Source organism: Vulpes vulpes, chromosome 9 (assembly GCF_048418805.1).
Source record: "Vulpes vulpes isolate BD-2025 chromosome 9, VulVul3, whole genome shotgun sequence".
Classification (NCBI taxonomy): Eukaryota; Metazoa; Chordata; class Mammalia; order Carnivora; family Canidae; genus Vulpes; species Vulpes vulpes.
The window spans coordinates 101,636,865-101,704,365 of NC_132788.1; the positions used below are offsets into that span (position 1 = coordinate 101,636,865).

Genomic DNA, 67,501 nt, shown 5'->3' on the forward strand with positions numbered 1-67,501 from the left:
CTCCAGGATCATGCCCTGGGCTGAAGGCAGGCGCTAAACCGCTGAGCCACCAAGGGATCCCCATATTTTTTTCTTTTGATCTCTATCTATAGATCTATCTCTATTGATTGACCTATCTATATCTCTATATCTCATCTATTATCTATCTATAGAAAGAGAGATTTATGATGAGGACTTGCCTATGTGATTATGGAGGCTGAGAAGTCTTGTAATGTGCCATTGGCAAGCTGGAGACCCAGGAGCCTCATGGTATAATTCCAGTCTGGGTGGGCATCAAGGCCTGAGAACCAGGGTTGCTGATCGTGTGAAGCCCAAAGCCCAGTCCAAGGGCAGGAGAAGGCCAGGGTCCTACTCAAAAGTCAGACCAGAAGAAAAAAGGGCCAGTTCTTCCACTTGAAAAAGGACTTCTGCTGCGTCCATTTGGACCTCAAATTTTCCAAGTTGACTTCTTCTTTCCAGCTTGTCTGCTGTGTCTCTGCCTCTGTGTGTGTGTGTTTCTCATGAATAAATAAATAAAATCTTAAAAAAAAGGGGGGGGGATCCCTGGGTGGCTCAGCGGTTTGGCGCCTGCCTTTGGCCCAGGGCGCGATCCTAGAGTCTCGGGATCGAGTCCCACATCAGGCTCCCACATGGAGCCTGCTTCTCCCTCCTCCTGTGTCTCTGCCTCTCTCTCTCCCTATGTCTATCATAAATAAATAAATAAATCTTTAAAAAAAAACAATGATTGATGTGACCTTCACTGACCACCTCAGGTACTGACCCACCTTTGCCCCACGTTTTCCTTCTATAAACCTGGAAGTATTTTCTGCATTTGGGAGACTGTCTTTAAGACAGTCCGCTGTCTTTCCCAGTGTTGGCCTCACTGAAATAAATTCCTTTCCCTGCTTTTGGATTTTGTCAGCGGCAAGTGGCTGAAGCTGGTCTTTTTGGGACCCCAGGAGCCAGATGCTCTCGCACCCCTGAACCCTGGCCACACCTTCTCTGCTTTTTGTTCTGTCAGGCTCTCCATGGTTTGAATGATGCCCATGCACACTTGGGAGGGCAATCTATGTTACAGAGTTCACCGATTCAAATTCTAATCTCCTCTGGAAACAGCCTCACAGAAGCACCCAGAGATCATGCTTAATCTGGGCACCCCATGGCCCAAAATCATTTTACGATATAACCTTGCACTTGACCTATACAGTTAACCATCCCAAGCACATGGCAGGCACATTTTCAGTTGTACCAGATACTTTCAGATTCCTCTTCTCTTTCTGACCCTCCTTCTCCATGACCGCTGCTGGCTCCCTTCTGCCCACCCCTCAGGCATAAGCCATCCTCAACAGTTTCTCTTGGTCTCCCTTCTCATTTTAATTTTATACTTTCTCCTTGGGTAATGCCATCTGAGCCGTGGCTTCAGCTCTCACTCTGTGGAGAGCCTCCGTATTCGTTAGGATTAGAATACATTGTTTTTCCAAAGGAGAAAAAAAGAGAAATGGTGGCTTATACATGAGAGACATCTGGGGTGCCTGGGTGGCACAGTTGGTTAGGTGTCCAACTCTTGGTTTTGGCTCAGGTCACCATCTTGGGATAGTGATCTGGGGGTTATGAGGTGGAGCCACACATTAGGCTCTGTGCTCAGTGCAGAATCTGCTTAAGAGGGATGCCTGGGTGGCTCAGTGGTTGAGCGCCTGCCCTGGGCCCAGAGCATGATCCTGGAGTCCCTGGATTGAGTCCCACATCGGGCTTCCTGCATGGATCCTGCCTCTCTCTCTGCCTCTCTCTCTATGACTCTCATGAATAAATAAATAAATCTTAAAAAAAAAAATAAAAGAATCTGCTTAAGATTCTCTCTCCCTCTTCCTCTACCCCTCCTCCACCTCTCTCTCTCTCAAATAATAAATAAATAAATCTTTAAAAAAATCTTTGAGCCTCATAGGGTGCCAAAGGCCTAACCATGAGAGTTTCTCTGCTTTTGTCAGATATGCCTCCCTACTCCAGCTGGAGGGAGAGGCTCCCCACCTAGCTAGCTCCTCTATCAGATCAGCTGCACCCCATCTGGTCCTCGGCCTAATTGAGTTCACCTCTCTGCCAGCCTGAGAAACTATCCAAACATGTCAATCATATCCTCCCATGGGAACCAGAGGTCACCTGTCCCTTTGTCACTACAAAGCCTGCCTGCCACAGCTCCTGCTTCTTAATATTTTTTCTTCATGAAAAAAAATTTTATCCCAGCTTCTTGGTGATGATATCCAAGATTCACACTAATTTAAGCAGATTGTTTTATGAATAAGCAATTTTTTTTGAATAAGCAATTTTCATGAGTAAACTTTGGAGGCCACAATTGAAATAAATATGCTTATTTTATTTTATTATTATTTTTAAAGATTTTATTTATTTATTCATGAGACACACACACAGAGGCAGAGACACAGGCAGAGGAAGAAGCAAGTTCCATGCAGGGAGCCTGATGTGGGACTCGATCCTGGGACTCCAGGATCACACCCTGGGCCGAAGGCAGGCACTAAACTGCTGAGCTACCCAGGGATCCCCAAATATGCTAATTTTAATTGTGAATTTAGTGACTAGGCTAGTCGTTTGACTCTGTTTCTTGACTGCTCCCACGTGTGACACCCCTATGTGGTTCTGCATGGCCTCCAGTGTCCTGCCTCTCCTCTGGGCTGTGACTATACATGACTAATAAGCCAATGGCAATTTTTTTCTATTCAGGGTTGGGTGTCAGATGCTTGGCCATCTTGTAGCACTTAGAGCAGGAGATCCCTCCTTCATCAACAGGGTAAACAGGAGGTGATCAAAACCCTAGTCAATGCAGGGATGGCTTTCCATCAGATGTGAAATGTAGGTTGCCTCAATCAAGGTCACTATTCTCAAGGTAATGTCATGGCCCAAGATGGCTGATGGAGTTCCAGCCATCACATCGACCTTCCAACGATAGGGAGGAGAAATTCACTCCCTTTCCCTCAAAGTTGTACCCACCACTTCTCCTTACACAGTCACATGGCTATACCTAGCTGCAAGAGATGCTGGGAAATGTGGGTCTTTATCTTAGGCAGCCATATGCCCAGCTAACTATCATAATTTTATGGATTTGGCCCAGATCCTGAAGGGGTAATTAGCCAGATGAAGCCTGATTGAGAAGTTTGGCCTCAGTCTGTGTCTTGAGGTTGAATGCCACTAGAGGATGGGGAGGGGCAGGCCCAAGTTATGCCTTGGGATCACTAGTTGGTATTGATTTAGGCTCTTTTCTTTTCTAATTGCAGAACTACATGTCCTATTATTCTCTTGCTTTCTTTTCTTTCTTTTTTTTTTTTTAAGATTTATTTATTTATTTATGATAGACATAGAGAGAGAGAGGCAGAGACACAGGAGGAGGAAGAAGCAGGCTCCATGACAGAAGCCTGATGCAGGACTCGATCCCGGGACTCCAGGATCGCGCCCTGGGCCAAAGGCAGGCGCTAAACCGCTGAGCCACCCAGGGATCCCCTTCTCTTGCTTTCTTTCACATCAACCCCACCTCCTCCCTTACCCCCCAACAACCAAAATGAGACCAGATTACTGCACTAGCTAGCTGCCCAGTGTTACTGCAACTGTCCCTTGTCCCCATGACCCTATAGTTCTCCCTACTCTGAAGTCAGAGGCTGAGAGACACCAACACTTCCTCCCCGTGCAAACCTTCCCACACATACAGACAAAATCCTACATGCATTCCACGAAGGTGTAATAAATGGTGATTATGCTAGGCTCTACATGGGCCAATCATATTCTTCCACTGTGGTCCCTGCAGAACTCTTTGTTGGGTAGGGGAAGGCTGTACTAGGCAGGGCGGGGCAAGGCTGGGCTGGGCTGGGCTAGGTAGAGAGAAGGGAGTTTGTTTCAGGGAGATAAGGCCAGGGGGTCATTTATAAGAGCAGTGGTTAGGTTCCTAGCCAATCAGCACATTCCATCCTTCTGGCCATGGAGACTGGTTGAGATAGGCACGTGACAAAAGCTAGGCCAGGGAGATTTAAGCTTGAGGCTTTCAGCTTGACTAAAGCTGGGGATGTGCATATGTTGCTGCAGGGGTTATCTTGGCCCTATACAGAGAAGTCTGCTATAGAGCCAAGAGACAGAGGGAGAATCTATCCTAGGACATCATTAAGCCCCTGGATCCAGCTATACCAGAAAGATACATCCGCTAAACATTTCTGTTCATGAGTCAATAAATGGTCTCATTTGCACTAGCTAGTTTGGTTTGGGTTCTCCATCGTTTGCAACTGAAAGGGACCTGCCAAAAACAGCTTGGTACTCATTGGGGCTAGGATCAATGCAGTAATTCAGTAGCTCTGTGGGGTTAGTCCCATTACTCTGCTAGAGAGACTGGGGAGCTTCTACTCAGTGTCCAAACTAGCAGCCACTGGTCCCACATGGAGAACTTGGGCTGCAGACTATTGTTCTCTGGCTGAAGCTGAGACCTGCCTCCTGCCCTAGCCCTGAGGGACCCTGAGTGCCTCTTGTCATGAGCCCACACAGTCCTGGGCAATGTGGGTAAACAACCAGCCCAAGTTTCTTCCTTTGTGGGCAGGGGCATTAATAATACAGACACACTCTCTTTCCATCATTCTCCCACATCTTGGTCCCTTCCTTTGACCTCCCCCGCTGATGAAATTCACTGCCCCCTGCCCTCCCATAGCAGCCTGCCCTGCCCCACTCAGGACTCACCATCAGGCACCTATATCTGTTTGGGACAGTGCCTGTTCTACCCAAAGTGCCAGTGAGTTCAGACCCTTCAGGGGCAGCTCTCAACCAGTGTCTAATGGAGGGAGAGAGAGGATCAACATCTCAGCTCCCTCACTCCTCCGGTAGGACATGTGTCCTATGCAATCTCCTGGCATTCCCTAGCAGCACTGAGCCCCACCAGTCTCTGGTGGAAACTTGTTTGATAACAAGAGTGACAAACTGTCCCAATTTGCCCAAGACTAAAGGTTCCCTGGGACACGGGATTTTGAGTGCTAATACTGGCAACCTCCAGGTTGATTGATTATCCCAGCAATAACTCATCATTGACTGCTCCCTTCCTTCCCTCTGTCATTTCCTTGCTCCCTTTCTTTCTTTTTCTTTTTTTTCTTTTAAGAATTTATTTACTCGGGATCCCTGGGTGGCGCAGCGGTTTGGCGCCTGCCTTTGGCCCAGGGCGCGATCCTGGAGACCCGGGATCGAATCCCACGTCAGGCTCCCGGTGCATGGAGCCTGCTTCTCCCTCTGCCTGTATCTCCCTCTCTCTCTCTCTCTCTCTCTCTCTCTCTGTGACTATCCTAAATAAATAAAAATTTAAAAAAAAATTATAAAAAAAAAAAAAAAGAATTTATTTACTCATGAGAGACACACATAGAGAGGGAGAGACATAGGCAGAGGGAGAAGCAGGCTCCCTGCAGGGAACCCAGTGCAGAGCTTGGTCCCAGGACCCCGGGATCACGCCCTGAGCCGCTCAGCCACTGAACCACCCAGGCATCCCCAAATTCTTTCTTCAAGACAAATGTGCTCAATCCTTGTCTCAAGCTCTGCGTCTGGGAACCCACTCCCCACCCCCCCGCCCTCCTTCATTCTCTTCTTGCAGCCCATCAGCTCAGCCACTTGTGAGCTGAGCACTCATGAGGAGCAGATGCGGTGCTTAGAACTTTCTGTTCTCTACCTGGTTTTGTCTTGTGACAGCCCTTTGAGGAAGGAAGGATATGTTGGCATCTGTCTTATATGTGGGAAAACTGAGGTCTGGGCAGGAAAACAATCTGCCTGAATACACCTTGCTGGCACGTAGGACCTGGGGCAAAGGTCGGCCTCTTCTCTCTCCACTGCTGCTCTGGTGTAGAGGGCGTGAATGGAATGTGTAGGGCGCTGTCCTGCCCATCTCATCTGTGATATCTCATTGAATCCTTACACTGCTCCTGGGAGGTGCGACAACCACTTCCCCGCTTTGCAGAGTGGGGAACTAAGGCCCAGGGAGGTGGGAGAGTGCAGGTTCAAGCCCAGGCAGGCTGGCGCTGAGTGCATCTCCCTAACCACCGGGCTGGTGCCTCAATACGTGTAATTTCCTTTCAGGCGGCGGCTGTGGCCATTCAGGGAGGCAGAGGAGGGGCCCAAATGGCAGACCTGGCTGAGAGCCCCCAGGCTGGCATCTGGGCTGGCGGGCTGAGCCTAGGCCTGCCCTGACCCCTGGCTCCCGGGCCGGTTCCTTGGGGACCCTCCTGTGGCCTGAAGCATCCTCCACTCCTCTGCCCCCACCCCTATTTCTGTGGTTGGCCCAAATACCAGACAGGGCGAATCTTAGCTTTCCCCCAAGCATTCCATCCTCCTGTGGCCCGGCCCAGGCTGGCCGAGGTTACGCAAACAGAGCTGGGGTGGTTGGTGGGGGTGGGACCGAGGGGACGGGCTGGCCTGTCCTCACCACCCCATCCGGCGGACCCGCCCACCGTCCCCAGGGCGGGGAAGGGGGTGGGCCTGCTAGTTCTCCACCACCCCCGGCCCCTGGGAGAACAAGCTGGGTGGAGGGTGGCCTGTGCCAAGAGATGGGGGGCGGTGGCAGCCACGGAAAAGGCTCCAGGAGGTGACTGCCTGGTTTCCATTAGGGAGCCCTGGTCGGCATTTCAGGCAAGACGGCAGAGCTGGGGCTGGCTATGGTAAGGTAGGGTGGGGGTGGGAGGGCAGAGCAGGGGAGGGGAGGGAGGGGAGCCTGTCTGCTCCCTCTACCACCCCCACCCCATGCGGGGATGCTCCCGTCACCATGGTGACCTGGTGCCTGGCCTGGGGACACCCTGACCCATCAGCCCCTCTATTTGCAGCGGCTGAGCCTGCTGCTGCTGCTCCTGCTGCTGCCCGGCCCCCCACCCACGCCCGGCATGGAGGACGCCGCCTTCCCCCACCTGGGGGAGAGCTCGCAGCCCCCGCCCCCGGCCTGCCCGCTGCGCTGCTCCTGCCCCCGGGCAGACACGGTGGACTGCAATGGCCTGGACCTGCAGGTGTTCCCAGACAACATTACCAGGGCAGCTCAGCACCTCTCCCTGCAGGTGGGGTGGTGGCAGGGTGAGCATGCAAAGTGCTGGGGTTGAGGCTGATGGGGTCCGTGTGTAGGAATGAGGTGTCGGGTATGCAGGTCTTGGCAAGGGTGGAAGCTGGCCTTGAGGAGAGCGTTGGGGTCTATGTGTTAGGGGCAAGAGGAGGTGGGGGTACAGGTGTTGGAATTAGGAGTGTTTGGAGGTGTTAGAAGTCAATGTCTTGGCAGTTACAGGGATTTTTGGAGTCAGAGTGATGGAGCATTTGGGTCATTTTGGGGGTGATGGGATATCAGATGTCAATGTCTTTTTGGTTATGGGGTTGTTTGGGGTCAGGGTGATGGGTGTCAGGGGTCAATTACAGGGATGGATGGGGTGCTTGGGGGGGCAACATCTCAGTGGTTACAGGGGTTGTTTTAGATGCAGGGTAATGGGGCTTTGGGGATCAAGTGTAGGGGTGAGGGGTATCAAAGCTCACTTAAGGCAATGGGGAGCTGGGAATCAGGGCTCTGGCCACTCCTTGAGGGCTCAGGGGTGTGAATTCCTCCCCCAGAACAACCAGCTCCAGGAGCTCCCCTACAATGAGCTGTCGCGCCTCCGCAGCCTGCGGACCCTCAACCTCCACAATAATCTCATCTCCTCCGAGGGTGAGGGGTGAGGGGACCTCTGGAGGCGGGAGGCCGCCCCTTCCCTCCCCTGCCGGGTCTGTGGGTAGCTCTGCGGTAGTTCCCAGAACTGCCCTTTGCTGAGCAGGACGGAAACTCAGGGCATGGAGGGGGCTGTGGCTTTTGAGGACAGGCAGGGAGGTGGGTAGGAGGGTGCCTGGAGGAGCCTCTGCCCATCCCCAGACAGGAGCCCTGGGGCAACTGGGAGCACAGACTCCCTCACTGCCCCCATCTGGGCCAGGCCTGGGGTCCCCTCACCGCCCGTCCGCTCCCAGGGCTGCCTGATGAGGCCTTCGAGTCCCTCACACAGCTGCAGCACATTTACGTGGCCCACAACAAGGTGAGCATCCCAACGTGCCCCCTGGCTTGGCCGGGGTCACATAGCAGAGTGCAGAGGGGACAGCAGGTGGGGAGGGAGAGGGTGAGGCACCAGGACCAGCGTGGCTGTGCTCCTGCAGCTCTCCGTGGCTCCCCAGTTTCTGCCCCGCTCCCTCCGAGTCGCAGACCTGGCTGCCAACCAAGTGACAGAGATCTTCCCGCTTACCTTTGGGGAGAAGCCTGCACTCAGGTAGCCCCCTGGCCCAGCCCAGTCCTCTCAGACCTCAGATACGCCTTGGCCGCTCCCTAACCTTGGAAGTCTGAGGGGTTGATGAACCTGCCCTGGGGGGCGGGGGGCCAAGGCGGCAGAGCCCTACCCTGGGGGTGTCTGAGGCAGGAAACCCTGGATGCTCTGTCTGGAGAAGTCCAGACAGAGGCAGCGTGTGCACACACGCATGTGGGCACACTCAAGGCAGATCTGGGGTGCCGGGTAGGAATGAGGGGTCGGTGGGAAGGCCAGGGGCAGGCTGGTGGCTGGAGCCTGGCTCCCCTCAGGTCCGTGTACCTCCACAACAACCAGCTGAGCAACGCCGGACTGCCACCGGACGCCTTCCACGGCTCTGAAGCTGTGGCCACCCTCAGCCTCTCCAGCAACCGGCTCAGCTACTTGCCTCCCAGTCTGCCGCCCTCACTGGAGCGGCTCCACCTGCAGGTACCTCCTCTCCTTCACCTTGCCATCCCCATGTTCCTGCTCCCCGGGGCCCCTTCACCTCTCTCCTGGGGAAGCCCTCCGCTTCCTCCTTCCAGTAGTCAGAAGTAGCTTCGGGTCTTGTCTGTTGGTGTGGGTCATTCACAAGTGCTGTCTGAACAGCCTTGCTAAAGCGAGCTCCTTGGCACTCCCTTACTCAAGAGCCTTCCATAGCTCCCTGCTGCCCTCTCTCCCTGACCCCCAAGTCTCCTTCTGTCTTCCCTTCCCAGGACAACCTCATCTCCAAGGTGCCCCGGGGAGCCCTGAGCCGCCAGACCCACCTCCGTGAACTCTACCTCCAGCACAACCAGCTGACAGACAGCGGCCTGGATGCCACCACCTTCAGGTGGGGCCTGGGACATGGTAGGACAGGGGTGCAGCCTCGTGCTGGCAGGAGGGGTTAAGGTCCAGAGCCTGGGCACCCCAACCCTCTGCCCCCCTCTGGTGTAGGACTCCCAAACCGAGGCCTCCTTTGGTGAGCACCTGCCATGCGCCAGGCTCAGCCAAGCACCCAGCAGCCATCCTTGCTCCCGACTACTCTGTGCCTCAGTTTTAAATCCAAACGTCATCAACCCCACATGCCACTCTTGGACGGCGAACGCTGTCCTGCACCTCCCCATCCAGCCCTCAGGCCGGATCTGCCCTGACCTGTCAACTCTTCCCGGCCCAGGCTGGGGTCTCCAGCTGTCAGGACCACTCCTCAAGCCCCACCCCCAGCCCCGCAGGCCCCACCCTGGGCGCGCAGCCGACGGGGTCCTCTCTCCCGCCAGCAAGCTCCACCACCTCGAGTACCTGGACCTGTCCCACAACCAGCTGGCCTCCGTGCCCGCCGGGCTGCCCCGCACTCTGGCCGTGCTGCACCTGGGCCGCAACCGCATCCGGTGGGTGGAGGCGGCCCGGCTGCGTGGGGCGCGGGGCCTGCGCTACCTGCTGCTGCAGCACAACCAGCTGGGGGCGGAGGGGCTGCCGGCCGGGGCGCTGCGGCCGCTGCGGGGCCTGCACACGCTGCACCTCTATGGCAACGGGCTGCACCGCGTGCCCCCCGCGCTGCCCCGCCGCCTGCGGGCCCTGGTGCTGCCGCACAACCACGTGACCACGCTGGGGGCCCGTGACCTGGCCGGCCTCCGGGGCCTGGCCGAGCTCAACCTGGCCTACAACCGGCTGGTCAGCGCCCGTGTGCACCGCCGGGCCTTCCGCCCGCTGCGTGCCCTGCGCAGCCTCGACCTGGCTGGCAACCAGCTGACCCGGCTGCCTGGCGGCCTGCCCGGCAGCCTGCGCACCCTGCGGCTACAGCGCAACCAGCTGCGGGCCCTCGAGCCGGAGCTGCTGGCCGGCCTGGACCAGCTGCGGGAGCTCAGCCTGGCGCACAACCGGCTCCGGATCGGAGACATCGGGCCTGGCACCTGGCATGAATTGCAGGCCCTCCAGGTCAGGGACGGGCTGGGTGGTCGCACTGTCCCCAGACAGTCCCCCCAAACCTTGTGCCTCTCGGTATCTGCGTCCGAGGCCCCGAGATGCCCCAAAGGGAGCCCAGCTGATGGGCCTGGGATTGGAGGAGAGACCCTCCAGGCCTTTGGCTATGCTGTCCCTCCCCCCTGGTCCTCAGCAACCACCGTCCACCTTCCCAGCAAACACAGTGCCTCTAGCTCCTCCGGAACACTCTGGATTCCACAGAGTTTAGAGCATCGGTGGGTGCCAGGTGCCATTCTCGGCACTGCAGATGCCACCAGGGACAGAACAACACAGACATACTAGTTAGGGAGAAAGCAGTCAATGACCATCATAAATAAACTGTTGGAAGGGCATGAGGTGAGGGAAGCACCACCTTTGTGAATGATCGACTCAACCTGTCCCGCCTCCCAGCACCTAGGTCACGGCCTGCCCCAGAGGCACCTTGGCATACTTCTATCAGGGGGAGGAATTTGGCGGTTGTGGAGGGGCAGAAGGCCCAGGCTGGCATGGCATGCCCAGGAAGAGAGGTTTGGGCCCTGCTGAGTGGATTGCTCGAGGCCTGGGGCCACCATGGCACCATCTCTGCCCTTCTGCCCAGGTGCTCGACCTCAGCCACAACGAGCTATCCTTTGTGCCCCCTGACCTGCCTGAGGCACTGGAGGAGCTGCACCTGCAGGGCAACCGCATCGGCCACGTGGGCTCTGAAGCCTTCCTCAGCACGCCCCGCCTACGTGCCCTCTTCCTCAGGTGTGCCAGGGCAGTGGGGTAGGGTGGGTCCAGGTGTGGGGCGGGGTGCCCCTGGAGGGCTGCGGTGAACCCAAGCAGGTCTGGGTGGGTCAGGATGGTCATGACCCCCTCCCTTTGCACCCACTCTCGTGCCCGCCTCTTGGTCCAGGGCAAATAGGCTTCACATGACCAGCATTGCACCTGAGGCCTTCCTGGGCCTCCTGCACCTGCGTGTGGTGGATACGGCGGGGAACCCTGAACAGGTCCTGGTCCGGCTGCCACCCACCACTCCACGTCGGCCACGGGCAGGGGGCCCCTGAGCCCCAGAGGAACCTAGCAGTGCAGCCCAGACTTCTGGGGTTCTGCTGGGCCGTGGACTGAAGAGACAGTGCCCACCTGGGGCCTCGACCGGGCTCTCTCAGGCCTTTGAGGGCTGGGCTGCCTGACCCGTGGCGGCCAGGAAGCTGGGGCAAGAGCACCGCCTCCACACACAGGGCGTCCTGGGAGAGGCTGAAGTGCGCAGCTTGCACACCAGGCACACAGACAACGCCAACCCTGCCGCATACATGCCCTGCTCCCCCTACAGGTGGAGACAGCAACAATAAAGCCTAACTTTCAAGTGCTCACCACCCACCAGGTGCCCTTCACCTTGCAGGAGGGGCTCTCACCATCCCTGCATCCAACTGAGGAAAGGGAGGAGGCTGTGGGAGGCTGAGGGTCAGGCCACTTGGCCCCATAGCCAGCGAGCAGCAGGGCTGGCTCTTAGGGTTACCAGGAACCACCATGTAAAGCCTGACCACATTCGTAAACCCAGACATGCCCAAGGCCACCAGCTACAAAAACACTGGGCACATCAGATGCCCTGAAGCAGGCCATGGGCCCTCACACACATCCCTGCACAAGCGTGAGAAGCAGACACATCTTTCACAGGCACGCTTCCCCCCACAGCCTGCCCCTCTTGCAGACACCTTGCCAACAACCCCCAGGGGGACTGTGGGGGAGACCCAGCTAGTCACAGAGGGAAGGAGCAAGAAGCAAACACAGGACAGAGTGAGCCAGGCGTGGCCCTGGCTGTTTATTCCCTGTGTCAGCCCTGGGGAGCCAGCTGGGCTCTGGCTGACCTCAGCGGCTTCTTTGGGGTGTGGGTGGGCTTCTGGGTTAAGGCTGGGGAGGGACAGGAGATAAAGTGCTTGCAGGGGCCCTTGGGGCTTGGTCCTAGCTGCCCCCCCACCTCCAGGGCAGACCAGGGGCCCGACACCCCAGGCTGTGCAAACGGGACTGTCCAGGGCCCACCCAGCCAGGCCTGGGCAAGGGGCACAAGCTGGCTGGTGTTTCTATCCCCAGTGCCCCCTGCCAGGGAGGCTGTGGCCTGGTTAAGGGGGGACCCAGTGGGGGTTGTGTCCATCTGGAGCCGACTGTCCGCTGATTGTCTGCTTATCTGGTCCTCGGCTGTGGCTTTGTCAGCTCCTCCCAGTGCCAGGGCCTTGGGGCTACTCCCCGCTCTCCAGGGGTGCCCGCCTGGTTGGCCCCTCACCTGCGGAGCCGCTGCAGCTGAAGGGGAGGCCACGGGGGTCAGGGTGGTGCTCACGGCCACAGCCACACTCCCCCCATACCCTAGCCACTTACCTCACTCTCCACCAGGTTCCGCCTGTAGAGTGCCTCCTTTGCGGCCTCCTAGGGGCCAAGAGGGGATCAGCGGGCTGCAGCCCCCAGCAGCCCCACCCCTCCCAGCGCCCACCTGGCCCTCACTCCGCTCACCCTGCTGCCATCATTGCCCAGGCGCCGGGCGGCCTCTGTGTAGAACTGCAGCTGACGCTCCAGCTGGGCTGCGTACTCTGTGGGGAGGATGGGGTCAGGATGGGGACTGCTGCCCTGCCCTTCCATCCCCGACCTGTCCCAAGACCCTACCCCTCCGGATGCCCGGGCCCCCCTGCTCCAGCTGCGCCCGCTGCCACTGGCTGCGTTGCAGGATGTCTTGGTACTGTTGGGCCACTTCCGGGGGCACTGGCCGCCGTGCCTGCCTCAGGGCCAGGATCTGCGGGGGTGCAAAGTAGGGCACTGTGAGGGCCCCACCTGGGGCCTACGGAACCCCCAATCCTGCCCCACCAAGTCCACCAAAGCAGGCACCCACCTTCCGCTCCAGACGTTCTTGATCAAAGGCCAGCACACTGAGGCTATGCAAAGGCCGTGTTGATCTATGGAGTTGGGAGAAGGATGAGAAGCAGCAAGGACCTTCCCAGCCCTGACCGCTGGGCACTGGGGAATGGCAGGAGACAAGCCAGGCCCACCATGCTGCTGGGCCCGCGACCTGGTGGGGATGATGGCTGTACACTAAGGCAACTGCCGTGCCAGGTGCTCGGGGAAGGCTTCCTAGAGGCCACGGCCAAGTTGGAAGTCAGCGTTGGGAGGAGAGTGGGGGGCCAAGTGGGTAAGGGAGTTCAGGGCAAGATCACAGAAAAGCCCAGAAGCCAGTAAAAACTAGGTGTAGGTAACCATGAAGAAACAGGAGGAAGTGGGGAGAGAGAAACTACTGGACATATTGATGATATCATAAACGATCTTAAAAATCAAGCCGAGGAGTTCAAACTGGATGTTTCAGGAGCAAGGAGGCAGGCCACGTTTTGGAACCAGGGAGAGACACACTAAAATCTGTGCCCGATGAGAGACTGAGACGGGAAGAAGGGGCTTCTCTCCAGCATGGCTGGCACCAGCCACCTACCTGTTCCCTGGCTCCCTCGCAGGGGCAGGTGCGGGAGGGGCCTTCCCTTTGGGCCCAGCAACCTGCTTCGGGGGGACAGATCCAGTGTTGTGATTCCCGCCCCCCCGCCCCCCCTGAACTTAGCCTCCCTCTCTGGAGTTGCGGATGGGCAGGAGTCTCACTGTGGGTGCTGCTGCTGGCACAGGGTCGATGACCAGCCACCTCTCGGTTGTGGTTTCCAACTGCTGTGCCGTCAGTGGCTCCCGAATTCGAACCATCACCTCCAGTCGCCCCCCTGTGGGCCTGCGACCATCCAGGACCTGGGTGGGAACGAGGGGAGGCTCCTGAGAAGCAGGCAGTGCCTGGAAGCCCAGGGTTGGGATCAGGGGAGAACCAGGGCAACTTCCAAAATAAAAGCCCCTGGGTATGGCTGAGATACCAAGTGGTCAAAATGGGAGCGGGGTGCTGGGAATACTCAGGGTTGGGTAGTAGGGAGGTATGGGACCCCTGGGGGATGGGCTGGGTCAGCAGAGGAGACCCCAGGAGGTCCAGGGCCTGTAGAAATCATCTGAGTGTTGTTAACAAGTGACACAGCCACAGCAGAGTCTCCAGACAAATGTCTACATCGCACCTCAAGGATCTCCCGGACCTCGCATGCTGTCTCCAGGGCGTCCAGCTTCAGCTGGGCTGTGCCCAGTACCCGATCTGTCTTGAACAGCCCCCTGTGTGTGCGAGGGGGACAGGATGGTTAGCCCAGGGCAGCTTCCCCTCTCCCAGAACCCACCCACACCACCTGCACCCCCAGCTCACCCCTTGTGAACCACTTCAAATTTGATGCCTTTGGTCTGGATGGCCCTTCGGAAGCCACGGTGGCTGCGATTGATGCAGAGTTTGAATTGCTCCTTGAACTCTACTCGGGAAATGAGGACAGGGCGGGTGAAGAGGAAAGAGGGAGGGGTCAGGCCCTGGTCTCATGTTCTCTCCGCATGGGGCTGGGGTGCCTCCCACCTCGGCTCAGCCCTCAGCTCAGCTCAGCTCACCGGGGGAGTCTGTGTTCTTAATCACGCTGGTCTTGTCTTTCTGAGCTTCTTCCTGCAGCCAAATAGGAGGCAGGGAAACTCAGGGGCTGGGGCCTCCCTTTGGACCCCTGCCCACCCATTCCCAGCCCGGAGGGGTTTCGGCCCGCCCCTCCCCGCTGATCCACGTACCACATTGGGATAGGGAAAGTCAAACCGAACAAAGACATCCAGGTCGCTGGGAGACAGCCCTGTGCGCAAACAAGGGTCAGAGCTGGGCAGAGAGGCAACCCCGCGGCCCTGACCCCAGCCTGCCACCCCTCACCTGGGGGCGTGGGCAAGTTGATGCCCTTCACGATGAACAGGAGCATGTCGTTGCTGCTGAGGTCAGGAAAGATCCTTCGGGGAGGGCAGGTGGGGAGACAGAGGCACATCAGCCACAAAGCCTGCCCGCCTGCTTTTCCCTTGGCGGGTCCAGAACAAACCCGGTGCCGGCCTTTGCAGTTTATCAGGCCCTGGGCTCCACTTTTAGAATCAGAACTAGAGTTCTTTGTCCAATTCTGCCAATGGTTTATATTTGAGACTTTTCAGTCTGCACCATCTATCTGGGACCCACTTTGGGTCAGCCGGTGGCCTCCCTGCTGGGGGAGCTTTCCTTCATTTGAAATTTCTGGAGTCCCTAATATTCGTCATCCCCTGCCTCAGCTGCTAGGGGGCCTTCCTTATTCTCTTCATCTGGCATTTCTTGAGCACCGACCATGTACCAGCCAGTGACTGCCCTAGCTGCTGGAGGACTTTCCATTCATTTACCGCTATTTCTGGAGCCCCTACTATGTATCTGTTGGTGCCCTCGCTACTGGGGATGTGGAAGTAAGTGAGACAGACCCAAACCCTGCGCTCATGGAGCCCAAGGTAGCTGAGTGAAGAGAGGACCAGTGAATATACAAATAGAGAAGCAAAGCAATCCCACAGAGAATTAAATAGGGGAGAGGGTGGAGTATGCTCAGGAGGGGCCGCTACAGACAGGGCGGTCAAGGAGGGCCTCTCAGGGGAGGTGACATCATAGGTGATTTGGATGCCAGGAAGGCACTGCTACGTGGAAACCTGGAGAAGAGGGTCTGGGCAGAGGAAACAGCTGGTGCAAAGGCCCTGAGTAGGATACATGGTTGGTCCATCTGAGGGACCAAAAAGAGGCCTGTGTGGCAGAAGGCTGGCAAAGTGGGGACAGTGGGTGGAGACGAGGTGATGGGGAGCTGTGGTGAGGGGTGTGGGTTATCCCAGGTTACTGCAGTGGCTGCAACTAATCCCATCTATAAATGGGAAAAATGACCCCAACTGCCCAGGGAGACTAGACAGGAGCAGGACCAGCAACGATCATGAGGGCTCACCCAGGCCCTGGGACAAGGCACATCTCAGCACTCGCTAGATCTTCCCCAGTTCCCAGCGTGTCACTGTCAATATCCCATCACCATCCTTCCCTTGCACCACATGTCTGCCCCAGGACCCTTGCATATACCATGCTTTCACCACCCAACCAACCTTTCCCCCAGAGGCAAGTCCTCCACTGGCTTCTGGGGAGGGCAAACCCCTCTCCAAAGGGGCGTGTGGGCCAAGGGGCATCAGGGCCTTACTTGATGACACTGAAGGTTCTCTGCTCAAAGCGGGCAGTGGGCGTGGGGAGACCCCGGGCAAATGCCTGCTTCAGAATCTCCATGCTTCGCTTACAGTCCTCTGCCAGCTTCTCAAATCTGCCACCAAGAGAGCCCTGCTCAGGTCCCTAGGCCCAGGGGTGGCTTAGGGGTGCAAACATCTGGCAGAGGTGGGGAGAGGGGCACTTACTTGCTGGTTTCAGCGATGTTGCCCAGGTGAGTGAACTGGTTAGAGTGGTTCAGGCACATCTGGAGAGCAGAAGATAGTGAGGGGAGGGTTGGGGGGCTGTGACCCTGAGGGAAGCCCACTGATCCGGGCCAGGGGCCTGCCTCACCTCGTGCTGCTGCCTAATGAGTTTGGTGAGTTCGCCGTAGCGCCGGGCGGACTCCTGAGACAAACCTGGGCCGGGCCGCTGGACCAGAGAGAAGTCATCCTTGTTGACAGGGGCAGGGGGCACCTGGGGAAGACGAGGCTCATGGGCAGGGGCCCGTTGGCCAGCAACGAACAGCCCACCCGTGGAAATGTCAACCCTCCTTGGAGAGGCCTTCCTGGACTACTGTTTTGCCCCTGTCCTGGTCTCCCTTCTTCCCCAAGATGAAAAGTAGTGCTCAGAGAAAAGGGGAGGATCCATCTGAAAGTGGCAGCATCTTCTAACTCTTTTGCCCAAATGTGATCCTTACCCTCCCTTCCCTAGCAATGGAGTTATGGCTAGGGACAGAGACAAGAGACGTCATGTCCCAGCATCCCTTGCAGCTAGGTACAGCCGTGTGATTCAGCTCTGGCCAGTGGAAGGCGAGCACAAGTAATGGCACACCGTGTCGCTTCCTTTAAAGGAAACTGCTTGCCTTGCCCTTTCTTTCCCTCACCGCTTCCCATGGACTGAATGCAGACAGGGCGCCAACCCACTCCAACCATGTGGACAAAGGTGACCTCTGCAGGTGTGGCAGAGAGACATCAAGGAAGGAACCTGGACCCTGGGTGGCTTTGTCTTTCGGAGACTGGCCAGGACATTACATGCAAGAAATATAAATGTTGTTTTTTAGCCACTGTTTTAGGGAGACCTATTTGTTAGAGTAGCTTAACCTGGACGCTAACATACTGCCAGTCACATGGCCAAGTGGCCGGAGCCCAGTGGGTGGGTGCCTGGGAAAGTGAGCAGGCCTAGAGAGTTCACCTTGGCGATGTCCACAGGCAGCCCGTTGCGTGAGGCCTCCAGCATGGGCTCCAGCCCCTTGGCCTGGCGCAGGTGCATTTTGGCACCTTCTACGTCATTCTTCTGCTTGGCTCGCAGGGCAGCCTGCAGGAGCTGCTTCTTGCGGCCCTCCAGGAAGGCCAGTTGCTGCTGGGCTGTGAGTAAACAGGGGTGTTGATGGGTGCTGCTCAGCCCATAGCCAGGCAATGAGCAGCCAGGGAAGGGAGGCATACCTACCTCTGGTGGATGTGGCCTTGGGGGCTGTTTTGGCTGCTGAAGTAGAGCCTGATTGTGGTGCCCTTGAGGGTGGGGCCTTGGGCTGGGCCGTGGGGGCCGGAGAGCTGGTGGGCTGCCGAGGGATGGAGAGGAAGTTAGAGCTCTCCTAGTGCCTGCAGAGGTTCCACTCCCCAAAGTGTCAGGGTCTGATGCTGACAACAGGGACTGTCTTAGTTTCTGTTTCCTCAGCACTGAACACAACGTAAGGCCCCATTCTTGTAGACTGCAACAGCCCTGGGAGACAGAGACTGTCACCATGCCCACTTTCCAGATGAGGAGACAGGATCAGAGAGCAAAATGACTTGCCCGTGGCCACATGGCCAGGAAGAGGCAGGGCTGGGAGTAAGGCCAGTTCTCACCAGGCTGTCAGGGCTTGGCTTTGCTGCCACTCCCCTGCCTCACCCCAAGACCCCAGCCCTTCACACCTTCTTAGGTTCCTCATCCTCTTCATCCTCCGGGCCTTCATCCTGGTTGGCCAGCTTCATGGCAGTTTCCAGGACCCCCACCAGGTTCTGCTGGGTGGGCTCAGTGGCCTCCAGGCCCTGGATGGGGGGAAAGCCTGGGCGGCCAGTCAGGGCCCAGTCAGGAGGGAGAGACCCATGCCATAATGATGGAGACGTGGGTTCCTCCCCCTCCTAAGGAGCCTCTGGGCTTTGGATATACTTTGAATCCAGGAAGGCGCTGCCTGCTGGTTCTGTGTGGACATCAGATCATTCTAACTCCCTCTTGCCTCTTGGTATGTCTCACCTGACCCTGGGGCCTTGACCAGACTCCAAAGTCAAGCACTAGATAAGGTAAGGTACTGGGCACAAGACCTGGTCACAGGCCTGGGGGGATTCCTAGGGGACCAGGGTGCTGAGAGATAACTGCTTTCATGGGAGGGGACACACAGGCAGCTCTGAGAGCCCAAAGGAGAACCCCAACCCATGGGGAGATTGAGGGGAGGCTGAGTAGGTATGTGCAAAGCTGAGAGCTGATGACTAGGAGACAGTGAGTTGAACAAAGAAGGGATCAGATGACGGTGGGCTGATGAATAGTTCTCCAAATAAACTGCCCTGATTTTTAGCATCTGCCAATTTCCATGGTACAAACAGTCCTATTGTGACCCAACTTTAAGCTGCCAATTGTCTGACAAGTCTGCAGAATTCCTGAATGCACAGCAAACAGCTTCCTGGGCCTGTGCAATCAGAAGGAATAGCAGCTGCAAAGGCTCAGAGGCCAGAGGGCTAGGGGTAGGGGGCAGTGCCTACCTGGGGGCACTGGCAGCTCGCTCACATCTACTGCTCGGCCAGCCTTGTGGGCTCGGATGGCATCTTGGTATTGCTGCAACAGACACAGTATTAGGGCTACCTGGGCCAGGTCACCAGGTGCGGTCCACATGCCCATTAGGTCCCCCACATACCTTGACAATGCGCTCATGCATGCGAGCCTTCCGCTGATCCCCTTTGGTCTTGGCCTGGGCTGCAGCCACATGGTATCGCTCCATCCGCTGCTCCAATGCCTCCAGGAGAGTCCGCGGAGGTGGGGGAACCTCTGGGGCAGACGGGGGGGTGACGGGGAGCATAGGGGCGGGTTAAGAGTCTCAGGAAGGAGAGACTGTCTTGCCCTTGCCTGCCTACCACACAGGGTTCCAAGAGCTTACCTGGCGTGGAGGGCACCGTGGTGGGAGTCAGAGGCTGTGGCGGTGGTGATGGTGGGTCTGGGGTCAGCTGGTCTGAGGGCAGAGATCCAGTCCAATGAGGGGCTGGCCTGAGCACCCCTCACCCTAGGCTGATGTGGCCTGAGGGGGTTCCCAGGCGACCAATGAGAGAGGCAGCATCAAATCCTGAAGGGTGAGCTGGGTAGGGTTCTCACCAGGGGGAGGTGGCAGGCGGGACAGGTCCACGGGCTCCCCCCGGCTCAGGGCCTCCAAGACAGCATCGAAGCTCTGTGAGAAGGAAGATCGGGGAAGAGGCTGCAGCTGGGGCCAGGACCCTGTGGGGAGCCTCTGTACCCTGCCATTTGACAGAGGTCCCCTAGCTCCCATTCCTCTGCACCATCTTCTTGAAGTCTCTTCCAAGATTTATGCCCATTTCACAGAGAGGGTAAACTGGGGCTTTCAGAGGTACAGCAAACAACTCTAGAGTGACTAGGGGCCAGGATTGAATCTGGGTCTGACTGCAGAGCTCCTGCTCTTTGCTGCCACACAAAGTCGGAAGCATCCTGCCTTTACCCTCTGATCCCATTTGCCCATCTGGACGCACCTTGGCCACACGGAAGTGTCTGGCAGCAGTGGCAGTGTCTCCCTGCTGCTTGGCATGAAGGGCAGCCAACTTGTATTCCCGCTGGCGGCTCTGCAACTGGGCCAGGGCGCCAGGGCTACAGGGACCTGGAAGGGGGAAGAGTGTATGAACCATTTCTTTCTTTCTTTTTTTTAAGATTGTACTTACTTATTTTAGAGGGAAAAAGAGAGGGGAGGGGGTCAGAGGGGGAAAGGAAAGGGACAAGCAGAGTCCATGTTGAGTGCAGAGCACCATGTGGGGCTTGATCTCACAACCCTGAGATCATGACCTGAGCTGAAACCAAGAGTCAGACACTTAACCAACTGAGCCACCTGGGCGCCCCTAAACCAGTTCTATTTAATCCTCACAACGAAGACTGTTCTTTAGGTCCATTGTACAGATGTGAGAACAAGGCTCAGAGGGGATGCCACCTTCCTGAGGTGACCACCTGAGGATGGTGTGGCAGGCATTCCAGCCCAAGACTGGCAGTCTCTGGAGCCGCTGCTATTTGGACCCCAAGAATATTTTGGGAAATTTATATACCCTTATGCATTTCTAAGTTGGCATCTAAAACTTTTTGTCTAGGGGTGCCTAGATGGCTCAGCTGGTTGAGTGTCGGCCTTCGGCTTGGGTCATGATCTTGGGGTCCTGAGATGGAGCCCCCCACATTGGGCTCTCCCTATTCAGTGGGGAGTCTGCTACTCCCTCTGCTTCCACTCTCCCTCCTTGTGCACTCTCTTTCTCTCTGTCAAATAAATAATAAATAAAATCTTTTTAAAAAATAAAAAATAGGGCAGCCCAGGCGGCTCAGCGGTTTAGTGCCGCCTTCAGCCCAGGGTGTAATCCTGGAGACCCTAGATTGAGTCCCACCTTGGGCTCCCTGCATGGAGCCTGCTTCTCCCTCTGCCTGTGTCTCTGCCTCTCTCTCTCTCTCTCTGTCTCTCATGAATAAATAAATAAAATCTTTAAATAAATAAATAAATAAATAAATAAACAAATAAATAAATAAACAAATAAATAAATATAAAAAATAAATAAAATTTTTTGTCTTAAGTTTCAAAAGTTGGCCACACTTGTCATTCCCAGGGCCTTGCAAATATTCACAATCACAAATTAAAGCTATCACATCATCCTTTTAAAATCTAATGTACTTCTATAAATAAATAAATAAGTAAATAAATAAATATAAAATCTAATGTACTTTAACTACCATGGTGATTTGAAACTTACCAATATTCTTTTTTTTTTTTTAAGTAAGCTCAACACCCAATGTGGGACTTGAACTCAGGACCCTAGATCAAGAGTCATATGTTGTATACCAACTAAGCCAGTCAGGTTCCCCCCCCTTTAGTTATTTTTTTTTAATTGTGGCAAAATACATATGAAATTCACCATCTTAACCTTTTCTAAGTACACAGTTCAGAGTTCAGAGAGGCATGCAGTTGACCCATGAACAACATGGGGGTTAAGGGTGCCAACACCCCTCCTACCACATAGTTGAAAATCCACTTTAAAAAATTTTTTTAAAGATTTTATTTATTTATTTATGAGAGATAACAGAGAGAGAGGCAGAGACACAGAGAGGGACAAGCAGGCTCCATGCAGGGAGCCGGATGTGGGACTCAATCCCGGGACTCCAGGAACACACCCTGAGCTGAAGGCAGCCACTCAATCACTGAGCCGCCCAGGCGTCCCTCCACTTTTTTTTTTTTTTTTTTTAAGATTTTATTTATTTGAAAGAAAGAGCAAGAGGGGCACCTGGGTGGCTCAGTTGGTTAAGCATCTGCCTTCAGCTCAGGTTGTGATCCCAGGGTCCTGGGATCAAGCCTGCTTCTCCCTCTCCCTCTGCTGCTCTCCCTGCTTGTGCAACCCCATCTCTGTCAAATAAATAAATAAAATCTTAAAAAAGAGAGGAAGAAAGGGAGAGCACGAGTAGCGTGCTATAGAGGGACAGAGGGACAGAGGGAGGGGGCGAAGCAGACTCGCCACTGAGCAGGGAGCTTGACGCTGTTCAATCCAGGATCCCGGGACTATGACCTGAAACAAAGGCAGACACTTAACCGACTGAGCCACCAATGCGCCCCTCAAAAATCTGACTCTCCCAAAACTTCACTATTACAGCTTACTGTTGAACAGAAGCATTACCAATAATAAAGACAGTTGATCGACACATTTTACGTGTTATGTGCATTACATACCGTGGTGTTCCTATAATAAAGCAAGCTACAGAAAATGATACTAGGAAAACTACAAGAGAAATATAGTGCTCTGGGATTCCCGGGTGGCTCAGCGGTTTGGCTCCTGCCTTCGGCCCAGGGCGTGATCCTGGAGTCCTGGGATCGAGTCCCACGTCGGGCTCCCTGCATGGAGCCTGCTTCTCCCTCTGCCTGTGTCTGCCTCTCTGTGTCTCTCATGAATAAATAAATAAAATCTTAAAAAAAAAAAAAAAGAAAGAAATACAGTGCTCTGCTGTGTTTATTAAAGAAATAGTGACCCGCTCAGTTCAAAGTTGCGTTGTTCAAGGGTCAACCGTATTATGTGGGTGCTTGGAAGCCTTTTCTTGACCACCGTATTGTACATTTGTGTAATCAAAATCCATCCCTGTGGTGTGTTGGCCAAGTGAGGAAACAGTTAAGCTTCTTTTCAGTTTGTTACAGTATCAAATAACACAGTTCAATCAGTTTTCTAGAAAAGCATCTATGTTGAAAGCAATCCGTGCAATTTTTGGCATTAAAAAAAAAACAAAAACAAGTATAATAGATATACCACCCAGTCCACAAACCCTAGAATGGCCTGGAAAGCCACAGGCATTGAACTTTCTCAAACTGACAATTGCACCTATAGCTTTAAGTTTAGGTGTAGGAGTCCATAGGTTGAGGCAAAACACCTTGACATTTGACCGGTTTTATGATGTATCATTGCAAGTCTCTCAGAGCTGAGAAAATGTTCTTCCGGGTTGAATCACTGGTATTAGTAGCATATAATTGAGCAAAGCCTAAATATATCAAGCTTTTGGATGAAGAATTTTTATATGCCAAGAGTAAAATTTTACGAGCGTGCGCCTCTTGCTGAGGCAGTCAGGGATGGGTCCACCCTCTACCAATTAACTCCTGTTATTCATTCATTCTTTTCCCAACCTCCCTGTTTTCTTTTTTATAGCATAAAGAAACCTGCTTCACGCCAACGAACAGATGGGAAGAGGCGGAGTCTTGTCATCACCCGTCTGGGGATTCCTGGAACCCCTGCCAACCTATGTGCCAAAACCCTATCGTGAGAAATGTTTTGGTGATTTCGGTGGAGAATTTCAGGTGATGATTTCCAACAATCCGCCCTGAACGTTGCCAAAACAATAACTTAGAAACCAGTCTGGCTGCAGAAAGATTTAGACCTGATGTTTACTTTCTCAAACGGGCCAGCCTGGTTTTGAGTGTCTCTTTGGTTCGCTTGGGGAGTGTTTGCCCCTGGGGCAGAGCCTGTGTTGATATTCTAGAAGGGACAGGGGCGGGCAGTCCCTTCTCATAGTGGGAGGAAGGCTTACCGGAGAAGGAAAACCTCTTGGGAGGTTGGAAAACCTCCAGCAGGTGAGTGTTAGGAGAGCAGACAGAGAAGCTGAGGGCTTGGAAATTATCCACTGAGAACCCTCTGTCTGAGAATGGTAGCCCCCAAAAGGAGTGAAGCTCTGACACACACTCCAACATTATGTTAAGTGAAAGAAGCAGGACCCAAAGGACAAATAACACGTGGTTCTACTTACACTAAATATCTAGGAGAGGCAAATTCATAGACAGAGGGTGGATGATGGGAGCCAGGGGGTGCGGGAGGGTATGGGGAATTAGCGTTCCATGGGGACAGAGTTTTTCTTTGGGGTGATGAAAAATCTTTGGAAAACAGAGGTGGTGGTTGCACAACACCATTGAATGTGCTACACGCCGCTCAACTGCGCACCGAAAAATGGTTAAAACAGCCAATGTTATGTTACATATATTAGACTACCACATGTACGAAAGAGGCATCGATGAATTCCAGAGGCATGAGGACCCAGGAAGGGAAGACTTGTTAAGAATATCTAACAATCAGGGCACCTGCACGGCTCAGTCGGTTAAGTGTACAACTCCTGATTTCAGCTCAGGTCATGGTCTCTGGGTCATGGGATCGAGCCCCGTGTTGGGCTCTGTGCTCAGAGCAGAGTCTGCTTGAGATTTTCTCTCTCCCTCTCCCTCTGCCCCTCCCCCTGCTCGCAAGGGCTCAATAAATAAATACATAAGTAAATAAATGAAAGAATATCTAATAATCTATGCAGGGTCTGCACCCCCACAAAATGGCCAACCGCTGAATACCATCCCCGCAAATCCCATGTCAGCCTAGCCCTGCCCTTGGCCTACCTGGGGGAAGCTGGGGCTTAGCCAAGCCTATGGATGTGGCTGGAGCAGTGGAAGGAGGGCCTTCGACCGTGACCCTGGGCTCTGGGACTGGTGGGTTTGCAGAGGCTGGCTGGGTAGGTGCCGGAGTGTGGCTGGGTGTGGCTGCTGGGCCTTTCCCCACTGCCACAGGTGGTGGGATGTCCCCTTCATCGATGGTGTTACCCTTCCGGACAGAGGCCAGCAGGTTTTCAAGTGTCTGAGAGAAGGTATGAAAGTGGGTTTTAGAGGAACTTGGAGCTGAGTGCAATGGGCAGTGGTAGGGTCCCAGCACCCTCCCGTCACCTGCCCACTTACCTTAAGGCCCCGGTCGTAGCGCCGCACCTTGGCACCATCTCCAGCTTGCCTAGCACTTTCGATCGCTGTCTGGTAGAGGGCCAGCCTCTCCTGCAAGGTGGCCTCCACGCCTGGGCTGGGGGCTGTGGCTTTAGGCTGCAGGAGGGACCAGGGCATGGTCTGGGTGGTGACCCCACCTGAGCTCTCCCCATGAGCTCCCTTGTCAAGAGCCTCCCACACACCAAGCATGTTGCCTCTGGGTCAGCTGTCCCCATACCCCACCAGGCAGAAGTCATCATCCCCATTCCCGGTGCAGGGAACTGGGTCTCAGAAGTGCCACGTCACTTCCGCAAGGTAACATGGTTGATAGGCAAGGGAGGGCCTCGAACTCTGGACCACGGGGAGCAGGTTGCTGGGCTATACCTGAGCCACAGGAAGGTGGGACTCCACAGTCTTCTGCTCCTCCCCAAGGACCTCGTTTAGTTCTGCCTGCAGGGACACACGGCCACAGGCCACACATGAAGGCCCGCTGGATGGGGTAGCGAAAGCATAGGAAGTCCCCTGCTTTGCCCTGGGTACTCACCAGCAGGTCATCATCAGCCTCTACGTCCTCCTCATCTGTACCCTCATCCTCATCCTCATCTGGATCTCGCATACACAGGCTGGCCATCTTCTCAATGGCCTCCATGGGCAGGGGACCTGGTGGCAGGGAGAGGCCCCAGCTGAACTGGGATCCTTCCAGGGCACCCCACAGCCCTCAGGCCCACCAGGTACAATTCCGCTCCCTGCCGATCCTGCCCGCCTCATCTCTTCCCTATCAAGCCTGACTTCACACCCTGGCTCTGCAGCTTTGTCACTCTGGAGCCCTGGGGAAGTCACTTGACTTCTCTGGGACTCAGTCTTCCCATCTATTAGATGAGGACAACAATTTCTCCCTCACAGGTGGATTGTGAGAACTAAAGATAAATGAAGCTCCCAAACAGCACATGGTCAGCATTTTGTTATTTGACTTATTCTCATGATTTGCATTAGTTATGTTCTACAAAACTGCCATAAACACTGACTTAGCAAATACTGGACCATTGCCAGAGAAAATACAAGGTTAGGGTCCCATGAGCCTCTGGGCACAAAATTTTCATCAACCAGTCATTACATAACCTTGCTCGATGTGAGTTTCTATCTAATGACACATTTTAAAATATAGATTGTTGTTACCACTGAACTCAGCACTGTAAGTCATGTCTGAATGAAGCTCATCGGTTAGGTCTTTTCTCTATAAGACACGTCACTGCTTTCTTGCTCTTAGAGACATGAGACAGCGTTAAGCACTTCACTTGGGGGCCTTTGCGAACAGCCAAATCACCAATAAAAGGCACCAAAAAGAGAACAAATGCAGCCTTACACACAGACTGTGTGGAAAGGACACTTGTTTGCAGTATGCCCCAGGACAAGAAGGCAGAGTGTCATCTTGCTCTATCTCAGCTGGGAATGTGTTTGATGAGTGATCGAACTTTCTGCAGCTCTCTGAATGCCCATCAATAATTGCAAAAGCTGGGATCCCTGGGTGGCGCAGCGGTTTGGCGCCTGCCTTTGGCCCAGGGCGCGATCCTGGAGACCCGGGATCGAATCCCACATCAGGCTCCCAGTGCATGGAGCCTGCTTCTCCCTCTGCCTGTGTCTCTGCCTCTCTCTCTCTCTCTCTGTGACTATCATAAATAAATAAATAAATTAATTAATTAATTAAAAAAAAATAAAAAAGAAAAAAAAAAAAAAAAAAAAAAAAAAATAATTGCAAAAGCTCCCCAAGGACTGATTTTGGTGTTACAAATAAAGTGTAGCCAATAGATGAATTCACAAATATGGAATTTATCAATAATGAGGATCAGCTGAATTAACTGAAAAATATAAAGGTTCCATTTGCCCTCAGAACTCCAGCCCCACTGCCCACTACAGAGTTGCTGTCCCCTGCCACCTCCCCTAGGGGGATTTAGAATATGTTGTGGCCCCTCCCAGAAGCCCTTCCCTGCTTTTCACCTGGCCTTCCTTACTGTCGGTGCCTCTCAAGGGCATCTGGCCCCAGCTCACAGGTCTCTACCATCCTTCTGTGCTTCCCTCGTCCCAGCCCTCATCACAGGACAGCAAGTTGGAGGAAACACTAGACTGTGTGTGAAGTGCTTTACAAATACTAGAAGAGTAACTCCTGTGATTAAGTGTGGTCATTAATCCCATTTTACAGATGGGGAAACCAAGGCCCACACAGATGCTGGGACTCATCTGCTCACAGAACTAGTTAAGTGGCAGAGCTGGGATCTGAACCCTCCTATAGGTCCAGTATTGATCACTTAACCCCTTACCCAGGCTGTTGGTTTCAGGAGGGCAAAGACTTGTCTCTTTTCCTCCTTCTCTCCACAGTCCAGCGCTGAGCCCTGCCCACAGCAGAAGCTCAGAAAGTGTTCAAGGGTGGGTTGAGAGTCTCACCTTTGCCTTTGAGCTTCTCCAGGACTTGGGGTTGGCCCCCAACCAAGGCCAAGAACTCAGCCTCCAGTTCCTCATTGTTAATTCCATCCTCAGGGATCATCAGGCCGTCTGGGGAGAGGTCAACCAGCAGGCCCAGCTGAGGGAATAGCAAGGGTCCAGTCAGACCTCGGAATACACCCCACCTAGCCAGAGGCAGCCAGGAGTTCCCGTAGGAGGAAGGAAACCCAAACCTCCTAAGGAAAGTCACTTTCCCTGGGGAGTGCCAGGAGGCTGGAACGGGCTCAGAATGCAACAGGTGTCCTATGATAGGCCAGGCCCTCTGGCACAGATCAATATGGGGCAAAGTGCAGGCAGAGACCCTGTTCCCCACTCTAAGCCCATACCCAAATGGGCTGTTGACCAAGTTCAGTGGGAAAAGCAGGCCCCACACCCTGCCCAAAACAAAGACACTCTGTACACCTGGGCTTTTCCTTCCAGCATACTCAGCAGAGGGGGCCATGCAGGAAGGCTGCAAGAGCAAACAGAAGCCCAGACACAGAAGCTGAAAGCAGGGTTTTCATTGTGTAACAGACCTGTCTTCCTATCCCATCCCAGTTCATTGACCAATCATGATATGATAATATTATGTTGAACTATACAAAACTGCCTTCTCTGCACATCAAAATGGGCAATTATGTACAGTTCATTTTATTTTTTAATATTTTTAAAGATTTTATTCATTCATTCATTCATTCATTCATTCATGAGAGACACAAAGACAGAGACAGAGGGAGAAGCAGGTTCCTTGCAGGGAGCCCGATGCAGGACTCAATCCCCAGACCAGGATCGTGCCCTGAGCCGAAGGCAGATGCTCAACCACTGAGCCATCCAAGCGTCCCTGTACAGCTCCTTTTAATAGCAATATTGAAGTTACACTTATTGAGTGCTATGTTCTAGCACTTTCCATAAATCATCCCAATGAATTTTCATAACTGTCCTGTGACAGAAGGACTCTTAGGGCCTCCATTTTACAGATGAGGAACCTAAGGTGTGAGAGATGTGAAGCTGAGTGTCCAATGTGCAGAGGCCAGCAGAGAACTCCAGGTCACCCAGACTCTAACACCCTGGCTTCTTCCATCAGAGCCGAGAAAAATCAAACTCTCCAGGTGCCTGGGGCAGGGGTGATTGAGGAGGGAAAGGAGGTCCAGACAGTCGCATGGGCTCATGGCAGCAGCTCTGGATTTGCACTTAGCTCTGGCCAAGCTGTTAATCCCTATGACCTTGGGAAACTGTCTTCACCTCTTTGGGCCTCAGTGTCCTCATCTGTACAGTGGGGATAAAAAGAGTCAGACTTGGCCTGGCTGATGCAAGATTCCACGGGTGTTCAGGCTAGGAGTGCAGTATCCTTATCCTAGGTCCGAGGCCTTCCCCTCCCAAACTGGAGAGGCTGCGGCAACAGGTGGCCCTGAGCCCAGGGCGGGGCGCCAAGAGCTGAGGAGCTGGGGCCAGCAGGCCGCACTTTCGGGGCAGAACCTCATCTGGAGGGCAGGCAAAGGGGTTCACCTGGGGGTGGTGATCAGGTTCCCCTGAGGGGTGGGGCCCTCCTCTAAACCTGTGATAGGGGTGAGCAGGGTTCTCTAGGCGAGGCCGTGGGGTACAGACTCACCTGGCGGGCGGCGGCAGCACCTCGGCCTGGGGGTCCCGGGGGTCCCTTCCTCTTGTGCATCTTCCAGGCTGGATGCCCGGGCCACTGGCCACCTCGCCTGGCCTTGCCCTGCCTCTTCCCCCGGGGCCTCTCCCCGCGCACGCGCACTTCCTGAGCCCAGTGCCCCTCGTTGGCGCCCCGCGACCGCTGACCCCGCGCCCTCGACCCCCGGGGCGGCCGCCCCACTTCCGCCTTGGCCCTCGGGCGCCGCGGCACCGGAGCCCAGCCACTGGAATTGCTGGGCCCGCCGCACTGAAACTACAACTCCCGGCAGGCAGTGCGCGGGCACGCGTGCGCACCAAGGGGCGGTGGGCGGTGGGCGGTGCCGCGGGCTCCGCGAGAAAGAGGCGGAGCGTGCGGGGATGTGAGGGACGGTGCTAACATTACGCATGCGCACGGCGGTGCCGCGGGTTGCGCGGGAAAGAGGCGGAGCGCGCGTTCAGGTGTGAGGGGTGGTGACGGCCTCCGGGCTCACGGTGTTCCGCGGCCACCTGTGGGTTCTGGCTTCCCCTGGAGGCCCTAGTCTGGGCATTCCACACTTTTAGGTGGCTGAGGTGGAGTTAGTGTGGGTCTGGACACCGGAGGTCGGGTCCACAGAGCTCGGGCTTCGGGCCTCGGGCCTTCCCGCCCTTCAGCTCCAGATCCCCGGCCGCCTGGGCTCCGTGAGGGCCAACTTTGCCTTTTATTTTCTCAAAAAATCCTAACGCAAATAATTTAATCTAATTGTTCCCCAACAGATTCAGGCACACCTACTCAGTTCCTGGTAAGGACAGAAGGACCTTGACAACTTCGGTGGCCCAGGTCGGTTTGGGCTTGTCTGGCCCCCAGTGCCCTCAGGAGCCGGTCTGTGGTGAATCCTGCTTCCAGAGCCCCAGGCAACCCCCCCCCCCCGGGGTTCCCTGAGCCTTTGAAGGGCCCCAGGTGGTTCCTTCCAGAATCCTCAGGTATCTCTGGAAAGGTCTCAGACCACAGCTGGGGAGGGGGCTTCACATAGTCTGTCCCAATTTAGCGACTGGAGCTGGGGTGGCCAGGGTTTCCTGGATGGGCAGATGGGCAGTTCCTTCTGCTCTCCACAGCGTGGAGAAGCTTTGAATTCTTACCCGGCCATGGCCCAGGGTGGCTGGGACTCCCCTAAATGTGTTCCCTCAGGGTCCAGCTTGTGGCCCCCCCCCTGCTCTGGGGCGGGCAGCCAGATGGGCAGAAGTGGGATAAGGGTGGCTTCTGTCCCGAGCCATGGTCACTGGTCTGTACCCAGGGACAGGAACTACTTGTAATAATTTTGCTCATTGTTTTCAGATTTTTCCAGAAACAGATAAAATGAGTAAGAGGAAAAAGCTTCGGACTTCAGGTATTTAGAGCAAGTTGACACTGCTTTACTGCTGCATTTGGTTATAGGAGGAATGTAGTCTTATTTGTTGCAGAAATGCTGACATGACCACATCAAGCTGTTTGGGGGGAAAAGGGTGATTTAATACATGCTGGTAAGAAAATTATAAATTGTGCAAAGTGCATACAGTAAGAAGTGAAAGCTTTCTGGAGCTTCCTCCAGCCTCTAGTGGGATCCCATAGCCTAAGGCCAGAGGTGCACTCTCAGAGACCTTTGGATAGAACTACAAGGTCTTTGACATGCTACAAGGCCATAGGGTGTGTGGTTAAGTGTTCCCTCTGGAACCAACACCCTGGCTTCATCTCAGTTCTCTGGCTTGCCACGTGATGGCAGATGACTCTGTATCTCAGTTTCCCCCTTCTGTAAGTAGAAGATAATAAAGCCACCTACCCTTTCCATTCAAACAATGATTCTCTACCTGGTTTGAGGAGGATTTTTTGCACCTCAGAGGAAGTTGGGAATGTTTAGAGATGTTTTCATTTCCACAAATAATGTATGGGGGTGGGGAGCTATTGGCATTTAGTGGCTTGAGGCCAAGGATGTGCTAATTCTTATAATGCACAGGACAGCGCCCACAATACAGAATGACCTGGCCCCAAATGTCAACAATACTGAGGTGGAGAACTCTGCCCTAGAGCTCAAATGTGGGTTAGTATTTGTAAAGCATGGAGGATAGACCACTGGTAGTACACAAGTGGCTGCTGCTGTTATGATTCTCCTCCCAGGCTTTAAAAAAAGCAAGCAAATTTTTCATTCTGAAATAATTTGGGGCTTAAAGAAGACCTGGAAAAAGAGTTCAGAGTTTTTGCTTGTATGTTTAAAGTTTTTATTTATTTATTTATTCATGAGAGACACAGAGAGAGGCAAAGACATAGGCAGAGGGAGGAGAAGCAGGCTCCCTATGGGGAGCCTGATGCAGGACTTGGTCTCAGGACCCCAGGCTCACGGCCTGAGCCGAAGACAGACGTTCACTGAGCCACCCAAATTCAGTTCTTCTACCCTACCTCCAGCTTCCCCTAAGGTTAATATCCAGCACAACCACGGGACAATGATCAATCACAGGACAGCATAAAAAGCCAGGAAATGAACCTCAGTACACTACTTTTTCCAAACTTTTGGTATATGCACAAATACAGTGTTGTGTTGTTTTTTTGTTTTTTTTGGTTTTTTGGGTTTTTTTTTACTAGAAAATAGAAGCATCACACACACTAATCTTTAATCCCCATTTTTCACTTTATGGAATATCATGACCATCTTTACTTATTAATATACATGTACAATTTCCTCAGGGACAAAGTAAAACACCCAGCATTACATAGCATAGCTCTATAGCCCTCTCATTGTCGAAGATCATTTAAACTTCTTCAAAGTTCGGAAATGACTACTTACTGGTTAATGAGCTTATAGAGTAGCACTCATTTTTTCCCACAATGTGGGACAGAAAAATTAGCAATGGATTGAAAATGTTTTGTGTAGAGATGAGCAACAGACTGCTCGGAAACAGGAATTTCACTGACCTTGGAAGGGGAAGCTGGGGACAGCCAAGCCCACCCAACGTCAGGTCATTTGGGGCTTCTCTTGGCAGTGGGATCCCTAGCTCAGTGGACTGCAGGCTGGCCCAGGACAGCTGTTTCTGGTGTCCTGGAAGGGGTGGGGACAGAGAAAGACGATTCTGGCAGGTGGTGAAAGAACCTCTTCCTTCCCAACATCTTTGGCCTTTGGTGTTGAACATAAGGTTCTTCCTTTAGTTTTTCTTAAATTAGTCCTGTGGGGACACATCACAGGAAGGAAATAAGAGGCTCTTCACTTCTGTTGATATTTTGTTTTTTTATTTGGTGCACATGTCCGTTGGGTGAGCAGGGTGAGCTAATGTTTGGGCATCTTAAGAAACCAAATAAACAAAGCTGCTCGATTTTGCCTCTTGGCAGACCACAAGGTGGGAATGTGCTTGTATAAGAAACATTCCTTGGAGCCTTGCTCTGAGTGCAGCACTGAGGTGGACACCTAAGCAAGGTAGGGTGACAGGACAAGGATGAGATCAAAGGGTGCAACAGATTCAGTTCCTGCCCTCAAGACCCTCAAGGTCTAGTCAGGGGAGAAAGAAAAATGCTTCTCACTGAGAACACTAATCAAATTCGCAGCAGTAGGGTAAACTTCTAAACAAACACACCGTAATTTACAGAATCCAGACATTACAGGAAAGTCAAAAAGTCATGGTGATCTACTGGGGGCACAGTCAAGTGAACGCTAATGAGGACCCTGGTGATCAGTGTTGGGGAGAGAGAGTTCATTAGGTGGGTTTACTTTAAGGTGTTTAAGGAGCTGAAGTTGGAAAGTGTGTACTTGACCGACCTTCAGAAAGATCAGGCCAGGGTCTGTTTGCCTTTTTGTTCTCACCATGTGGTCAGAGGCACAGTACATAGTAAGTGCTCAACAAATGCTCAGATACACTTAAGTGTGCAGGCTCTGGAGCTGGACTGACTGGATCCCATGCCAGATTGCTTGGCCTCCATGTGCCTCAGCTTTTTTATCTATAATATGGGTGTAACAGTGGGACCCTACCTTGAAGTTTTGTCATAAATGCCCAACTTCTCAAGACAGCGTCTGTCATGGAACTTACTAGATTCAACCCTTATCATTTGTTTTTTGAATGATTAGGTTGGGGCCAGGTTTGAGGAGGTCTTACAAGTTGGCCACCATTGGCAGTTTTTGTGTAAGGGGGTTGCCTTCATTCAGCAAATAGGTGTTAGGCTCTTAATTTTTTTTTTTCACTGATAGGGAAGGTATTGCAGAGATACAAGGGACCAAGGGACAACTGGGACATCACTTTCCTAGCACTCTATAATTCTAGGGCCTAGTTTTCCCAGAACAGATAATCTGCAGGAATCACAGAAAACTAGAGTGGCACATAATTTAGTACTATCTATGTTTCTGGTGGTGATCTCTGTTTTATTATTTTTTTTTTTATTTTTTTTATTTATGATAGTCACAGAGAGAGAGAGAGAGAGGCAGAGACATAGGCAGAGGGAGAAGCAGGCTCCATGCACCGGGAGCCTGATGTGGGATTCGATCCCGGGTCTCCAGGATCGCGCCCTGAGCCAAAGGCAAGCGCCAAACCACTGCGCCACCCAGGGATCCCTGATCTCTGTTTTATATTTGTGTTTAATCATTTGCCAAGTATTTGTTGAGCATCAGCAGTGCACTAGATGATCTTCTAGGCACTTGAGACTCAGCAGACAGTGATATAGGCCCCTCGTTGTATTGAGGGAGACAGAAAAAAAACAATACATCAGGTACTGGCAAAAAAAACTGTGTAGTGGGGGCGCCTGGGTGGTTCAGTTGGTTAAATGTCCAACTTGATTTCCACTCAGGTCATGATCTCAATGTTGTGAGATTGAGCCCCTTGTTGGGCTCTGTGCTGGGTGTGGAGCCTGCTTAAGATTCTTTCTCCCTGGGGCACCTGGGTGGTTTAGTGGGTGAGTGTCTGTCTGTGACTCAGGCTGTGATCCCGGGGTCCTGGGATCAAGTCCCACATTGGGTTCCCCATAGGGAGCCTGCTTCTGCCTCTGCCTGTGTTTCTGCTTCTCTCTCTGTGTGTATCTCATGAATAAATAAATAAAATCTTTAAAAAAGAAAAAAAAAAGATTCTTTCTCCTTTTCCTCCTCTCTCACTCTCCATCTTAAAAAAAAAAAAAAAGGGCTGTGAAATGAATAAAACAGAGCATGGATCTAAAAGGGTGTGCTCTATAAAGAAGTCAGGGATGACCATTTGAGGTAACATTTGAGCTGAGACTCAAGGAAGCCAGTACACACCTCTCACCACCTTCCCAGGGAGACAGTTGGCTGAGCCAGGTCGTCTTGTATAGTTTGATGCTAGGCCAACTCAGGTAAAAAGCCTTTGAATGGCATGATCACCTAAGATCTTGGACAAGGTGCCATCCCATCTCTCTCTCCAGGCTAGAGTCAGAACAGGGGTTTCTACCCTTGGAATAAGCTTGCTCATTTCAAGCAGTGGCCCTGCCAGGTTTGGTTGTCAGCCATGGCAGTGCGTGCCCCCTGTATTTCCCATCCCTTTTTCTTTCTTTCTCTCTAAACCAGGAGGAGGAGTCCGTTCTCCAAAGGCCCCAAAGAACCCAAGGCTAGGAGACTCTGGCAGGCCCCAGCAGAGTTCTGAGCAGAGCTCTTTGTGTCTCCCTGAAGAGTCAGAAGGCAGATCAGGACCCGTTCCCTCTGCAGAGCAGAGAACAGAGGAACCAGTACAGGCACTCTCCAGGTAGGTGGCTTGGAACATTCCAGCAAGCCTCCCCACCAACAGTGGACATAGCACAGCAGCCCAGTAAACAGGATAAGGGATGGTGGCCAACATGACCCATCTAACTCCATACCTCCCCCTTGGGGGTTCAGGGGCCCTCAGATTGCTTCTCAAAGTCTTCTTCCCCAGACTCTCCTCTTTAGCAAGAAAAAGTTTATATTTTAACCATAAGCAAGGAAAACCTTGGATTTTTCAAGGTCACTTAATAATAGAATGCGTCTTGTCCTGTCTACTGGTCAAATCCATGTTTATCCTGTATTCCCTCTTAACCAAGAAAAGACTGATGGAGTTGTGGGTCTGCAAAATAATAACCCATTGGGAGATAGCAATTATTATGTGGCAGATAGTGTACTAATAATAAACACTTTACACCTATCCGTTTGTTTAACCCTCATGGCACTGTGAGATTTTTATCCCCATGTCACAGGTGAGGACTCTGAGACTTGAAGAGATCAAATGACTTACTTGCCCAAGGCCATTGAGCTGGCACAGGGCAGGCTGGGGATCTGGCTGTGTCTGGCTCCTGTGTTCCTAACCACCATGGTTTCCTAGCTCCCATCTTCTTCTTCTTCTTTTTTTTTTTTTCCCAGAAATATGTAATTAAGCACAGTGAGCTAAAAAGGAAGATCTGGAGAATAGTTTGTTCATGGGGTTAAACCACATGTAACTAGAGCAAAGTAGAAAGGGTTAGCAGGAGTTAGGAGAAGGAGGGCTCCTGCTACTAGAGTCTTCAGAGAAAGCCTCATGGATTGGTCTGCCAAATTTTCTGAATAAACAATTGGAGCACACGGTCTGACCAAAAGAACTTTTTGGGGATGAAAGGTATGTGATCTCAGATTATTTTAGTCTTAGAACTAAAGGCAGCACTGCTGTATGTGTGATAGGAAGAGGGGTCACATATCACACTTAAACCATTCTCCTGGGCGCACAGTATCACTGTGCTCCTCACTCCTGGAGAGGCTAACAGGGCTTAGGGGGTCCCAGGAACTTCCCATTTTGCTGTTTGAGTCCATAAGAGTAGTCAGAACCCACATAAGTGGGTTCCCACCCTCTTTTTTGTTTTTGTTTTTAAAATCTTTTTTTAAGGAACACCTGGGTGGCTAAGCGGTTGAGCGTCTGCCTTCGGCTCAGGGGGTGATCTGGGTCCTGGGATAAAGTCTCACATCAGGCTCCCTGTGAGGAGTCTGCTTCTCCCTCTGCGCCTCTCTCTGTGTCTCTCATAAATGAATAAATAAAATCTTTTTTTAAAATACCATGTTCATAAAAAAAATACCATGTTCATAGAAGTATAACATAAAAAAACAACAACATAAAGCAAACTTAACACATCTACGTTAAGAAATGAAATCTTAGCCAATACTTTAGAGGCCACCCAAACAACCCATTCCAATTAAAAATTTTCAAACAAATAAATAAATAAAAAATAAAAATTTTCAAACAGACTCTTGGTATCACTATCTAGATGTATTCTGTCTGTATAAGCTCCCCAATACAACTTAAACCTGTTACTGTATCTTCAGGCTTTTTCCTCTTTCACTTCCAAAGTTGAAGTCTTGAAGTTTTAGTTCCAGATTTTAAATTTTTTTTTTTTAACAACATACACATCTGCATTTATTTAGATATAACCATAAGTCTCACATGCTTTATAAAAAGACCTAATTTTTTTAGAGTAGTTTTAGGTTTACAATAAATTTTTTTAAAGATTTTATTTATTTGAAAGAGACACATACAAAGAGCATGAGACAGAGAAGGCAAGCACGAGCAGGGGAAAGGGCAGAGGGAGAAGGAGAAGCAACCTCCCCATTGGACAGGGAGCCTGATACAGGGCTCAATCCCAGACACTTTGGTTTACAGTAATATTGGAGAGAAGGTATGGAGATTTCTCATACACTACTACGCATTATTGCCATCCCACCAGAGCAGTACATTTGTTACCAAGGATGAACTTGCAGTGACACATGCTAATCACCCACAATCCACAGTTCACTTTAGAGTTCATTCTGTGCTATATGTTCTTTTTTTTTTTTTAAAGAGATCTTATTTATTTATTCATGATAGAGAGAGAGAGAGAGAGAGAGAGAGAGGCAGAGACACAGGCAGAGGGAGAAGCAGGCTCCATACTAGGAGCCGGATGTGGGACTTGATCCCGGGACTCCAGGATCACGCCCTGGGCCAAAGGCAGGCGCTAAACCGCTGAGCCACCCAGGGATTCCTGTGCTGTATGTTCTCCGGGCTTGGGCAAATGCAGAATGACACGTATCCACCATTATAATCTCATACAGAGTATTTTTGCTGCCTAAAGTTCCTGTATCCTGTCCATCCCTCCCTTCCCCACCCTGGAACCATCTTTTTATTGTCTTCATAGTTTTGCCTTTTCCAGAATGTTAGAGTAGTAATCATACAGTGCTTTCAGACTGGCTTCAGAAATACGCATTTAAGTTTCCTCTTGGTCTTCTCATGGCTTGGTAATTCATTTCGTTAGTACTGAATAATATTCCATTGTCTGGGTGCACACAGTTTACGTATCAATTTACCCACTGAAGGCTGCCTCCATTGCTTCTGCATTTTGGCAATTACGAACACACTTGCTTTTTTAGATACTGTGTTTTTTGTGTCTATAACTTCCTTTTCTCTGGAATTTGCAGAGTTGGGGGTTAGAGTGTCATTGCAAATGAGAATTCCTATTCTCATCTCAGGAGCCAATTCCTGAGTTTATAAGGGTAAACTGCTGCCAGAACAGACAGCTTGAATTTTAAGTGTGGGTCTTCACACCCTTCTTGGCAGCCAAGTGTCACCCTAGGCACACTGTTCCCCTTTTCCATCCTACCCTCTCTAAGCAGGTGCTCCAGGGCCTCCCTTACAGGAGACTGAGTACTACTTTGCCTTTGGATTCATCCTGTTTGTCTCACCACATGCACTGACAGCCTCCCAGGACTTCAGAACCTCCTGTTTTGTCTTTCTCCACCCAGCTCCCATGATGAGGAAGCAGGAGCTCCCTCCAGGCTCTTTGGGCAACCAGAAAAGGGGCCGGTTCCCTTTGCTCTTTCCCAGGTGAGCCTGTTTTATGGCCTCATGTATGAACCAATGACACTGCCTCCCTTAAGCTGGAGTTCTTGTCTCCATCACCAGCATGCTGACAGACTGGGAAGACTGTGGGCTGGGGACGGAGGGCAAGGGCTGCATTTGAGGCTGCCAGAAAGGAACTGGTTTGGCATTTGCTTTCTGAAACTTCATTCCTCCCCTTATCTTTATTGCTGTTTTGTTCTTGTTGTATCTGGTTCACAGAACTCAGCCAGGAGGTATGTCCCCCAGTTTGCAAAACTCAGGAAGACAGCAACAAGACAAGCAGAGCTGAAGGAAGAGGACCTTGGGAGTGGAGCCCCTAAAATCAGCCAGGTGAGCCCAGTAGACACAAGCTTCTTGGACCAGCCTTGGCAGCTGAGTTCAGCCTTGGTTTTCTTTGGCACTGGCTAGACCTGCACTCATCTAGATGCCCCTTTTCAGTACACCATGCTACAGATGTCTGTGGAGCTCATGCTCATACAGGCCTGTATGGGGTGTTCAGGATAGCTGTGCTTGCAGCAAAATGGTCAAGGCTGCAGCTCTGTTCCCCAGGTTGTGTGAGAGTAGTAAAAGCACAGAAAACAGCCCACATTCTATCCCTGAACCTCTTTATTTCTTGGAAGCTTTTGTGTGGTTTGGGGCAAGGGGTGGGTCTTACAATGTATTCTCATCCTTTCCACTCTGAGCTCTGGGGGTGATGAAGTCTCTGGCAACAGAAGCCCCTACCAAAGTGAGTGGTGGACATTCCCAGCGGCCATGTTTATAATCATCCCAAATTGGGAACACCCAGATATCCTTCAATGGGTGAATGGCTGGACACACCATGGAACACAACTTAGCAATAAGAGAGGATACAAACTAGTGATACACGCAACAATCTGGATGGATTTCCAGGGCATTATGTAGAGTGGAAAAAGCCAGTCCCAGAATGTTACACGCTGTAGGGTTCTATTTGCATAACATTATTGAAATGAGAAAATTATAGAAATGGTGGGTAGGTTAGTGGTTGCAGGGAGTTGGAGCAGGTGGGTAGGATGGGAGGGAGGCAAGTGTGGCTACACTTGGCAGCACAAGGGATCCTGTGTTGGAGATTTTCCATATCTTACCTGTTTGGTGGATGCACAACATCTACTGCAAGAGGACTGTATAGAACATCATACACACGTGTAAACAGGTATAAGTCAAACTAGAAAGCCAGATAAGTTCAGTGGACTTTATCAGTGTCAATATCTGGGTTGTGATATTATACTCGAGTTAGGCAAGATGTTACCAATGGAGAAAACTGAGTAAAGGGCATGAGGAGTCTTCCCCATCGTTTCTCATAACTATATATAAATCTATGATGATCTCACTAAAAGGAGTTGGGACACCTGGCCAGCTCAGTTGGTGGAGCATGCAACTGACTCTTGATCTTAGGTTTGTGAGTTCGAGCCCCATGTTGGGCATAGAGCTTACTTACAATAAAATTAACTAATAAGAGGGGTCGTAGCTTCACTTTTGACTGAAAATGTGCGGGAAGCGCTATGTGTAACTCAGTGAGTGGTTGCCAGTGGCTTCACTGAAGCCAGATTGACAGGCTCTGGCCTTCAGTGATCTGATATTTGCAGGGCAGACCCTCCTAGAAAGGTTGGGCCTGTTTGGTGTAGGGAGGTAACTGGCAGAGGTATGTCCCTCAGCAGTGATCCCTGTATGAAAGAGGCATGGGAAAGGGGACAGCTGCTGTCTCTAGAGTGCCCTTGGGTACAGACCTCAGTCCCTACCTATCAAATGTAATTATTTGTAGTCCAGTTTGAAGGGAGAGTTGATGGCATGGATGTGAGGTGAAGGGAGGTGATGGGTTGACTCCAGGATTTGGGGCCTGAATAGCCTGAAGAATGGAGTTGCTGTAGTTGAGACAGGGAGCCTCTGAGGGCATACTCAGGAGCTGGTGTTGGTTGTGTAACATTGGAGGTGACCAGGAAGGAGATTTCCAGGTGGAAATGTCAGCTACTAGCATCGTGAGTTGGGGGAGATCCAGGGGGTGCAGTGGCTCTGCAGGTTTAGGCCTCAGGGTCTGGATTGGACTGCCATCTACCTAAAGGACAGTATCATTCTACATACATCCTAGCCAGAAACCTCCTCTTTCCCACCCCATTATGGTCATCTCTATTTCACTTCTTCCTCTTGCTCTTCTTTTTACCTTGAAATAAGTATAGATTCATAGAAATTTGCAAAAACGGCATGGACCCAAGTGTCCTTCAATAGATGAACAGATAAACAATGTGGCATATCCATACGATGGACTATTATTCAGTCTTAAAAAACAGAGACATTGGGCAGCCCTGGTGGCCCGGTGGTTTAGCACCGCCTGCAGCCCAGTGTGTGATCCTGGAGACCTGGGGTCGAGTCCCACGTCCGGCTCCCTACATGGAGCCTGCTTCTCCCTCCACCTGTGTCTCTGCCTTTCTCTCTCTGTGTCTCTCTTGAATAATTAAATAAATAAAACCTTAAAAAAAAAAACGAAGACATTCTGACACATGCTACAATATAAATGAACCTGGAGGATATTATGCTCAATGAAATAAGTCAGCCGGAGAAGGGTAGATACTATAGATTCCACTTATAGGAGGTCCCTAGAGGAGTCAGATCCATAGAGGCAAGGGGTCCTGGGTGTCTCAGTTGGTTAAGCATCTGACTCGTAATTTTGGTCATGATCTCAGGGCTGTGATATCAAGCCCTGAGTTGGGTTCTGTGTTGGAGCCTGCTTAAGATTCTCTCCCTCAAAAAAAAAAAAAAAAAAGATTCTCTCCCTCTGGGACACCTGGGTGACTCAGTGGTTGAGCATCTGTCTGCCTTTGGCTCAGGTAGTGATCCCAGGGTCCTAGGATGAGTTCCACATCAGGCTCCCTGCAGGGAGCCTGCTTCTCCCTCTGCCTATGTCTCTGCCCCTCTCTCTGTGTCTATCATGAATAAATAAATAAAATCTTAAAAAAAAAAAAGATTTCAACTGCCTCTCCCCACCCCCACCATCAATATATGCTCTCTCGTGCTCTCTCTCTCTCTCTCTCTCTAAAAAAAAAAAAAAAAAAAAAAATTTTTTTTTATACAGGCAGAAAGTTGGTGGATGCCAGGGGCTGGGAGAGAGGGATAGGGAGTTGTTTAACAGGGACAGAATTTCAGTTTGGGAAGGTAAAAAGAGTTCTGGAGATGGATGGTGGCAATGTTTGCACAACAGTGTAAATGTACTTATACCACTGAGCTGTACACTTCAAGATGGTTAAGATGCTGAGTTTTACGTAACGTGTATTTTACCACAACTAAAAACAAAACAGTACAGAGAGGTCCGTGTGTGCTTTCCTCTAGTTTCCACCAGTGGTCACGTGTTCTAAAACTAGCATCCATTGCCAACACCAGGCAACTGACATGGGCACAATCCACAGGCCCCCTTGATTTTTGTATCCTTGTTCTAAGAGTCCCTGTGTGCCTGCTGGTGGTGGAAAGGAGCTGATGGAAGGAGAGATTCCTGTGCTTCTGGTTACCCCTCCAGCCCCTGGCTCTAACTATGCCCAGCACTGGTACTGAACCCTACTTGGGTACATCCTGTGCAGCATCTGAGATTTTGTACAGAGACAATTACAACTAGAAAAATCTTGGGGCACCTGAGTGGCTCTGTTGGTTAGGTGTTCGATTCTTGATCTCAATTTAGGTCTTGATCTCAGGGTCGTGAGTTCTAGCCCCACATTGGGCTCCACACTGGGCATGGTGCTTACTTAAAAAAAAAAAAAAAAAAAGCTTTAGAATGATTCCTTATTGAAAACTCAAAGCTGAGTCTTTTTCTCTCCACAGGAAACACCACTAGAGCCGAGTGCCCAGCAGGCCAGAAGGAATTCCTTCCTATGGGAGGAATCCCTAGGGCTTGTTCCCTGGGAGGCCAGGGAGCTGGATGCCCAGACTCAGGTAGACAGCACCCACCCTGAGCACAGAGACCAAAACCCCATGACACCTGTGCCTGGCAGTGGTGATCCTCAGCCCTCAACCTCCACTGATGCCTCTCCAGAATGGGAGACAGTGCCCTTGGCCTCCAAAAGGGCCCAGGATCACCTATTGGAGCAAGGAACCAGCACACCAGATGGTGAAAGCAGGGAAGGTTGTTGGGTTCTAGGCTATCATGGCCAGAAAGGGCTCCTGCTGAGCGGAGATGCTGAAGAGAAAGAGTCAGACCAAGGAGCACTTCAGGAAGCAAGTACCCAAGGGGGAGCAGAAGCTGACCTGCTTGAGAGGTGTCAAGAAGAAGGAGATAGTGTCCTAAGTTCCATTACTCAGGACACAGAGCCCAGATCTGCAGCCCAGGGCCTCTCTGACCCCTTACAGATGCCCAGCAAGACTGGCAGGGAAGCAGAACAGAGTTGTAGCAGTCCAAGACATTCCTCCCTTGGGACTGTTGTCATCACAGATGTGAGCACAGACCCCACTGAGCCAGAACAGAGGGCTTCAGAGGTGGCCGGGCCAGATGAACAGGCTAACACCAAGGCACCTACCTGTCCCAGTGGGAAGGCCCCTGATGGAGGGTGCAGTGGGGCCCTGCTCAGTTGCATGCCTCTCACTGGGGATACAGGATGTAGAGGGGAGGCAGGGTGGGAAGGCAAGCCCCCTGGCAACATCCTGGGGGGACCTGCAGCCTCCCAGGCTCTGGATCACAGCAGAAGAGAGCCCACAATAGGTGCTAGAGATTCCAGTCTTCTAGCCTCGGAAATGGGCCCAGATGTTGATCTGACAAAGGTGCCTGGCCTGGATCAAGATGGGCTGGGAGATGTGTGTATGCTGCCTTTGCTCTTGCAGCCTGCAGGTAAAAAAACAGCTGAGTTAAGTCACGAGAGCCCTGAACAAGACCTCGAGGGGTTCAGTCTATCTCTCGGAGCCTTTGTTCCACCGCTAAACAGAGAAACAGTGAGTGGCCTTTCCCAGGAGGCCAGAGGCTGCCAGGACAGCATAGATGCCCCTGTGGCCCCCACAGGCTGGTCTGCATGCCCTCCTGGCTCTGTAGACCAGGCTGTTTTGGGGGAGTCTCTAGCTTTGGAACCTGACTTTGTGCCAGACAGCCAGATGCAGAAGGCCCTGGAAGCCCCTGACTTTGAAACCTCATATGAGCAGGTAAGAGTTTCCCCATGTTATAGCAGACCATCCCAGGATAGGTGTCACATGGCCACAAACCTATCCCAAACTACCCATTAGGGTGTGTATGGGATTTGGGTACATGGCCATCTGTCTATATGGCATTCAGGTCTAGGGGAATGAGTTGCAGCTTTGGTGTGTATGGAGTCAGTGGTTTTCCAGAAAGAATAGATCTGCCTTTCTGTAAGGGGTCTGTCTGTGTGGGAGCTAAAGAGCCCCAGGCAGTGAAACGCATGCATTCTGTCAGCCTGGGCAGAGTTGATGGAGGTCCTCCTTCCCTTGACCAGAGCCCCCAGGTTTACCCACCCTCTCCACACTTCAGGGCCTGGCCCTGGCTGGAGGTTTCTGAGAGATATAAAGAGGATGCCTGAGACCTTGAGGGGTAACTTGGAAAAAGCCAGCCATGTCAGAACTGGGCTTGGGGGCCAAGACTTCAATCCCCAGTTGGGAGAGACGTTTTGCCCATTTTGAGGGTCATTTCAAGGTTCTGATATGATTTTTTTTTCAAACATATACACAGAATTTTGCTTTCCTGCTAGAATTTGTAGGGACTTTGCTTCCTTCAGGGATCTGCCTGCCCAACATCATGTTCCCCAGCTACTGAGCCTATGCAGGTCATTGGTGTTCACCTGTCTGGGGAAGGTGGCAGCTTTGCTTTGGCCCCATCCCCAAGGGAGCACCACATCCCTGACCACTGGCACACCTGAGTCTGGGTTAAGTGCTTTGCAGTCACACCTTGGGAGGTAGGTGGTTCTCTTTCCACATACTGGGTGTAGTTAAGCTGCAGGAGTTCAGGCACCTGCCCAAGGTGACACAGCTGGGAGGGAAGCAGGCTGGGTCTGCTCCCACGTTGGCCTGATTCTGCAGCTGTCCCTCAGTTGTCCTGTCTTGGAGCACAAAGCCTGACTTGCTTCACAAACAGTGACCTCTGTTTCTTTGGCTGTCCTGTTGAGATGTTTAAAAAATTAATTCAGTTACATGCTTATCAAGATCCTGCTCTGCCAGGAGTTAACAGATTAGGCGTGGTCCCTGCCCCTATTCCCGTGAGGTTTGTGGTAGTACCATTCCCACCTGTCTTCCAGAGTGAACATTTTGTAGCCTATCATTTTGGCACTTAAAGAGTCTTTTCATAGGACACGGACTTGAAACACAAGCATAGTGTTTCATCTGGTACCCAGCTGAAGAAAGCCAGCTGTTCCAGCCTTAGAGGGGAATGCTGCTGGGTTGGGCAAATATGGATCTCCAAGGCACCGCCTTCCCAAGGGAGGGTGAAGGGCCATTTTTTACCCTTGACAATGTTTACCTGCAAGGTGACTTCAGACCAAGCCCTCCCTGCCACATGTTGGCCCCCGGCTCCTGTGCCCCCCACTTCTCAATCACCAGATGAGCAACATGGAAAGCAAGTCACAGTGCAGTCCAGTCTTAGAGTTTGAACACAGTCACTGGGATAGGTAGGCATTCAGGTACTGACACAGTTGAAATATTGTAACTGAAGCCTCATCCCTTGAAAAATATATAAACTCCTCCTTTGGAAAGAAGAGCAGTCTGAGTTACCCCAGCCTCTGGCTGTTGGGTATTGGCTAAAGGAGAAGCAGTTGGGATATTTAGTGGCATCCAGCGGGCAGAGGAGCAAGCCCCTCTTGAAAGGCTGCCAGTGACTTTGGGCTTTGAAAACACTAAGGAATCTGCAGTGCAGGGAACCAGCAAACAGCCGAGGTGGTCAGACCTGACAGGCTCTCCAGGGGTGGAGGTGCAATCCTGACAAGGTTGCTGACGTCTGGGCACATTTTGTTTTGATATTGGGTGTTCCCGAACAAGTCAGGGCAACCTTAGCACAAGCAGGTTCCCACAGAAAGGTACCAGTTGGAGCCCAGCAGGAAGGCCAATGGACAGGGCCAATAGGCTACAGAGTGCAGGTGGATGGAGACAGTGGCAGCGGCGGCTAATACAAATTATACAGCAGTGACCAGTTTCAAACCCAGGTCTCCTCACAGGAAAGTACGGTGTTTTCTTCTTATAGTAGCTCCCTTAGGATGTGACACTCACCACAGGGCTGGTGGAGCATCTGTACACCGCATAAGTAATGTCATTTAAAAGGGGCACCTGACTGGCTCAGTTGGTTAAGCATCTGTCTTTGGCTCAGGTCATGATCTCAGGGTCCTGGGATGGAGCCCTGCATTGGGCTCCTGCTCAGTGGGGAGCCTGCTTCTCCCTTTCCCTCTGCCACTCCCCATGCTTGTGCTCTCTCGCGCACTCACTCCCTCTCAAATAAATAAAATCTTAAAAAAAAAAATTGGGTCCTACAGCAGTGGCCTCCAGCACATTCAGTACGAGGACTGCCCTTGTGTCAAACATTTACACAAATATTACACAATGCTGGTGGGAGCAGTGGTTGGAGTATTGGGAGGGAGAATGTGCCTCAGGGCCAAGAATGGCCCAGTGAGTAGGGTGATTATGTGATACTGAGTTATATTTTAAGCCACAGAATCACTTCTACCAAACAGTAGGCCAGATGCCTAGGAGATACTGTATTGTCTCTAGGAGTCTTCCGATTCAGCACTGCTGGCATTTGGGGCCAGATAGTTCTCTGTGGTGAGGCTGTCCTTGTGCTCTAGGGCATGAGCAGCATGCTCCCTCGCCCTCTTCCCACTGGATGCCAGTAGCACTCCGCCTACCCAAAGTGTGCTGACCAATGTAAAGTGCCTAGGGGTGATCATCCCCCAGCGAGAACCCTTGGGCTACAGGCAGTTCTTTATGTCTGTTCTTTGGATTCAGGGACAATTTGCAGCTGGAAGCTGTAGCTCAAGCCCTTTATCCCATTCCTCATCCCTGACAGGGAAGAGGGGCCCGCTTTTGAAAGGACATCTTTGGAACAGATCCCTTCTTCCTCTAGGACTTTGGTCTCCCCAGAAGAAGCCCTGGACTGGCCACTCTACCCCAGCTTGTCTCTTTTCAGAGTGACACATGTCACCTCCATGATTGAGCCTAACATTTTCCATGAAAATTAAACTGCTGTTACCATTTAGAAACTTAAACTTTGGGGATCCCTGGGTGGCGCAGCGGTTTGGCGCCTGCCTTTGGCCCAGGGCGCGATCCTGGACGACCCGGGATCGAATCCCACGTCGGGCTCCCAGGTGCATGGAGCCTGCTTCTCCCTCTGCCTGTGTCTCTGCCTCTCTCTCTCTCTCTCTGTGTGTGACTATCATAAATAAATAAAAATTAAAAAAGAAAAAAAAAAAAAAAAAAAAAAAGAAACTTAAACTTCTCTGGGTTACCTGGCCCTCTCCTCTATTAATTATAAAATTTTCCCTTACAATTTATTTGTAAAATCTGTCTCTGACACAAAACAGGTGACTTACCTGGCAGACCTCTTCTCAACATCAGATGCCCCACTTCACCCCAGTCACCGTCACTGAGAGTCTTCTCTGTACCTTTCTAGGTACTGCAAGATAAGCAGGAGACAGTGCCACGCCTCCGTCATCAGGAACAGAGCCATCGGCCAGCACAGATCAGCCCTTCAAAAAGAACAAGCTCGGCAGGGGACACCAGGGTCAGACCTAACATTGCCCTGTCTTCCTTCTGAAGGGGGAGGGTGAGAGCAGCCCAGGCTAGTGGCCCCCAGGTTCAGCTGTCACAGCATCCTATCCCTTCCCTGCCCCACTTTTCTTCTGCAGGAGTCTACCTCTGTGTTCCTGGCATGGCCCAGGAGAATTAAAAGGTTCTCTGCATGACTCTTCTTACTCCGTGCAGGGCTCAGCCAGCTAGGCCATTCACATGTGTGTTCTCTCTTTATAGTTGTTTCCTACAGGGAGCAGGCTGGACTCTTGCTGGCCTGGCACAAGCCCACAAGCTGATGGAGGCCTTCTCACGGAGTTCCAGCTGAGGTAGGCAAGGGCTGGGAGGCTAACCCAGGGCTCTTGCCCCAGCAGCAGTCAGCCCTAAGTACCTGGGAGGGAAAAATGTCGCTGCTTTCCTGGCACTAGTGCCCCCACACTCCCCCTCACACCAGCCCTGCCTTTCCATCAGTAGGGGAGCTGAGCCCATCTTTATTTTTTTTTTTTAATTTTATTTATTTATGATAATCACAGAGAGAGAGAGAGGCAGAGACACAGGCAGAGGGAGAAGCAGGCTCCATGCACCGGGAGCCCGATGTGGGATTCGATCCCGGATCTCCAGGATCGTGCCCTGGGCCAAAGGCAGGCGCCAAACCGCTGCGCCACCCAGGGATCCCTGAGCCCATCTTTAAAACTGTGCATGCCTCTGCTCCCTGCAAGTGGATAACTGAGGATCCTCAATCTATAGCTAAACGAGTCTCTCCCCAGGACTTCTGGGGTAGTACCCCCAGTTCCATAGGTTGTTTTAACATACTATGTGTGTTTTTCTGGAGAGAGGATCTAGAGCTTACCCCAAAAATCTGTGGAGGGGAAGGGGACCCAGACTGGGATAAAAACCACTGGCCCACACGACCTTGGGGCCTATCCCTACTCTGGCATCCAGAGGGCCCTTTGGAGTTCCTTACTTGGCTCTGCCCTGGGGCAGGCTGCTTTCTCTCCTTCCTGTAGGCCATGGAGAGAGAGAAAGAGAGAGAGAGAGTGTGTGTGTTGGGGGGATTCTCTGTCTCCACCCCAGAGCCTCTTACAGTCTGTCACCTCCCTTTGTGTCCTTTCTCCCAGCCCTACCAGCCATTAGCACTGGGCCACAATCCTCTCCTCTTACCTTGTACTTGAACTGGCCCCTCTGCAGAGGCTGCAGCTTATCGATTATTCATGGCCAAGTTTCTGTTTCTGTCTGGCAAGTGTGGAGGAGGGGTGAGGGACACAACCCTTGGCAGTTTGTCTCCTTTCTCTTTCTTCTCCTCCTCCTCCTCCTCCTCAGGGTAGAGGGTAGCCATGTTTCCACCTCCTGCCCATGCATACATTTGTATGTAATACCTGTTGTACCACTTGTTGCCACACACATGCTCATGTACCCTGCATGGGGATCAGAAGCGGTTTAGTCAAAGTGGCCCTACTATTTGAGCAGAGAAGGGAGATTGATGTCTGAATCTCCAGTGGCCTCCGATGTGACCCACATGAATGTCTGGAAGCTTCTAGGCAGATCATGGATCCAGTTCAGTGGCCTGTGGCTGAGTGAGACATGCAGTGGCTAAGGCCAGGCCGGAATGCCGTCTCAGGGCGACTGAAGTGGGTGGAGTAGAACTGGAGTTCCTGTAGTGACAGCCCAGAAGACACTGACAAGCTGGGGTGTCTGAAGATTTAGGAACAGCTGTTGCCCTGAGTCCAGGAGGGCATCCCTTTGCCCACATCCGCAGGCCACATGCATTAGATACAGTGGGTATGTGGTGCATCTATCTCTTCCATAGATACTAATACCATCCAGTGCCAGCTCTTCCAGGAACTGCTGTGGGCATGGGGGAGACAGTGTAGGACAAAACACAGGGCTTCCATCTGGTGGGGGTGGGAGGGTGAGAGACAAGCAAATTAGTCAGATGGTGGAGTGTTAAGAAAAAGACAGTGAGGAAGGGGTTAAAATTTTAACGTGGTGATCAGGGGAGGCCCCCCTCCCCCAACCAGGAGGAGACTTTTGGGAAAGAACATTCCAGGGCCCTCAGAAGTGCTCAGGGAACAGACAGGAATTCAGTGTGGCTGGAGCAAGGGGGGAAGGGGAGTGAGAGGGAGGGGATGGGGGTCTGGAGGTGCTGGCAGATGGTGCAGGGCTTTGAGGAGGGATGCTGGGCTGGGTTTCTATTTTCACAGCTGACCCCACCCCAGTGCTGAATGGTGGACAGGCTGTAGAGGCAGGCACTGGGAGCCAAGGAGGCTGTGGCAACTGTCCAGACGAGGACCGAGGTGGTGAGGAAAAGAGGCTGAATTCTGGGTGTGCATTTGATGGTACAGCCAGCTGGGTTGACCATCAGGGCTCTGCCTCTGGTGGCTTCATAGCTGGAAAAGGTATTAATATCTGGAGAAGACAGCTCCAGGCCCAGCAGAAGCCCCCAGAACAGAGTTTGGCAGAGCTGTCCAGTGAGGTCAGACCTCCTGTCTTCCCTCTTTCCCTGCCAGGACCTGTGTAGGGATCAAGGCCTGTGAAGCCGCCAGGATGGAGGATGCAACAGACACCGTGCAAGGTCTTGTTGTTGAGCTCTCCAACCTGAAGTAAGCACTGGGCTGAGATCCACAGATGGATGGGGTGGGAGGCGTGGCAGAGGGGATGGTGGGGAGGGCCCAGTGCCTGCATTTGCCTGTGTGTGTGTGTCCACGGCCTGTGAGTATGCATGTGTGGGAGCTTATGTGGAAGCATGAGCAGGCACTCATGCCTGAATACGAGGTGTGGTCCCCACTCTGGGCATCTGGTGGAGCGCACACAGCAAATGTTGACACTTCCACACAGCCGGCTGATCATGAGCGCCCACCGGGACCTGGAGGCCTTCAAGCGCCTCAGCTACCGGAAGGCAAGGCTGGCAGGGAAAGGCCCAGCACCCTACACATCAAAGGGAGCTGGGAATCTCCCTCCAGAGGAGCGATCCTGGAGGGATTTGTAGATTACTTCCAGACCACCTCAGGAGCGCCTTGTGTGTGCACATGTGCACAAGCTTGCAGCGCCTTTGCGTGTTTCCTCTGCTCTGGCCCCCGGAAGTGCTGCTGCTAAACAGCTGGAAACAATCCCTTGGCAGACCCCGGAAAGCCTGCAGGGCCTTGTCTGCCCCCTGGTTTACCCTATAAGATGCTCCAGCAGGTCCTAGTGGGCCCCAGAAACCTCCCCTCAGATGACCCCGAAGTCATCTTGCCATGGGAAACATCAGAGGCCAGGCCCATATCTACAGCCTCCCTTGAGAGTCAGTAAGGGACGGAACTTGCTCCTCCCTGCGGCTGCAGCAGAGGTCAGAGGCAGAAGGCTGGAGGCAGGCAGCAGGAGGCCAGCCGTGCCCCCCACCCTCCGGAAACCAGCTGCTTCTGAGCAGAGCCCAGAGCCACCCAGATGTTTATCTAGATTTGCAAATTTCATTCTTTAGCTCAGGTTATAGGAGGTTCAGAATTTGTTTCTTTACTGGAGGAGAGAAGGGCTCTCTTTGTTGATGGTACCTTTGTTTTTCTCCGGATTTCCATTTTATTTCTTTTGGTTAGACCATTAATAAATGATTCCCTAGTGTGGATCTGTGACCTGCTACTTGGGTTTGACGTATTTTCAGTTCCTTAATGTTCTACCCACAAACCTCCCTAACCACTTCTTTCTCCTTTTACTTCTCATCCTCCCCAGGAAAGCAGGTTGGGCTACCGCAGGGCCCTGTGAATCAAGGGGTCCCCACAAGTTACTGAATGTGTCAGTCTCCAGGAGTGGGTCGCTGTGTGTATGCACACATGTACGCATCCAAGCACAGACACCCCCGTATCTGTGGAGCAGCAAGCCCACTGAGGGATCATAGCCAATCACCCAGCTGGAGAGTTGACAGGTTTGCGCTCAGTGCTCAGATGGGCTCAGGTGACCTTACCCATCCTCCAAGGCACAAACTGCTTCTAGGCCTTAGACCCGAAAGAGGCACTGGTGGTGGGGGGGTGGGGGGGGGTGAGGGGGATTGTTCCTGATAAACAGCTAGTGCCTGCAGGGTGCTGAGGGCCAGGCTTACACAACCCTGATGATGTCATAAGCAGGTGCTGCTGTCAAACCCATTTTACAGAACATCATGCTTCAATTACATTGGTCACCAAAAGGTTGGCCAGACCGGAGACTTTCTTGGTCCTTTGGCCTATGACTCCTACACCCCAATTCCTAGGATCAAGGCAGAGGCCCCCTCCCACTGTCTTCTTAAACCCCGGGAAATCCCATGTTGGAGGGGGGCAAGGCAGGATCAAGGTTCCCCACCACTTCTGGTTGCATGTATAGCTCCTTCGTTGAACCTGCCAGGACATGCCCATTCTCCTGGTTCCCTGGATCTCAAGCCCCAGTGGCTCTGGCCTATATAATCAGCTGGAGGATGGCTGGATATTGTATCCCTTAACTCCATTTGGGACTCTTTGGGGCTGCTAAGGAGCCCTCCTCTATGTTGTCTTTCTACTCCTCCCTTCCCCCCTCCAAGCCTGGATAGCAGGCTGTCTTTAAGGGTCATCTCCCATCTCCAGCTCACCCCAGCCCACCTCCTCGTGTGGCCTCAGGTCCCAGTTCAAGTCCAAAACGCCAAGGGCAGAGGGGACCTGCAAAGTCCAAATCCTGCTTCCACCCAACTTTGGAAGACAGTGTGAGCTACTAGGGATGGAACCCAGGGTCCCCAGGCCAGCCCTTTGCTTGGCAGAGAGAATTTGGACAGACACTTGCCACCTGCTGCCCTCTGGGAACAGGGATTCCCACAACCACAGCCCTGGCCCAGGAGAACTGGATCACACTACCTGGGTGGTGATGGAGCTCCATCTCCCTCCCATTTCTGCCCAAGCAGAGCCAAGGTCTTGGCTGGCCCAACCCCCCAGGACATATTCCCATTTTGCCTAGCCCTGCTCCCCTCCTATGCCCAACCCCCTAGGCCTTCCCTTGCTCTGAATGGTTGGACATGTGACTCCATGGCCCAGGTTGTTTGGGCATTTCTGAGGACTTTAATTCACTGAGGGCCTGCTTGGTCAGGATGATTTGAGGGAGGGGGAAGGAGGGCTTAGTCTAATTGTCTCTCAGTTCCCCTCTTCCATCAGGCCCCCACCTCCAGTGTGGAGGCTTCTACCCATTTGGTATATACTGTGTGAGACATGGTGGAAGGGAGTTTGAAAATACCAGACCTCACAGAAATGGCTTCATGGTGCTAACCTGACAGTGGGTGCCCTGCCCAGAAGTGCTAGAGCTGGGGTAACCCCTCAAAACCCTATACCTGTGATACCCACCTCTATCTCTTGGCATAAAGCAGCTCAACTAGTGCTCCAGTATAAACCAAAATCCAAGTAACAGGTGGGGAAGGTGCGGGTCAGAGTAATATGTGGAGGCTGATGGACGCAGCCAGGATAGAAAAGAGGTTCCCCCCGCAAAATAAAATAAAATAAAATAAAATAAAAATAGATTAATTAATTGAAAAGAAAAGAGGTTCCCCAGCTCCTCTGGAGCTGTTCCCACTACATCATCCCAAGACCCGGCCTTTCACGCTGATCCATTCGTAAGCATTTATTGAGCGCTGACTGGGTGCCCAGTGCTGGATAGGGAGGGCCAGGGTGCCTGAGGGCCACCTCCATCCTCATGGGGTCTCTTTCAGCTGTACTCTCAGGCCCTGCTCTCTTACCAGGCCTCCAGGCTGGGGCAAGGGTCCAGAGGCAGGTCCTTGGCAAGGTGGATCTTCCCCCAAAATATATCCTCCATAGAGCTTGGGTCCCCACACCCAGGGGAAGGCAGCATCTCCATCCCTCCTGCACCAGTCTCCTCTCTTAGGCCGAAGTGGAAGGACAGAAGGAAGAGGGTGAAGGTCCAGAAGACTTCCCAGCACCTTTGGAACCTGGATTTTTAAAGCAGGGGGGAAAGGAGAAAAATAATAGGGTATGATTCAGTGCTCCCAAAGTAGTTTCAAACTTCAGGACTGTTGGGGCTCTGGCGCCACCTGGGGGCTGCTCCTGGAATAGCACCCTTGTGATACTCCAGGCCAGGCCAGGCCAGCCCAGGGTGGGACCCTGACCCGGACACAAAGCGCAATCTCTAACTCTGGCTGGCTGTGCTGCCCCCTTGCGGCCACAGGGCACCGGGGACCCCAGATTTGTTATACCCAAAATGTTACAGGAGGCTGGCCTTTCTGCCAGGATTGTGGTGAAGGCTGCTCCACCCCATCCTCTACGCCTAGAGAAGGGAGCGCTCCTGTTCCCTCCAACTTAGAAAAAAAGATTCTGAGACCATCATCTCTATGTCCCCTCAGCTTCCCCCATCTGCCAGGTAGAATCTTTTGGGGGAATCGGATCTACTCGTGGAGGCACACAATTCTTCTAACAAATGTTCACTGCACAGCTGCCAGGGGTGAGGATGGGGTCGTCCTGCCCAGTCACCTCCCACAAGGAGTTTACACTCTGATGGAGGAGGCTGTATCCACAAAAGGCACCCAAATGGGCAGCAATATAGCCCGGTCAGACCCACTTCCTCTGGGCTGACTTCTGCAAAGACAAAGTTGCTAAAATGATTTGTTTTAAAACCCCACAGGGGGGGATCTCTCGGTGGCTCAGCGGTTTACCGCCTGCCTTCGGCCCAGGGTGTGATCCTAGAGTCCCAGGATCGAGTCCCGGGATGGAGTCCCACATCGGGCTCCCTGCATGGGGTCTGCTTCTCCCTCTGCCCATGTCTCTGCCTCTCTCTGTGTCTCTCATAAATAAAAGCTTTAAAAAATAAAATAAGTAAAACCCCACAGAAGCTGAGGCCCTTCACATCTATAGTAACAACTGCTGCCATGTGAGCTCGAGCTACTCAAAGCCTGTATGCAGCCTGCCAGGTCCTTAGCACAGGGCTGGGAGCTAGTTAGAAATGCAGGCAGAATTAGAATCCACATTTGATGAGACAGGAGTGACCCCATGTGGTGGGCCAAGCAGTGTGGGGAGAGCCATTTTATTTTATTTTATTTTGTTTTATTTAAGATTTATTTATTCATGAGAGACCCAGAGAGAGAGGCAGACACAGGCAGAGGGAGAAGCAGGCTCCATGCAGGGAGCCCAATGTGGAACTCGATCCTGGGTCTCCAGGATCAGGCTCTGGGCTAAAGGCTCCAGGAGCCAAACCTCTGAGCCACCCAGGCTGCCCAGGGAGAGCCATTTTAGACCTCAGGGAGGCTTCGGCTAAAGATCTCCTAAGTTTTCACCCCAGCTGCCCTCCTGAGCTGATCCACACACCGCAAACTCACCATGTTCCTCCTCCATCCTGAGTGCCAAGACTCTCTCCCTCCTTGCTGCCAAGGCCACTTCTGGCTGGAGGACTAGTGCACTGCCTTCCAACACTCATATCTGTCCCCACAGTCAGTCAGCCTTGATCTAACACACTTTAACACACAGACTTGGTCTTGCCCCTTCTGTGGCTCTCTAGTACCCAAGTCCAAGACCTATAGGCCCTTCCGCTGTCCCACAAATATCTGACACCTCCTTCTCTACTACATATATGCACACACATATTATCCCAGATACACTGCACTTCACTAAGTTCCTGAATGAGCCCCAGTGCCTGGGCCATACTTCTAGCACTCCATCAAACTGAATTAGATTCCCAGAAGTCACTTCCTCCAGGAAGCCCTCCTGGACCCCTTCATCTGGATCAAGTGCTTGCCACAGACTCCCTCATTCAGCACTCATCACACTGTTTTAATTGCTGTTCTCCCTTCTACCTTTTTCCATTGCTGGTACAGCCCAGTGCTTGGCACAAAACAGTCATACATGCTGCTTGGCAAATGAGGGAACAAAGGAGGAACATGAGGAACCTGGGGTTCAGAGAGACTGAGAACTTTTCTCAGGCTATACAGCTCCTAAGTGCCGAACAGGACTGGAGCCCCTGCCGTACCTAACCACAGATCCCGTCACTAGTCCCCGCACTTTCTCTGTGGCCCCAGAGAGGTCCCCTGCCCAAGGCCACAAATTAATCCCAGCCCCACCTTACTCACACTGGGCAACCCTTGTAGAATATCCTTCTAAATTTTTCACCCTATCTCCCCCCGCAACCCTCTAAAGTGGGCCCTGGGGTTAATCCCACTTCACAAGGGCCCTGAGGGCTGAGCCACAAGCCTAGGGTAGGCCCCCACACACAGCGGGTCCCCCCAGCCACCTGCGCAGGCTGCTGCTCCTCCTGCTGCTGCTGCTCCCGCTGCTCCTGTTCCTGTTCCTGCTCCTGCTCCTCCACGGCGATGCCCTGAGTCCTGCATCCTTGCCTTGTCAGGCCGGGACACTCTCTTGCCAGCGGAGTTGCGGGTGGTGTAGCTGTAGACAGAGGTGTAGCCCTGGCCAGTGAGCGGGCAGAAACGGCGAGTGTGGGCACGCTCGCGTGTGGCACCGCATTGGGGGCACACGTAGTCACGAAGGATGGGACACAGCACCCGGCCCGCCTCATCCTTGAGCACATGGGACTGGTAGATGGCCCGAGACTCGCCGTTGTGTTTGCAGAAAGAGCACAGGCGTTCAGGAGCTGGTGAAGATTCCGGGCTGGGCCTCTGACCCCCTGGTCCTGGAGCTGGCTGTGGCTGGGGGTCCAGCCTGGTTTCGGACTCCTCTTCCCCACGCAGCGCCCCCACCAGGCGTGCCAAACCCAGGTAATCTGTCCACAGGTCGAAGGTTCCCATAGCTGGGCAGTGTATGCCAGGCAGAGAGGCAGAGAGAATAACCCTGCCTGCCGAAGCTCCTCTTTCTACCCCTTCCTCTCTGCCCCTCCCTCCCTCCCCCTCTCTGGAGCCTAGGAGTCTATGCTGTCCGTTCTCTCCTTATACCTCCAAGGGGGTGTGAAGGGGGAGGAGCAGGCTGTGGGAGGTTTCTTATTGTCACAGGGGGGCTTGCTGCCTCTCCCCCATAAATGCACCTGCGGGGGGGGGGGGGGGTTTGCATGGTCTGTGGGTGGGCTGGGGCCAATGGGGGGGGTGAAAGGGCACAGGCTGCAGGGGGCACCCACAACTGGGAGGCATCCCCCAGAGGGCATTGGGAGGGCTACCCCTGCCTACCCCTCCTTGGAGGAGGTCTGGGAGGCTTGCCACTCCTGCCCCACAGGGTGATGGGTGGGGGTGTGGAAGCCCCACCCCAAAGACTAGTATTGATGTACTCAGTAACTTAGTAACTTCTTTCTTCCTTCCCTTGGCCTGGGGGAGGAGTCAGGTGCCCCTGGGCTCTTTGGGGAATGGGTGAGCTGCTGATGCTCCAGTTGTCTCTGGAAAGGGGGATGGTGCCTGGCTCATGGGGGGGTGGGACGTGGATTAAGGCTCCTAGCTCAGGTCTCCCTCCGGGAGCTTTCACACCCATTATCTCAGTGGAACCCCCATTTAATGGATGAATTCACTGAGGTAGAAGGCCTCCTACCCATACTTACCCACAAACACAAAAGCCTGTCTCCCCACCCAGTTACTGTAGCTCCCAAGGCTAGGTGCTGACCTGACAGTGTGTAGGGGGGAACGACAGGAGGTGAGACAAAGCATTATGGGGGGAGCAGAGATGCAGGTTAGGCTAATGGGGGGGGGACCCCCAGCACTCAGCAGTGCCTCAATCCCATCCCCTCAAATGAAACCTCCAGGAGTTACCCAGGTGGGGCAGAGACTGGCAGATGGAGGATCAGCCCGCACCAAGGCGCTGAGTGGGCAGTCGAGGGTAAAGCAGGGGTCTGCGGGTGCTGGGCAAGGAGAGGGAGAAAAGCTGGGCCCAGGACTTGGACATGGAGAAGAGGGGCTATGCTGACTGCCCACCTCATTCATTCATTCATTAATTGATTCATTCATTCAAGAAACCTTTACTAAGCCCTCTGGGAACAGGGATCACCATTTCCTCGGAAAGGTTTTTCAGGTGCCCAGCCCTGAGCCAGTGATCTGTACCCCCAAGTCCTCCCTGCCACCCAAGGATTTATTCCCCAAATCAGGCGCATGTGCATCAGGATCCCAGATGCCAGCTCTCCCCAAGGGGTGAGAGGCTGAGGTCAGGCATTGTGTGAGTGGGTCTTGTCCCCTAGCCGATTCCCCTCAGGCTGTGTCTGGCCCAGCCACAGTGACATTCATCCCTCGGTGGGTCTGGCCTCCGTCCTCACAACCCACCGACAACAATGAATGTTGATTGTGACCTTCGCTGCGGCCTAATGGAGAGGGCGCTCAGGTCGGATCTGGGAGATACCCTGGCCCCCCAGATCTGGAACGTAGGGGTCCTGATGGGTGGATGGCAGTTCCAGGCCTCGGGGTCCACTCAACGGTCGATGGTTTGCCTGAGCTGCCCAAACTCACCGACAGGTTGAATGTTCCCCCAAACCCTTGGCAACTTCTCCAGGGGCCAGGACTGGGGGTGGGGTGGGGGTAGGGGGCAGAAAACACGGATATCCTGGGAGAGGAGAGAGAAGGGAGGGAGGGAGGGCCCTATTGACTCAGTAAGTCAGCAAACAGGACCTGTCTGCTCCAGGACCTGGAAAAAGCACAAGATAAATATAAATAATAATAATAACTGCAGATATTTATGTAGCCTTTGCTACACAGATGTAGACCAGTACTGGGCGCTGGGCTTGCTTCTTGTCACATTTGCTCAAGTCCTCTTCAAAAGGGCCCTAGAAGGTGCAGATTACTCCTATTCGTCAGTTTGGGAGTCCAGGCCAAAGGGCACGCTAGAGAGAGGCAGAGGAGGGATTCCTCGTGGCCCCAAGACGTCTGGCTGCCAGGCGGTTATTGCCCCAGGGACACTGATGCAACAAAGAGATAAACAAGTCATTTTAATACAATGTAATACCTTCCGTGAGCTTCACCGTGTTCCGGCAGGATTGTTTATGAATCACAACAACCCCGGGGGTTGTTCTCCTTTGCAAATGCGGGGCCAGCTGTGGGGCCGTGGCCAGGCCCACCCCAGGTCCACTCGCCCATGGAGGGGGAGAGTCCAAAGGACTAGAGGGGGCACGCCCTGGGCCCTGGCCGCGGGAGCGCCTCAAGACTTCTGAATTCAGGCCCTTCTGAGGTGAGTGCCCCCGCACACGCGGGGCTGCTCCCTTGATGTGGGGGTGCAGGGTCGCTCACCTTGGGGCTTCAAAACAGGCAGCGGTCAAAATCCTGCTCCAACTCCGACTATGCCAAGGTGCTGCCCCTCCCCATTCCCTTACCTGTAAAACGGGGGGGGGGGGGGCAGTCCGTTCTCCAAGGGCCCCCGATTTGGACGCCGGTCCCCTGGACTCCGCTCCCCCGCCCCGACGCAGTCTCAGGATAAGGCCGCTCCCAACTTGGGCCTGGAGACCTCCGGGGACTGCCTGGGGAGGGGCTTTCGCATTTCCAGTCCCTTTCCACTTCACTGAGGAATATCGAGCCCTAGAGGAACCCCCTGGAGTAACCCTAAAGCGGATCAGGCATCCCAAGCGTGCTGAGCTTAAGTGAACCCCAGGACGCCCCCTGACGGCGGCGGACTGAACCAGCCCAACTCTCCAGGCCTGGTCCAGGAGACCCGCCCTTCGAGAGCCACTGACCCAGGCCCCTCCTTAAAACCTGCCCCTGAACCCGCACCCACAGGTGGCCCGTTCTGAGGACCCTCCTCTGAAGCCCGCCCCGATACTCAACCCTTATAAAACCGCCCTCTAAGCCCATCTTCCAAAAGCCCAGCTCCCCTAAAGCCTGCCCCCAGGCCTGCGGGCCTTAGGAGTCCCCAGGACAGTAGGCCCCGCCCCTCAGGACCCGGCTCTAAAGCTGGCCTGCCCAGACCCCCCACCAGACCCACGTCCCTACAGAGGCCCCAGGGCCACTCCCATGAAGCCCAAGCCCCCTAAGGTCTGCTACGACAGGACCTGTCCCCAAGTCGGAACCCCTGGAGCTGGACCCCCGAAAACACTTGCCCCCCGTGGAATTCCCCTAGCTCAAGCCCCTCCCTAGAGCACATTCTCTTCCCCTGGGCAGGGGTCCAGCCAGGTTCCCACACTTCCCCAGAGTTCAGGGTGGGCAGCGCTCCCCCATCGACCATCAACCCTGCCAAAGGACCCCATTCAGGGATAGGGTGAGGGTTCCCCTTTGCCAGGCTTAGGAGATGTAGGTCCTTCTAAGGGAGCATGTGGGGTCTCCTGCCTTGAAGATCACAAAGTCCTAAAGAGCAGAATGCCTAGAACTCTTGGGGAGAAGGGAGATTTGGGAGGGCAGGGTTATAATAATAATGCTTTACATACATCCCTCTATTATCAGGACACCCACGTAATCGATGAGGATAGTGAGGCTCTGAGAGTTTGGAACAGAACTCACCCAGGTTCCTCAAAAGCTTTGCTTGTGATGACTGTGGAGCTAGAATGAGGAGTCATCAGGCATGAGGTACTGGCCACTTTGGTGGGGGACTCCTCCAGATAACACTTTTCCTCCTGTGCCTCCTGTCTTGCTTCCTTGAGGGCTCTGACCTTGACCTCAAGACAAGGGAAGGACCGTCAGAGGGTGCTTGGTCTGGAGGGTCAGGGCTGGGACAGGAAGGGGAGGTTTCCAGCTGAAGGACGGGGTGGGAGGAAACTTATGGCGTAGGGGCTGCCTGCAGCCTGCCCTGGGTCTGCCGGTCTCCCGTTGTCTGTGGTGGTCGGTGCAGGCTCCTGCCCTTGCCCTTGGTGTCTGTCTGGGTCTGACTGTCCTTCATGGCAGTATTTGTCTGGGTCTCCGGCTCTGAGTGTGCTCCTGTTTCTGGCTGTCTGGGTCTGCCCTCGTGTGTCTGCCTCTTTACACCTGATATGTGTCTGTAGCCTGTCCCCTCCATGTCTAGGGCTGGCCCTTGGCGAGGGGTGGCCTCTGCTCTGTCTGCATCTCACTGTCTGGACTTGGGGCCCTTGGGGAGGTGGGAGGGGGATGCTGACCGTTCTTCCCATCAAGCATCCTACTCACCTTCTGGAGCGCCAACTGGGCTTCCATCTGACTTTGAAGCCCAGCACAGTGGAGATGAGGAGCCGTCTCCTCCTACCCCCAACCCCAGGCCTTGGTGCAAGGAAGGGGCACTCTTCAGGGTCTTTTAGGCCTAGTCTGCCTCTTCCTGGTCCTTAGTCCTGGCACAGCCCCCCTTCCCCCCGCCCCCCACATACAAACTCTGTCACATCCCAGCTGGGAGGATTTGTCTAGGCAGGGGGTTGGGAGTGATGGGGTAAGGGGAGCCATCCAGAAGCCACACTGACCCACCCCACCCCACCCCCACCCTCATCCTGAGCTCCAGGAAGGCAAGGCAGCTGGCATGGGTCTGGGGGTCAGAGCTGGAGGCGAGAGGTCCCAGTGGAGCCAGATGGGGAGACGATGGATGGAGGCAGCTCTGCTGTCAAGTTGAAGAACAGGGGGCAGGGGCATGAGGTGAGAGACACAGAGCTTCCAGAGGGTGTCTGGCAGCCTGGGTGTCCCTGTATATATGTCCATGCATGTGTTCCTGCTGGCATGCCCCTGTATATGTGTCTCCGTATGTGTGGGTCCCCTTGTGTGTGCCCTTATGTGTGTGGACAGACAGTGGGGGGGCATGCAGGAGAAGCTGGTCAGGGCCTGGCAGATAAAGAGACCATTATGGAGTGAGCAGCAGAAGTGCACTTGGGGGTCCCCAAATGGGGTCCCATTGATGGTCCAGGCTGTGTAGGGGAGGGGGTTCCTCATTCCCCTGATACTTCCATGGCCTCTCAGGTTCCTACCTGCCCTACCCTTGTGATCTTCCTGGCTTCCTCTCCAGCTGCCTGGCCTTTCAGGTGGGGTCTTCAGCCAAGGATTCATCTGTCCCACCAAGACCTGGGGGCCCCCAGTGGGCCGGGAGCCTGAGCTTCTGTCCCAGGGCCGCCAGCCATGGGGCCAGGGGTGGGGGAGGCAAGAAGTCTCTGGCTTCTCTAGGGCTTGGGTTGGGGCTTGTGGAGAGGCCTAGGAGAGGGTGATGGGAAATTCAGACATTTCTGCTGAGGTTCATGGTGCAAGGTGACCCTGGGTCTAGGTCAGGGTGGCCTCCATCTGCCAGCAGCTACCGATGGACCTATTACCAGAGGGGCTGCAGTGGACGTGGGTTCCAAGCTACTCTGGTGGGCTATTTTGGGGGGTTCTGTGGGTGTGTGCTATAGCGGGTGCCTGTCTCTATGCCAGTGGTGTCTTGGTGTTGGCACATGTGTCGGCACTCCCGTGGGCTTCTGTTTGTGTGTGGATGTCAGTGTGACTGTGGGTGTGTGTCAGGCTAATTGTGGGTAATTGCAGGTCGACGTGTGAGCCAAGGTGTGTGGGTGTCTGGCGTCTGTCAGTGTCACTGTGGGTGAGTGTAGTCTGTGTTATCTGATTACGGTGCCCCCCATTCCTCTCACTAAAATGTCAGCTCCAGGAGGGCAGGGATTTTGATCCCTTGCATCCCCAGTGCTAAGAACAGTGCCCCAGCACATAACAGATGCTCAATAAACAAGTGGTGGATTCATAGCCATCCAGGTGACTATGGATTTCTGCCTGTCTCTGTGTCCTTTTCCTGCGGGTCTGTGTGCCATTGTGCGTATGTTATTCCATCTGTCTGTGTGTAGGTAGGATTGGAGGTGTCCAAGTGTATAATCAAGTGTCAGGGTGACAACAGGTATAGGTACTGTTGGAGTGTTCATATCTGTTTGTGGGTGACTGTGTCATAATGGGTGTCTAAGAGGTCAGTTTTACCACGGACCAAAAATGTATCCGCACGTGCAGCTGTGTTATGGGCGGTCTGTATGCCACGATTACGATGACCTGAGGTCAGTATCTCTATAGGTCTTGTACCTACCATCTCTGTGTACGTGTGTCCAGTTGCCTGGGTGGCTGTGGTGACTGTAGGGCCTTGCTTGGGCAGGCGTGTGGATGCCAGTTCTTGTGGATAATGGTATCTATTTGTACCCATGGCTGGGCCTTTAATATATTTGTGGTAGTTGTGGTTACTTTGGGTGCCGGTGCAACAGTGAGTGTTCTGTTTGTGCAGTAGAGGGCTATGTGTGTGTCAGTGTTACATGCAAAGCTGTGTCCACGCTGTGGCCACCGTCAGTGGTGGCTGGCTTTTTCAGTGTAGCAATGTTTTCCAGCTGTCAGCCCTGGATGTCCTCATCATTATGGGTGATGCGTGTGCCCACGTGGCAGTATTATTGTGAGTGACTGTGTGAGTGTATGAGCATTCCTGCAGGTGATGTAATCATGGGGATGATATCTGTCCACGTATAAAGTGTGGACTGGGAGACTGTCAGGGATTTGGAAATATCTAACTGTGGCTCTGCAAATGTCTCTGTGAGTAGTCCAGGGCAGTGGAAAACGGGTGGGAAAGGAGATGGGGGGAACTGAAATGCACGGGGGCGCGGCGGAGGGGGCATTTCCCAGCTCCTATCAGCCAATGAAAGATCTTCATCCCCCCCACCCTCAGCATGCCCTCCAGGGTAAGTCCCTGTGAAAGGGGTCCTGTCGCTTTAAAAGGGCTCCCCAGCAATGGGGATTCTGGGCCATTTTTCCCTTCTATGGCCAGTTTTGGAGGGCGTGTTCCTGTTAGCAAACCTTGGCCCCCCGTAAATACCCTGCAGCCGCCGCGGGTAATGACAGGCCGGCGGGGAGCCCGCGGAGCGCGCCGGGGCTCCTGCAGGCGGCGCCGCCGCGGCCCCGGGGCCACGGCCACAGCCAGGCCCTAGCCGGGCCCCGCCGGGATCGACCTCCGCAGGGCTCGCGCAGGCCCGCGCGCCCGTGAACTTGGCCGGGGGCGCCTTCCCGAACGCGCGCGCCGGGCCGGAGCCTCTCCCAGCCCTGGATGCCCAAGCCCCCTCCCGCTCCGGCCCCAAGAACAAAGCTCGCCGCCGCCGGGCCTTGGGGCCTCCCGGTGGTCAGGTGTCGGCGGCCTGTGCTCCGCTGCCCCTGCGCCCCCCATCGTGCGTCCCCGCCCCGCGGGGGCACCTCGGCCCGCCGTCCCCCACCCCCCACCCCCCCAGGCGCAGGCTCGGGGACTTGAGGGCCTGTCCTGTCTGGGGGGGTCTGGCCTTCCCGGCGCCCCTTCTCCGGGAGGACGAGACGCAGAGATGCCGCTGGGCCCTCCCCGCCCCCCTTCTCCAGCCTCCGCAACAATGGAGGGCCGGGCCGCAGAGGCCGGGGCGCCGGCCCCCCGGCCGCGAGCAGGTGCGCGAGGGGGCCGCAGCCGGGTCCCGCCGCCGCCCCGCCCCGCCGCGCCCCCTCCCCGCGGGCGGCGCCCCCGCCTGCCCGGCGCCCGCGCTCACCTCGTTTTGGGCCGCCGCCGCGTTGCCCCTCTTCTTTCCAAACCAGCCCGGAAAAGCCCCCTGAGTCGAGGCGCCTGCACGGGAAATTGCATTTCGGCGGCTTCGGGGCTGGGCGGGGGCCCCCCAGGCCGCGGGCCGGGGGAGGGGGCCGCGGGGCTCCGGCGCCGGCTCGAACCCGCGGCCGCCGCCTCCCGCCCGCCCGCCCGCCTGTCTGTCTCGGTGACGTGCCCGCGCTCCCCGCCGCCGCCGCCCCCTCCCTCCTCCCCGCGCCGTGCCGGGCGGTGGGTCCGGCGGCGGCCGCGTGTGCCCCGGGGCCTCCCGCCAGGCGCCCCGGGACGCACGCGGGGATGCCCACGGGGCGTCAGGACGCAGCTCCCGGGGCCCGCGCGGGGGACACGGGGGCGCGAGCGGGCACACGCAGGGACCCAGACGCACGTAGACCTCAAAGGCGCACGGGGAGCACAGGCGCACAAAGGCACGCGGACCACAAACACAGGGAAGGGTGTGCAAAGGGTTTCCAGGCACATACCCACGGGAGGGGATGTCGGGACACGTTGGGACACTGGGGTACCGGCCGCGCGAGGATGTCCATAAAACCGAGCTACACACATACACCCAGGGAGCACACAGACGCACGCAGAATACAGACACATCACTTCCACAGGACAGGAGGATCAGGATCGTCCTCAGAACTGGAATATGCCTAGAGGGGAGTCCGGGGCACACACACAAGATACCGATAGGCACGTACACAGACTTCACCTCGCAGGCACGGCCACAGAACACAGCCCCACACAAGAACACACACAAGATACACAGATGGACGGAAATACACAGAGAACCGACATACCTCCCCACCCACCGGGTGCACGGTCATGGGAACACCCGGACACACATGGAGCTATACATAGAATAGAAAAACGCCAGGCACACACTCTCAGGGGCACACAGACACACAAAGTTCACAGACACACAAATATGTGTACAATTATTCCTGTACAAAGGGTAGAGGCACGCTGGAATTCATAGAACAGACACTCAAACCCACAGACACCGCCCCCCCCTCCCCGGCCCCAGGCAGGGCCACAGGGCCACAGGGTTCTATAAGGACACAGGAAATACAGGGACACTTGGGGACACGTGTACCTGCGACCATCTGTCATAGGCACACACACAAGCCAGACACACAGGCCACATACAGGAGGTAGACTGACAAGTTGTACACAGGTCGGGCTCCCCTGATCTCCTGGAGATGCTTACACGGAGCCCCCCCCCCCCATTCCCTTACACACACACACACACACACACACACACACACACACACCAGGTACAGGGGCATGCCCAGCAGGAAACGGACATTTGCAAGGCTCCCTCCAGGGATCTCTCTGGGGACCCCACCAATTCCCCAACACGTACATAGTCCCTGTCCCTGTCTGCTGTGGTCGAGGTGGCTGGTGGCTGGTGGAAGGAGGTCACCTCAGGGCAGACTGTGGAGCCAGGTGGCCTCCCATTGGCCAGGGCTGAGCTGACAGATTTCTCATTCTGTTTATTTATCCATCCCCCATCCCAGACTGACAGGGGGCCGAGAAACCTTCCTACACCCCACTCAGACCCAGGCTTTAACCCTTGTAGGGCCATGGCCCTGCTCCACCTGGCCCTGCCCCTCCCCATCCACTCTCTCACCACAGCCCTGCCTGGGTTGCCCCTGGACAGGTCCACTTGCCCATACCTGGCCCCCTTCCTCAGAGAAAGCCAAGCTCTAGCTGGCCCAGGCAGGCGGATGTCCCTAGGACACCCCCACCCCCACCCCGCCCCCGCAAAAAGAAGCTGCTAGGATTCAGCCCTGCTCTATCCCCAACTCCCACTAAATGGCTGGTAATTCCTGGAGAGAAAGGGCAAGCAACGAAGAGGATGGGAGGAAACAGTAATTGGGCCTTTGTGGGTGGAGTCCTCTCCCATGCCCACCCCTCCCCTAACTGAAAACCGGGAGAGGGTCGCTCTGGAATAAACAACATTCATTTCATTTCATTCATTCATTCATTCATTCGTTCATTGACAATCATCTCAGACTCTCCCCCGCAAGCCCACGAAGTGACTATTGTCCTTTTTACAGACGGGCAAGTGAGGCCCAGAGAGGGTCTGCCCCTTGCGCCAGATGGCATAGCCTGGAGCCAGCAGAGCTGGAATTCTGTGCGAGGCCTTTCCCCTCCTCCTTCCTGCCGGGATTGGCCTGAAGAAGCGCCCCAGCGACCTCTCCGGCCCGCCGAGCTTTCCCCAGGCCACCAGCAGGGGGCAGCAGACTCCAGAGCCCTCCTCTGGGAGGGCGGGCTGGGAGCTCCGCTCGGGAGGCCTCCCACACCCCCTGCTTCTCCGCAGCTGGGGGCTCCGCCTGCACCCCCCAGGCTGGAACCTCCACTGCCAAAATGCAGAGGCCCCAGAAGCAAGGAGCTCTTCTTAAATAGAAGCCCCCAAACCGAGGTCCCCACTAATGCCTCACTTACACGTGGTCCCTCTTAATGGCTAACTCTACGCCTTCTTGCTGTAACACGTTTGTTGGGCCCGCAGCCTCTGCATTCCTGATCTGGGTCAGACGCAGAGAGGGTTCCTGGAGCCAAGTCCAGTGGTCAGTACCCCCCCTTCCCCACTTCCTCCCCCCCCTCCCCAGAGTCATCTGAATATCCCCTAGAGCCCAGCACAGGATGGGAGAGGCAGTGGGGGAAGCCCCAGTGCCCCAACCGCCTGGTTCCTCTGGGCGTGGGAACTGCCCTCCCCATCCCAGCCCCCAGCCCCCAGTTCCTGGGGCCCCTGCCAGTGCTGACTCATAGGGGACCCATGGCTGTGACTCAGCAGCGGCTTTTGAACCTCTCCCTGAGAGACTTCCCACCCCATGTCACCTTCTGTCCCCTCAAGGGTCTCCTTAGAGACCCAGATGTTGGCCAGGTGGGTGTGTGAGCCTGAAGGCCCTTCTCAGCAACGAGGGCTCAGAGCCCCAACCCCAAGAGGTCCCCAAGGTTGTGGCCACTAGTGCACCAGCCTGGTCAACAGGAGTCTTGGGTGCTGGCCGCCTGTGCCCACTTGGGCGTGTAGCTTGCACGCTCAGGAGCCAGCCAAGAGAGAAGCTCCAGAAGGCAAGGCCCAGGCCGTGAGGACACCTTCCTTTGCACTCCAGCAGAGTCTGGACAGGGACAGTCTGGAGGAGGCCCCCAGGTGGGACCTTGCTCCCTCCAACTACAAACCAACTCCTCCAGCCATCTTCTCAGTCCCCGGAAATGGCAGCTTTATCCTTCCAGCTGCTCGGGCCACAACCTTTCCTAACACAGTGCAGCCCATTAATAAATTCAGTTACCTTCCCTCCTAAATGCATCAGACTCCTACCTGTTCTGGGGTCCCCACCAGGTCTCCCCCTGGCCCAGTGCAGTCACTACCTCCCTGCTCTCCTGCTCCAGCTTCACACAGTCTGTTCCACCCCCAGCAGCCCCAGGGCACTGAGAACACGAGAATCAGGTCGTGCCCCTCCTCAGCTCAGAATTCTCCAGGGCTCCCTTTGCACTCAGACCAGGCTCGCATGCTCCCCACAGCCCTGCATACCTGCATACTCTATCCTGTCCCATCCGGGCCCTCACCTCCTCCACTCCCCACTGCTCACTGCTCGCTCTGCTCAGTGTACATGGGTCTCCACTGTTCCTCAAACACCCCAGGCATAGTCCAGTCTCAGGGTTTTTGCACTGTTTTTTGCTCCCTCTGTTAGGGACTCTCTTCCTCCAGATAGCCACGAGGCTGCCTCCCTCAGGTCTCTGCAAGATAGCACCTCCTCGGGGTACCTGGGTGGCTCAGTGGTTGAGCGGCTGCCTTTGGCTCAGGTCAGGATCCCAGGGTCCTGGGATCGAGTCCTGCATCAGGCTCTCCGCAGCAAGCCTGCTTCTCCCTCTGCCTATGTCTCTGTAGTCTCTGTATCTCTCATGAATAAATAAAATCTTAAAAAAAAAAAGCACCTCCTCAGTGACACCTTCCCTGCCTGTTTAAAATCACACCCCCCTGCTTCATCTTTCCCTGCCTGTTTAAAATCACACCCCTTGCTTCATCCTTCCCAGCCTGTTTAAAATCACACCCCCTTGCTTCATCCTGCCCTATTTTTTTTTTTTTTTTGCATCACCCTATCACCTTTGACCACACTGTATGTTATACTGCATATCTCATTTCTTGTCTGTCGCCTGTACTCACGTGTCCGTTCCTTCAGGGCAGGAAGCTTTGTCTCGATCGTTGTGGCACCGGAGCAGAGCCTTAGACGATATCTGTGGCATCGATGTATTGATAATCACCACGCTTCTGGCGTGCTGGGGAACAATACAGACATGGCACCTCCCTGCCCCTGTCTGGTGGGAGGACAGTCACATAGCTAGCTGACCTAACGAGGAGTCTTCAGTGCTGAGATCTGGAGGCACCAGTGAGTACAGAAGAGGCATGGGGGCCAGCCTGCAGGCCAGGATGCAATCAGGAAAGGCTTCTGGAGGAGGAGGGGCCATGCAGGGCCTTGATGGCCAGTGAGGAGTTTGGATCTAAGTAAGACAGGAAGATTTGGAGGGTTTTTATTTTTAGTTTGGTTTATTGAGGTAGAATTTACAGAGAGTAAAATTCAGCCTTTATACAAACGATGAGCTTTGATAAATAAATATAGCTGTGCAGCCACTGTCTGAATCACGAAAAAGCAGAGTCTTTGGGAGATTTTAAGCAAGAATATCAGGTCACGTGCACCAGGCCATGCACCCTGCCAAGGGTACAAGGTTGGAAGCAGAGGGCCTGTGGGGAGACCAGTGTGGCTGTCTCGGAGAAAGGTCTAGGGAGCGGGGTTGGGAATGGGCAGTGTCAGGAACTGGGGCCAACAGGGCAGAGGGATGGACCAGG

General features: G+C 53.7%; 4 protein-coding genes across 13 annotated transcripts; 2 read left to right on the forward strand and 2 right to left on the reverse strand.

Moving 5' to 3' along the window:
• The first annotated feature begins 6,444 nt into the window (after positions 1-6,444).
• PODNL1 (podocan like 1) lies at positions 6,445-11,563 on the forward strand. Of its 3 annotated transcripts, none has more exons than XM_025983522.2 (10): positions 6,445-6,653; positions 6,816-7,040; positions 7,579-7,672; positions 7,966-8,030; positions 8,149-8,258; positions 8,564-8,720; positions 8,987-9,102; positions 9,527-10,184; positions 10,807-10,955; positions 11,104-11,563. In XM_025983522.2, exons 1-10 carry the CDS (start codon positions 6,651-6,653, stop codon positions 11,252-11,254), a joined length of 1,728 nt encoding a protein of 575 aa, XP_025839307.1. In that variant the 5' UTR covers positions 6,445-6,650; the 3' UTR covers positions 11,255-11,563. The 3 variants fall into 3 exon arrangements, with proteins under 3 accessions (XP_025839307.1, XP_072577548.1, XP_072577547.1); XM_072721447.1 differs by having other exon boundaries at positions 8,651-8,720; XM_072721446.1 differs by having other exon boundaries at positions 8,167-8,258.
• A 417-nt stretch (positions 11,564-11,980) lies between these two features.
• On the reverse strand, positions 11,981-29,131 carry CC2D1A (coiled-coil and C2 domain containing 1A). Of its 2 annotated transcripts, none has more exons than XM_025983462.2 (29): positions 28,845-29,131; positions 27,200-27,335; positions 25,305-25,420; positions 25,145-25,210; positions 24,743-24,877; positions 24,410-24,644; positions 20,010-20,134; positions 19,621-19,693; positions 19,409-19,480; positions 19,169-19,299; positions 19,017-19,089; positions 18,192-18,325; positions 17,728-17,839; positions 17,473-17,645; positions 16,633-16,755; positions 16,488-16,546; positions 16,280-16,396; positions 14,974-15,047; positions 14,841-14,899; positions 14,673-14,724; positions 14,443-14,542; positions 14,264-14,354; positions 13,815-13,952; positions 13,654-13,718; positions 13,066-13,129; positions 12,843-12,969; positions 12,693-12,769; positions 12,561-12,608; positions 11,981-12,485 (listed from the first exon to the last, which is right to left on the reverse strand). In XM_025983462.2, the coding sequence occupies exons 1-29, from the start codon at positions 28,902-28,904 to the stop codon at positions 12,465-12,467; spliced, it is 2,856 nt and encodes a 951-aa protein (XP_025839247.1). In that variant the 5' UTR covers positions 28,905-29,131; the 3' UTR covers positions 11,981-12,464. The 2 variants fall into 2 exon arrangements, with proteins under 2 accessions (XP_025839247.1, XP_025839248.1); XM_025983463.2 differs by having other exon boundaries at positions 13,654-13,715; positions 28,845-29,122.
• A 120-nt stretch (positions 29,132-29,251) lies between these two features.
• On the forward strand, positions 29,252-49,963 carry BRME1 (break repair meiotic recombinase recruitment factor 1). Of its 5 annotated transcripts, none has more exons than XM_025983565.2 (11): positions 29,252-29,326; positions 29,621-29,684; positions 30,180-30,231; positions 34,369-34,543; positions 37,552-37,633; positions 37,868-37,978; positions 41,471-42,775; positions 46,236-46,346; positions 46,592-46,680; positions 48,859-48,951; positions 49,187-49,963. In XM_025983565.2, the coding sequence occupies exons 3-11, from the start codon at positions 30,201-30,203 to the stop codon at positions 49,335-49,337; spliced, it is 2,148 nt and encodes a 715-aa protein (XP_025839350.2). In that variant the 5' UTR covers positions 29,252-29,326; positions 29,621-29,684; positions 30,180-30,200; the 3' UTR covers positions 49,338-49,963. The 5 variants fall into 5 exon arrangements, with proteins under 5 accessions (XP_025839350.2, XP_072577546.1, XP_072577545.1 ...); XM_072721444.1 differs by having other exon boundaries at positions 29,293-29,326; positions 29,621-29,646; positions 49,187-49,542; XM_072721442.1 differs by having other exon boundaries at positions 29,307-29,376.
• A 1,942-nt stretch (positions 49,964-51,905) lies between these two features.
• Positions 51,906-62,810, reverse strand: NANOS3 (nanos C2HC-type zinc finger 3). 3 transcript variants are annotated; one of them, XM_072721449.1, is made up of 4 exons: positions 62,600-62,810; positions 58,659-58,813; positions 54,545-57,130; positions 51,906-52,256 (listed from the first exon to the last, which is right to left on the reverse strand). In XM_072721449.1, exons 3-4 carry the CDS (start codon positions 55,053-55,055, stop codon positions 52,189-52,191), a joined length of 579 nt encoding a protein of 192 aa, XP_072577550.1. In that variant the 5' UTR covers positions 55,056-57,130; positions 58,659-58,813; positions 62,600-62,810; the 3' UTR covers positions 51,906-52,188. The 3 variants fall into 3 exon arrangements, with proteins under 3 accessions (XP_072577550.1, XP_072577551.1, XP_072577552.1); XM_072721450.1 differs by having other exon boundaries at positions 58,659-58,807; positions 62,600-62,669; XM_072721451.1 differs by lacking the exon at positions 58,659-58,813.
• Positions 62,811-67,501: the final 4,691 nt, after the last annotated feature.

What these genes read in the sequence shown, in the direction of transcription:
- PODNL1 (XM_025983522.2), top strand. An exon ending in TAATCTCATCTCCTCCGAGG is followed by an intron (nt 7,673 to 7,965) that starts GTGAGGGGTGAG and finishes GTCCGCTCCCAG; the next exon opens with GGCTGCCTGATGAGGCCTTC. An exon ending in CTGGATGCCACCACCTTCAG is followed by an intron (nt 9,103 to 9,526) that starts GTGGGGCCTGGG and finishes CTCTCCCGCCAG; the next exon opens with CAAGCTCCACCACCTCGAGT.
- CC2D1A (XM_025983462.2), bottom strand. Translation starts at nt 28,904, where the DNA reads ATGCACAAGAGGAAGGGACCCCCGGGACCCCCAGGCCGAGGTGCTGCC. An exon ending in TAAGCCCCAGCTTCCCCCAG is followed by an intron (nt 20,135 to 24,409) that starts GTAGGCCAAGGG and finishes TCCCCCTTCCAG; the next exon opens with GTCCCTGTAGCCCTGGCGCC. An exon ending in AACATCGCTGAAACCAGCAA is followed by an intron (nt 16,397 to 16,487) that starts GTAAGTGCCCCT and finishes TCTTGGTGGCAG; the next exon opens with ATTTGAGAAGCTGGCAGAGG.
- BRME1 (XM_025983565.2), top strand. Translation starts at nt 30,201, where the DNA reads ATGAGTAAGAGGAAAAAGCTTCGGACTTCAG. An exon ending in GAAAAAGCTTCGGACTTCAG is followed by an intron (nt 30,232 to 34,368) that starts GTATTTAGAGCA and finishes TCTCTAAACCAG; the next exon opens with GAGGAGGAGTCCGTTCTCCA. An exon ending in GAGCCCCTAAAATCAGCCAG is followed by an intron (nt 37,979 to 41,470) that starts GTGAGCCCAGTA and finishes TTCTCTCCACAG; the next exon opens with GAAACACCACTAGAGCCGAG.
- NANOS3 (XM_072721451.1), bottom strand. Translation starts at nt 55,055, where the DNA reads ATGGGAACCTTCGACCTGTGGACAGATTACCTGGGTTTGGCACGCCTG. An exon ending in AGGAGCAGCAGCCTGCGCAG is followed by an intron (nt 52,257 to 54,544) that starts GTGGCTGGGGGG and finishes TTAAAAATCCAG; the next exon opens with GTTCCAAAGGTGCTGGGAAG.